Here is a 72089-nt window from a genome sequence, read left to right as displayed (position 1 = left end):
GCAAGGAAGAGAATCAGAGAAAATACTGGGAGACGCAAGGGAGTTACAGAACAAGGAACGGTGAAGAAAAGAAGGGAAGACCAGCCACTCATCCCTTCTCCCCAGGGACAGGAGTGGAGGGAAGAACGGAGGTGAAGATGGCCCCTCTAGAAAGGACTAGGACCAGGGCAGGACCAAACCGGCAGGTCTTTTGACTTGTCACCAACCTTCCCTTCTCCAACACACAGGAGGAGCTAAATCAGAAGCAGAAGGGAAGAATGAAGAAGAGACCAGAGCATTTCAATGCACAGGCCTGAGCATTTTACATTTGAAATTGATGCGGGCTGGGCACAGTGGCTCATGCCTGTAATCCCAGCATTTTGGGAGGCCGAGGCGGGTGGATCACTTAAGGTCAGGAGTTTGAGACCAGCCTGGCCAACATGGGGAAACCCCGTCTCTACTAAAAATACAAAAAAAAAAAAAAAAATTAGCTGGGTGTGGTGGCACACACCTGTAATCCTAGCTACTTGGGAGGCTGAGGCACAAGAATTGCTTGAACCCAAGAGACAGAGGTTGCAGTGAGCCGAGATTACACCACTGCACTCCAGCCTGGGTGACAGAGACTCTGACTCAAAAAAAAAAAAAAAAAAAGAAAAGAAAAAAATTAAAAAATGAAAATGATAGGAAAATCTGTGAGTCAAAGAACAGGGAAGAGTAGTTTGGCCTTGCACAGCTGGCAGACAGGAACTGGAGGAAAAATCAAAAGACTCCACGCTATTCCATAAACCAGCTCTGAAAGCCCCATGCAAAGCCCCCCAGAACATTCCACCACATTTAATGCTGGCAGCACTCCTACGAGACTGCAGTTCTGTCCTCTTTTTACAGAGGGGGAAACTGAGGCACAAAAGGGGAACGCCTTGACCAAAGTGTGACTCACAGCTGGCAGGAGGCAGGGCCAGAGTTCAGACAGAGGCTGCTCTGACTCCATGCCGCGTCTTGTCCCCCTCGGCCTCTCTGTGCCCCGCACCGCCTGGCACTGTGTTAGCTCAAGACGTGTTTATTCAATGCACGATCTGGAATAAACAAAGCCCTCCCGTCTCGCACATCAGCCACTCAAACAAGCATTTGTTGAGGATGTTGAGGGTGACAAAGGCAGCATTCGACCAGCAGCCCTGACAGCCTCCAGGCTGGCCAGGCACAAACTGATCTAAGAGGAGACAAAAGGGAGACATCCACAGACAGGATAATTGACGAGTGCCCCGCTCCGCTGCAGCCCTGAGGAAGCTCAGAGGCTGGGGTTTTAGATTTGGGCATGGCACTTGCTGAATATCTCCTAAGACCTGGGTAATCTGCTCACATCCAAAGTCCCACTAGAGCCTCTCAAAAAAGGGGAGCAGGCCCCCTTTTTACAGCAGGAGAAGCTGAGGCCCAGAGGGTTCGAGGGCGGTCCAGGTTCACATAGCCTGATTACGGTAGGCAGGGTTCCTCCAGAGCCTCTGTGGGGAGCATCTGGGCCCACGGTGCCTGAAGCTGGAAGGGCACACTTTGAAGTAGCGGTTTGGCCAGCCGGGGTGGAGCTGAGTCATCCGTCCCTGGGGAAGGTTCATGGTGTTGAAGTCCTTGGGACCAGGTCGGGGGTGAGGACTAAACTCTGACCTTTTTTCTGTCTTGCCCAAATTCGTATCTAAGGGGCCTAGGGAGTGTAAAAGGAAAATAAATCTTGGGATCCCAAAATCACTAAGCTAAAGGGAAAAGTCAAGCTGGGAACTGCTTAGGGCAAACCTACCTCCCACTCTATTCCTCAAAAAAAGAGCTACTAAGATTAAAAAAAAAAAAAAAAAAAGCTACATGGCTGGGCACAGTGACTCACGCCTGTAATCCCAGCACTTCGGAAGGCCGAGTCAGGTGGATCACAAGGTCAGGAGATCGAGACCATCCTGGCTAACATGGTGGAACCCCGTCTCTACTAAAATTACAAAAAATTAGCTCGGCGCAGTGGCGGGCACCTGTAGTCCCAGCTACTCGGGAGGCTGAGGCAGGAGAATGGCGTGAACCCGGGAGGCAGAGCTTGCAGAGAGCCGAGATTGCGCCACCGCACTCCAGCCTGGGCGACAGAGTGAGACTCCACCTCAAAAAAAAAAAAAACAAAACTACATACCTCCCTCACAATTTGTCCGCAAGGAAATTCCTTGTGGACAAAGGACAGACCAAACGCAGTCATCCTTTGCTCACTGAGATCAATGCATATCTGATTGCTTCCTTTGGAAAGGCTAATCAGAAACTCAAAATAATGCAACCACTTGTCTGTTAATCTACCTGTGACCTGCAATCCCCCTCCCCACTTCAAATTGTCCCACCTTTCCAGACCAAGCCAATGTACATCTTACATATATTGACTGATGTCTCATGTCTCCCTGAAGTGTATAAAACCAAGCTATGCCCCGACCACCGTGTATAATTCACACGTCGTCAGGACCTCCTGAAACTGTGTCACAGGCATGTCCTAACCTTGGCAAAAGAAACCTCCTAAATTAAGACTTGTCTCAGATACTCTTTGGTTTATAGGAGTCACACCCTAGAAACTGTAGAATCTCATCAGATGGGTTTTAGTTAACCTGATATAACGTGGCTTATTTTTCAACCTGACTCCAATATAACATCACATGACAGATAGAGAAACAGATAAAGAAGGAAGTAATCTCAGCACTTTGGGAGGCTGAGGCAAGAGGATTGCTTGAGTCCAGGAGTTCCAGACCAGCCTGGGCAGCATGGTGAAATCCTGTCTCAACCGAAAATAAAATAAATAGCCAACATGGTAGTCCCAGCATGTCTGTAGTCCCAGCTACTCGGGGAGGCTGAGGTAGGAGGATGGCTTGAGCCTGGGAGGTGGAGGCTGCAGTGAGCCCTAATCACCCACTGCACTCTAGCCGGAGTGAAGGAAAATTTGCATCTGTAAAGAATCTCTATTAACATAATTAAATTTTTACTCCCTTCCAAGCCCTCCCAATCCTGAAGAGATGAACTGAGAGTCTTGTACCTTTTAAGGGTCTGAGTAGGAAACATTTGCCATCTACTGTCTCTAAGGGTGCTGACCCAGGAGACTTCATAACAAGCTTGGTCTCCACAACCCCTTATCTTAACCCAAACACTCCTTTCTACCGATTCCAGGCTTTTAGATAATACAACTCTTTCAACCAATTGCCAAGCAGAAAATCTTTGAATTCACCTACGACCTGTAAGCCACACTCCCGCTGCCCCGCGCCCCCACCCTTTAAGTTGTCCCAACTTTCTGGACTGAACCAATGCATTTCTCACGTGTGTTGCTGATGCCTTATGTCTCCCTAAAATGCATAAAACCAAGCTGTCACCCAAACACCTTGGGCATATGTTCTCAGGACCTCCGGGGCTATGTCTTGGTCATGGTCCTCACATTTAGCTCAGAATAAATCTCTTCAAATATTTTACAGAGTTCGGTTTCTTCAACAGGGGAATGATACCCATGTGGCAGCCTGTGTCTTCTCCATCCAACACAAAACATCCAGGTGCTTGCATGTCCCTCCCCAAACAGCTTCTGACTGTCCCCTTACCCCTCCTAAGCCTGGGAGGACTCCTGCTGAAACCACCTTTGCAAAATTATGACTGAGAAAGTGCAAGAGATCTAACTTAACCAACTCCATCTTGCTTCTAGCCTCCAAGCTGTCCTTGTTCATTCCTGGGCATGGGCTGAACTAACGTTGGGAGAAACTTGGTTTATAGTTTAAACGTAGACGGTCACGGCCCTTTCCTAAAGCGGACTTCCTTCTTGAATGGGGACTAGATTGTCTTTGTAGGATTAACATTAGCCACAAGAATAGAAATGATGGTTTAGGTGTCATGTAGCTGGAGTCTACAAGATTCTGACCCTTCCTAAACGGCTCTGAAGATCAGTGCTTGAGGCTTGGTGTGGTGGCTCATGCCTATAGTCCCAGCATTTTGGGAGGCTGAGGTGGGTGGATCACCTGAAGTCAGGAGTTCAAGACCAGCCTGGCCAGCATGGCGAAACCTCTTCTCTACTAAAAATACAAAAATTAGCCCAGCGTGGTGGTGGGCACCTGTAATCCCAGCTATTAGGGAGGCTGAGGCAGGAGAGTCGCTTGAACCTGGGAGTTGGAGGTTGCAGTGAGCCAAGATCTTGCCACTGTACTCCAGCCTGGGCAACATAGCAAGACTCTGTCTCAAAAAGATAAAAATAAAAATAAATCATCAATGCTTGAAATATTTTGCAGACCCCGCACCTGATGGATCAGCTGGCCCCACCCAGATCGATAAACTGGCTCATCTGATCTTATGGCCCCCACCCAGGAACTGACTCAGCGCGAGAGGACAGCTTTGATTCCCTGTGATTTCATCTCTGGCCAATCAGCACTCCTGGCTCACTGGCTTCCCCCACTCACCAAGTTATCCTTAAAAACTCTGTTCCCCAAATGCTCAGGGAGACTGATCTGAGTAATATTAAAACTCTGGGTCAGCATAACTGGCTCTGCGTGAATTACCCTTTCTCTATTGCAATCCCCTGTCTTGATGAATCAGCTCTGTCTAGGCAGCGGGTGAGGTGAACCCCTTGGACAGTGACACTGCAACATGGAAGAAGAAGCCCCACTCCCACGTCCACTCTCCCTCTTCCCCTCAGCTCTGTCTCTTTCTCTGGCACACTAGAGCTCTGGAGCCCAGTCTGCACCTGTTCTTGCCAGAAGCCTCAGAGGTACCCTGATTGCCCTCTGGGAAACCACCTTTCAGGCGTGTGACCCAGTCCACCAATGTCTTCCCTGAGACCTTCGCAGGCACTATGGGGAAAGCAGCTCTCTTTCTGCTGAGGCTGGAGTTGGTAGGATGAGGGTCTGGAGACACCGGGGGGCATCATAGCCCTGCTGCTGCAGAAGGAACCGGTTCCCGGCGGAGACAAGGCATTGAGATGGGGGCTATGCCTGTTCCAGGTCAGCACGTGCACACCTGAATCCAGAGGTGCCTCAGGCCAGGCCACCCCCAGGACCTTGAGGCACAGGAGCCAATATATTCTCTCTTTTGCTGACACCAGTTGGAGCTCGGTTTCTCTCACCTACAGCAACCACGCAGTCAGGCCCCCCTCTTCCCGAAGGACCCAAAGGACCCCTCCCAGAGGCAGAACTGGCTTTCCTGGGACCCTGAGAGGGAGGACATTGCCCATGACATTGAAGCCCCATGGTCAAGAGCACGAGTCTTGAGGCCAACTTTGGCCCTATCTCAGCTGCAAGGCCTTGGGCAAGCACCTTGGCCTCCTGGGTCCTCTGTCCCTTCATTTCAAATGGGAATGACAGTAATTGTGGGGATGGAAGGAGACGGAGTTGGTGCTCCATGCCAGTCACTGTACCCATCAGTGTCCCAACAGGAAATGACAGCAGCTTCAGGATAATTCTAGGAGAGCTTATTTACACGGCAGGGCCCTAGGGGAGCCCCACAAGAGAAGTGGCAAGTAAAGGAGCCCAGGGCTGGTGATGGCAGTGCTGTCTCCACTCCTAGGCCCAAAAGGACAATGGTGGGGAGCAATTACCCAAACCAGAATGCAAGCTGGGCACAGCGAGACACCCTCAGGGGAGCAGTGCCCTTCAGTCAAGGGACACGGCCAGTCCAAGGGGGCCTTGCGTCGGGCTGACGCATATCCTCAAAGATTCACACCCACCCAGAACCTCAGAATCGAACCTTGTTTGAAAAAAACAGGTTCTTTGCTGAGGTAACCAGTTAAGGATCTAGAGATGAAGTCATCCTGGTTTTAGGGGGTTCCCTAAATCCAATGGCGGGTGTCCCTATAAGAATAGGAGAGGGCCGGGTGCAGTGGCTCATGCCTGAGCACTTTGGGAGGCTGAGGCGGGTCGATCACTTGAGGTCAGCAGTTGGAGACCAGCCTGGCCAACATGGGGAAACCCCGTCTCTGCTAATAATATAAAAATTAGCCAGGCACGGTGGTGCATGCCTTTAGCCCCAGCTATTTGGGAGGCTGAGGCATGAGAATAGCTCAGACCTGGGAGGCAGAGGTTGCAGTGAGTAGTGAGCCAAGACTGTACCACTGCACTCCAGCCTGAGCGACAGAGTGAAACTGTCTAAAAAAAAAAAGAAGAGAAGAGGACAAAGAGAGAGAGGAGGGAAGGTAGAGCCAGGATCCGGAGGGACAAGAGAAAGGTAAAAGAGAAGAGTTATTGTTGCAGTGACATCCCACCCAGATGTCTACAGGACGTCTGTGGCTCTTCTGTTCCTACTGCATCCACAGAGACCCTGATGGCCCCTTGTCTGGCAACCTGGCTGTCATGCTGCTGTTGCTGAGAACATGGGCATCTCGGTCTATTTCCTCTCTGCTGGTTATCACATGTGCATCCACGAGATTTCTCCAGAGACCCACCCTTGCTTTCTTCTCCCATGCCCACATGCTGTTCTAGACCATTTTGGAACAAAACATCAGAAAACAGGGTCTCCATGGGCCCGAGAGAGAACCGAGGTAGGTGTTCACCGGGAAGGGGCAAAGCGAGGAGAGTTGCAACAGTTTTGTTTCAATCATCTTTTGCTAGCTCCTCTACCAAATACCAAACCCCGAGCCCCTCAACCACCCCCTGCCAGGGTCCCAGAGAGCAGCAAACACACCCCCAACTGGTTTCGTGATCGCCAGCTCCAGTGGCTCCCACTGAGTGCCAGGAACTGAGTTCTGCACACGTTTCCTGATTACAAATTGCCAGGAAAAGGCTAAACGTGTCCAACGACTCTCCGGCCTCCAAAATTGCAGTTCTCCATTTTTTCCCATGCCGTAGACGTAACAGATGGAAGACATTCACACAAGAAGCACACTCCGATTTTAATGGAAGTTCCCAAAGTAAAATTGTTCAGAGAGCAGTACAATAATTCATAATTACCCCCAACAAACACTAAATGGCAGTAACTGACATAAAGGTGGGCTGAGGGTCCCACACAGCTGGCCAGAACTCCACCCTCTCTCCCACCTGAGAATAGGAATGGATGCAAGTGACATTCGGGTAGGGCTTTGGGGATTGCAAGTAACAGAATCCTACCTCAAACGGGGTTAAGCAAAACAGGAGCGTTAGTGTTTTGTGTATCAGAAAAGCTCAAGATCACTTTGATTGAAGCTGGACTAGGGTGACCAGGGAGCACCCACCCTGTCATCTCTCTCAGCTCAGGGTCCCTAGATGTATGGGGTCCATCTAGAGGTGGGCTCTCCCACCACAGTGCCAAGGCAGCTGCCAGCCCCTCCGGGCTTACACTGATCCTCAGCCACCTCTGAGGGAGGAGTGATTTTCTCTTCCCCACGGTGTCTATAAATGGCCCCAAACAGAGCCCTGTCAACTCAAGGCCGCCTGCACTGTGACCAGGGAGATGCCCTCTTCTGATTAATTTTCTGTCACATGCACTGAGGAGCTGGGGCGTGATGGGCCAGCTCTACCCAAACCCAGGACTGAGAGTAGGGAGTGGAGTTTCCCAAAAGAAGGTCCAGGAGCTGTCACCAGGAGAAGAGGAACCAATACCCGGCAGGGCAGGCAAGACCATGGATGGCCCCTGGGAGGTTCTTGAGGCTGCTGTAGCACAGGCACAAATCAATGCTTCAAACACCATAAATGTATTAACGTACAGTTCTGGAGTCGAAGCGCTGGAAGCAATGTGTCAGTTGGGCTGGTCCCTTCTGGAAGCTCTAAGGGAGAATCTGTTTCCTTGAACTTTCCAGCTTCTAAAGGCCACCTGCATTCCTTGGCTCTTGGCCCCATCCTCCCTCTTCAAAGCCAGCAGAATATGACATCTTCCTGTCTCTATTCCTTTCTGTCTCTGTCTGTCTCTGACCCTGTTTCTATATGTGTGTGAGTCTCTCTCTCATCTGTCTCTCTCTTTCTTTCTCTCCCTCTCTCTTTCTGATCCTCCTGCCCCTAGCTTATAAGGACCCTTGGCATTACATTAGGACCACTTGGGTAATCCCATCTCAAGGTCTTTAATTGAATCATGGCTGCAAGATCCTTTTTGCTGTGTAAACATCTTCACAGGGCCATTATTCTATCCACCACGTCCCAGTGATAATTAGCCTCACCTCCATCTGCATATGCTTATGGCAAAGTCCTAACTCTCACCTACTGCAAGTTATTCGTCCCTGCCTCGGAGGGCTGTCTGATAGGTCAGACCCCCGCAGTGCAGAAGTCTACCCCTGACCTTTGACCTACACACGCAGGGTCCAGCACTTGGTCTGGTAGCAGACAGAGAACCTTCCCCAGAAAGCCCCAGGGGTTGCAGGGTCAGAGGCCCAGTGACCAACCCCAGGGGAACTGTGTCCTTTCAGGTCACTGTCCCAGCTCTCCAGGAAGTCACAGGAAAGTAAAATCATGGAGAAGAATCCCTGGGCAGAGGAGAGAACTCCACTTGCCTCCTCACTTCCACTTGCATGGGGTCTTGGGGCAGAATTCCAAGTCCCATACAGAGTCTTAAGATTCATTTTTAGGCCGGGTGTGGTGGCTCACACCTGTAATCTCAACACTTTGGGAAGCCAAGGCAGGCGGATCATTTGAGGTCAGGAGTTCAAGACCAGCCTGACCGACATGGTAAAACCCCGTCTCTACTAAAAATACAAGAATTAGCTGGGCATGGTGGCACGCACTTGTAACACCAGCTACTCAGGAGGCTGAGGCAGGAGAATCACTTGAACCTGAGAGGCGGAGGTTGCAGTGAGCTGAGATTATGCCATTGCTCTCCAGCCTGGGCAACAGAGCAAGACTCTGACTCAAGAAAAAAAATATATTTTTTAGTTGGGTGCAGTGGCTCACACCTGTAATCCCAACACTTTGGAAGGATGAGGCAGAAATATCACTTGAGCCAAGAAGTTCAAAAGCAGCCTAGGGACTGAGCACGGTGGCTCACACCTGAAATCCCAGCACTTTGGGAGGCCAAGGTGGGCGGATCACAAGGTCAGGAGATGAGGCCATCCCAGCTAACATGGTGAAACCCCGTCTCTACTAAATACACAAAAAAATTAGCCAGGTGTGGTGGCGGGTGCCTGTAGTCCCAGCTACTCAGGAGGCTGAGGCAGCAGAATGGCGTGAACCTGGGAGGTGGAGCTTGCAGTGAGCTGAGATCTGGCCACTGCACTCCAGCCTGGGTGATAGAGTGAGACTCCATTTTCAAAAAAAAGAAAAATTAACAAAACAAAAAACAGCAGCCTGGGCAACGTAGGGAGACACCGTCTCTACCAAAAAAAAAAAAAAAAAAAGATGTATTGTTTTTTAAAAAGGTAAACTATTTCTAATATGAAAGGAACGGTGAATCCTGACTCAGGTCACCCTTCCTAGAGTTGACATCAACAGGAGTGACTCCCTCTCCCCATTCCAAGAAACATGGGATCGTGGGGTCAGCAGGATTCAGGCTTCCCACCCCTGGACAGTTTGGGCCTTGGTAAAGGTGCTATTGACAAGGGGCTGGGCCCTGCCAAACATGTCCCGGGATGGTCTCAGCTACCCCTAGGAAGAGGAGAGGAAGGAAAATGCTGCCCAAAGACAGTGCCCAGGAGGCGCGCTGCCCCCAGCCCAGCTGCCATGCTGCCCACCCCATAAAAGCCCAGGGCCTCGCTGAGTCCTGGTAAACTGGACTCCACGGGAACTGAGGCCTCACACAAGCTGAGTCCCCAGGCTTGGGCATGGCTCTTGTCCCTCCCCTCCTTCTCCCCTCCCCTCCCCTCCCCTCCCCTCCCCTCCCCTCCCCTCCCCTCCCCTCCCCTCCCCTCCCCTCCCCTCCTCCTCCCCTCCCCTCCCCTCCCCTCCTCCTCCCCTCTTTTTTTCTTCCTTCTTTCTTTTCTCTCTCTCTCTCTCTCTCTGTCTCTTTCCCCCTTTCTTTCTGACAGGGTCTCACTCAGTCACCCAGACTGGAGTACAATTATGCAATCATAGCTCACTGCAGCCTCAACCTCCCAGGCTCAAGAGATCACCCTGCCTCAGCCTCCTGAGTAGCTGAGACCGCAGGCATGCACCGCCTCACCCAGCTAATTTTTTATATTTTATTTTTTTGTAGAGACAGGGTTTCACTATGTTGCCCAGGCTGGTCTCGAACTCCTGGACGCAAGCCATCCTCCCACCTCGGCCTCCCAAAGTGTTGGGATTACAGGTGTGAGCCACTGCACCTGGCCTGGCCCTTGCTGTTTCTTTCCTTCAGGAGGAACAAGGGCCTTATGGGACGGGGGCTTCCCCTTCCCCAAGTGGAAACCTCAGCCCGGGCTTGGTCAGAGCTGGCTTATGAGCTGCAATCAGCCCAGTCCACCTGCCCAGAGACTTCGACGGCCCAGGCCATGCCAGCCTCGGGGGACCTGAAGGGAAGAGTTCAGCTTGATACCTCTGGCTCCTGGAAGAGGAGGTGGGCTCCTGCAGATGTGTGCCCTGGGATGGATTCTAGAGCCCAGGGTCCCCTGTCCAGGCCTGGACGAGATTTTTAAAAATTTTTCTTTTTTTTTTTTTTTTTTTGAGGCAGAGTCTCGCTCTGTCGCCCAGGCAATTAAGTCAGTGAGAGAGCTCAGAAGCCACCCCTGTGCGTGGCGTACAAGTCCGGGCCCTGCAGCAGCAACTCAGTTGGCAGGGGCCTCTCACTGGGCCCGCCAGCCACACCCTTGAACAGGCCAGGTTTTTCCTGAGTGGAAGCAGGGTTCAGGCCCTATGTGCCCTGCAGGACTGAGGAGTCCAGCAGGCTATCCGGGTCCCATAGAAAAGGTGGGGAATTCTGGCCAGCAGCCGGGGAGGGGACAAAAGAGGATGCTGAGAAGCTTTCAGGCATTTCTCCACCCTCCTGAGTCACACGGGAATGTCTGAGACCAGGAGGCAGGTCGGGGGACTGGGCGGGGGTGTGCTTTTTTGTAGCCTCTGCCAGGATCCCAGTGGGGGCAGGAGGAGAGACAGGCCCAGAGCTGGGCGAGGAGAGCTGGAGAGAGGCTGAGGAGGATACAGCTGCAGCCTCAAGCCCAGACACCACTTCCTCTCTCCCACCCCTCCCTCCTTTCCAGTGATGTGGTCCACCAAAGACCTCATCCTCGGGCAGCGCAGCCAGGTCCCACCCATGAGGGCAGGGGCCTGGGGCTCCCCATCTCCAGCTGAGCTCAGGGCAGCACGAGGCCTGGCCTCACCTCCCTCTGCTCTCCCACCCGTGGGGGCTGCTGCTCTCACCCGTGACTTCTAGATGATGCCTCCCCCTTCATCCTATCCTCAACACTTCACACAAGCTGGGCATACAGCTGCGGCTTAATAAATGCCAGTTTCCCCTCCTCTACTGCACCACACAGAGATGATCCAGGTCCTCACTTTGCCTGGTAGGCTCATTGCAGGACATGGACAAATTAGAAACTATTTTATTTGTTTGTTTATTTTTATATTTATTTATTTTTGAGACAGAGTCTTGTTCGGTCACCCAGGCTGGAGTGCAGTGGCGCCATCTTGGCTCACTGCAACGTCTGCCTCCCAGGTTCAAGCGATTCTCCTGCCACAGCCTAAAGGGATTACAAGTAGCTGGTATTACAGGCACCTGCCACCACACTTGGCTAATTTTTGTATTTTTAGTAGAGTGGGGTTTCTCCATGTTGGCCAGGTTGGTCTTGAACTCCTGAGCTCAAGTGATCTGCCCACCTCAGCTTCCCAAAGTGCTGAGATTACAGGTGTGAGCCACCATACCCAACTTACTTATTTATTTATTTATTTATAGATGGTGTCCCACTCTGTCACCCAGGCTGGAGTGCAGTGGTGTAATCTCAGCTCACTGCAACCTCCGCCTCCTCGGGTCAAGTGATTCTGCTGCCTCAGCCTCCCAAGTAGCTGGGATTACAGGCGCCTGCCACCATGCCCAGCTAATTTTTGTATTTTTAGTAGAGACGAGGGTTCACCACGTTGGTCAGGTTGGTCTTGAACTCCTGACCTCAACTGATCCACCTGCCTCGGCCTCCCAAAGTGCTGGGATTACAGGTGTGAGCCACCACACCCGGCCCAAATTAGGAACTAATCATCAGCAAAAGCTGAGTCGTTTGCCCCTGGAAGAGGCAGCTGAGGACCAGCTGGGGCCACTTGACGTTAGGGGGGGTCCCTGCCCTGCTCCGCCCCAGGGAAGTGCTGCTGCAGACCCTGCCTGTGCCGCAGCCTGAGGCCGCCCTCAAACCCCTACTTCCAGCAGGATCCCCACTGTCACTGAGATCCAGACCTTCCACTGCTTTCACATCATCCTTGTTTGCTATTTGGTGCTTTGGGCAAGCAGAGCTGTGTTTTGCCAGCTGCCGGCTGGCAGCTCAGCCCATCCTGCAGCTGGAGGCCCGAGCGGGGGCCCAGGGAGCCCTTTGAAGTCCCTGTCTCAGTTGACAGCCCGCCTCTCTTGCCTCCCACCGGGGAATCCCACTGCCTCTGGTATGGACAAACACTCGCAAAGCTCAGAAAAGTGTAGCCACCTTTCCTGAAAATATTCAGCCCGGCCCAGCCCTGCTGGAAGCCACTGCACACGGTTCTTGGGGCTGAGACAGTGGCTTTCTGCAAACTGACGTGGTCTTTGGGTGCTGCAATGGAGCCAGAAGACATCAGGGTGGCCTCAACCTAGAAGCCAGGTCCCGGCCACCTCTCACACAGGCTGGGCTAAGGGGAGGCTGCAGAGGAAGTTCAGTGGCAGCTGCTCCCTTTGCACCGGGGACTAGAGGTTGGACAGCTGGGATTAGTCAGAGGTTCCGAGTTGTGTCCTCCGCCAGCCCAACCATGGGGACCTTCTCCAAGTGGAAACCTCGGCCTGGGCTTAGCCAGAGCTGGCTTACGAGCTGGAATCAGCCCAATCCACCTGGCCGGAGACTTTGACGGCCCAGGCCACGCCAGCCTCATGGGGTCTGCGGGAAAATAAGTTTAGCTCAGAAATCTCTGGCTCCTGGAAAAGGAGGTAGGCGCCCTCCTGCCAGAGCCAGGTGATTTTAATTCAGCTACCCGGCAAACCTCCCTGGTCCCTGCTCTGTGCCAAACCCAGGGCAGGTGCCAAGATACAGAGATAGACAAAACTCAATCCCTACCCTAGAGGAATTCGCAGTCAGGTAAAATAATGGCCACACAGTGTGTCTGTGCCCGTGTGGCAGAGGCCCAGAGAAGCAGCCTGGGACTGAGCTGAGCTGATTGGCTTTGCAGGAAGTGGTGAAAGTGCTGTAAGAGGCCTGGCAGGCGGGGGACCAGGTCTCTGGCAGTGGGGGTTCTTTCTTTAGCAGTCCCCTTCTAGCACCCACAGAGTGCCAGGCCCTGGGAGGGTCAGCTCTGTACCCCAAAGCTGCTAAGTCTGTGGTCCAGGAGGCGGGTGGCCGCAGCTGCACCTGTCCGTCCCTCAGCCAGGGGAAGTGACTCGCCTCTGAGGCTCCTGCAGGCTGCCTCCCAGGGGTTGTGCAGGAAAGAGTTTGCAGGTTTTATGGCCAGTGAGGTCCGGCTCAGGCCTGAGGAGGGTGCAGGCCAAGCCGGCCGGTTCTAATTAGGGGACTGGGCTCCTTGCAGCAGCACAGGGGCCTGTGGGCTTTGCCAGCTTGTAGAGCAGCCAGAACTGTTTTGCACAGCGTCTCCCGGCAACGGGGGCCACTCCAATGGGGAGCAGGGTACCCTGGGAGCTATTGTGGGCAGCAGCCAGCCACTCAGCCTGGGCTCACGCATGCGGTCCCCTCCAGGTACTTGCGCACTACCAGACTGACCTCGGGGGACACAGATCCCTACTAGAGCATGGGGCAAACTGCCCTCTCCCAGCCCGGGTCAGTGCTGCCAGAACCCAAAGGGACTGGGAACAGAGCTGGGTCTGTGCTTCCCCTCACCACCTCAGGTTGCCCTGAGTGAGCATTTTAAAACAAAAGGAGGCTGGGCACTGTGGCTCCCGCCTGTAATCCCAACACTTTGGGAGGCCGAGGCGGATGGATCACTTGAGGTCAAGAGTTTGAGACCAGCCTGGCCAACATGGTGAAATCCCGTCTCTACTAAATATACAAAAAATTAGCCGAGCGTGGTGGTGTGCGCCTGTAGTCCCAGCTACTCAGGAGGCTGAAAAACAATAATTGTTGAGGTAGAGGTTGACAAAGGGGGCGGAGGTTGCAGTGAGCCGAAATCGTGCCACTGCACTCCAGCCTGGGCAACAGAGCGAGACTCTGTTTCAAAATAAAATAAAATAAACCAAGAATGAGTACCGACGCCTAGTGTCTAGACAATGCGTAGCACACAGTAGATGCTCAAAGAACGCAGAGTGAATAACCAAGCTCAGTTCTTGGAAACCTTGCTGGCACACAGTAGGCTCACAATCCATGTGCTGAACACAAGAAGGAATGAAGTTTGTCTTCAGCCCCATGGAGTGAGTTCTAGAAAGCAGGTAGCCTGCTGCATTCACCTTGTGTCTGCAATGCCTACTACAGGACCCAGGACTCCCGGGCCTGGCAGGACCCGCCACAGCAGAGGTTCCCGTCCTGGTTGGGGGGGCGGAGGGGAGGGAGGGAGGCCGGCAGGCGGCTGGTCAGACAGTGTGAGTCTGGCCTTTGAATGCTATTCCCGGCAGTTCCTCTGATTCACAGCTGTCCCAAGAACAGTCATGGCTGTGTCAATAAATATTGGTGACTCTTAATGACCTCTCCGTCTCGCAGGGCCGTGTGGGCCTTCCTGCCCCTCCAAGGACCCCGTCCAGGCTGTTGTTTTTCTAGCCAGCGTGTAGCGCTCCGTGCCAGTGAGAGGGCCTTGGGGACCGAATGGCCCCCGCAGGCTGATAACTCAGCAGGCATTTTCTGTCTCCTAGCTTCACATGCTCCTTTCACCAGAACTCCCCAGACCTCCTGGGAATGACCCTGAGTGCAGAAGGATGGGTGAAAGCAGAGGCCCTGACTCGGAAAGAGCCAGAAGGGAGCCGCCACCTTGGTCCCCCCTGCCCTTCCCCCTACAACTCTGCCTGGGTGTCTTGTCCCTTCTCCACGCTAGAAAAGGATGTCGCATCTCATGCCGACACAACATGCCAGGCAATGATAAACTGCCTTTCCTCCTTCCACACTTTCACACTTTCCACGGTTTAGGCCGAGTGAGACTTTGAATTAAAACTCATCTGCAGCACGGCTGGGCACAGTGGCTCATGCCTGTGATCCCAGCACTTTGGGAGGCTGAGACGGGTGGATCACCTGAGGCCAGGAGTTTGAGACCAGCCTGGCCAACATGGTAAAACTCCATCTACTAAAAATACAAAAATTAGCCAGGCATGGTGATGCATGCTTGTAATCCCAGCTATTTGGGAGGCTGAAATGGGAGGACCGCTTGAACCTAGGAGGTGGAGGTTGCAGTGAACCGAGATGGGGCCACTGCACTCCAGCCTGGGTGACAGAGTAAGACTCCATCTCAAAAAAAAAAAAAAAAAAGCCTCAACTGTAGCCCTCTTTACTGGACGACAGATTTTATCATGAAAGCAAAGAACGGTTATGAGCACACAGGATTTGTGTCATCTCCTCAATTCTACTTCAAAGAATATTTTATACATCAAGCACTCTGGGGTGGTGGGGAGGCCACAAAACCCAAGACAGATCTGATTCTGCTCTCAAGAGCTTGCAGTCCAGAGGGAAGGCAGGCGGTGCAGGAAGCCGCTGTACACAGGGGACTGCAGGTCCTCGGCGAGGGCTGTGGGTGCTGCAGGGGGACTCACGGGGACTAAAGGGACGTCCGACCAAATGCAATGTGTGATTCTTTTTGGGGTTTTGTTTTTTTTTTGTTTTTCGGGCGTTTTTGAGACGGAATCTCCCTCTGTCACCCAGGCTGGAGTGTAGTGGCACGATCTCAGCTCACTGCAACTGGTTCAAGTGATTCTCTTGCTTCAGCCTCCTGAGTAGCTGGGACTATAAGTGTGCACCACCATGCCTGGCTAATTCTTGTATTTTTTATTTTTTTAGACAGAGTTTCACTCTTGTTGCCCAGGCTGGAGTGCAATGGCGCAATCTCGGCTCACCGCAAACTCTGCCTCCAGGGTTCCAGCGATTCTCCTACGACAGCCTCCCTAGTAGCTGGAATGACAGGTGTGTGCCACCACACCCAGCTAATTTTCTATTTTTAATAGAGACAGGTTTTCTCCATGTTGGTCAGGCTGGTCTCAAACTCCCGACCTCAGGTGATCCACCCACCTTGGCCGCCCAAGGTGCTGGGATTACAGGTGTGAGCCACTGTGCTTGGCCACTTTTTGTATTTTTAGTAGAGATGGGATTTCACCATGTTGGCCAGGGTGGTCTCGAACTCCTGGCCTCAAGTGATCTGTCCACCTCGGCCTCCCAAAGTGCTGGCATTATAGGCGTGAGCCACCGTGCCTGGCCCCAGTGTGTGATTCTTGACTGGAACTTGCATTAAAGCAAAAGCAGCATCTGCTTTCAGGGTGTTTTGGAGAATTTAATGATGGATTGCATGTTACATAATATCCCCTGCATCAAAGCTAAATTCCTGAGCATGGAAATGGACTTTTGGCCATGCGGGAGACTGTCCTTGATTTTGGAAGGTACCTGCTGAAATATTGAGAAGGGCCGTGTCATTGTGTCTGTAACTGACTCTTGAATATTTCGGTGGTCTTCCAGGAGGCAGACTCCTGCGGGCTGAGTGGGAAGTAGCCTAGCAAAGCAAGAAGAAGAGCGTGCATAGGACCAAGGGTGGCCCAGCAGGGGCCCACACCCAGGAACCGCTGCTGGAGACGAGGTTGGGGACAGGGCCAGGTTGTGGCAGGGAGTAATCACGCGACAAGGAAGGCACGCTTGGACCCGGAGGGTGGCCATGGGCATGGAGAGAGTTGGGAGGTATTTGGGAGGTCGAATCTGCACGAGCAGCCAGGATGTGGGGAGAGAGGGTATGGGACGGGAGAGAACTCATGCTGTCTGGCAGGAGAACCAGGAGAAAGAAGGTGCCACTCACAGAAGTGGGAGACCCAGGGAGCAACAGGGTTGGAGCGGGAGAAGGTCAAGAGCTCAGTTCCAGACATGCTGGGGCTGTGGGGCATGTCCAATGGGGTACCAGGAATTTGAAGGTGTGTTTGCCCAAATAACCATGGAACCAGTACACTGTCCTCAGGCATGGGTGTTGAGGACATCTTGTGGCCATGCCAGCCAGGCGTGGTGGATGCCGCAGAGGTGGGGCCAGGTGAGGACAGCCAGTTGTGCCTTGCTCATCCTGCATTTGTTTTGCAGGCTCCTCTCTGTCTGCCTTAGAGGAACGGATCAAGACTCTTCACCCCACAGGCCCTTGACATGAGTCAGGATTCAGAGCTGCCCCCTGTGGCCACCCACCTCCTGTCACAGGCTGGAAAGGAGCTGATTGTCCAGAACTCAGCTGAAAGGAGGCCACACATTTCAGCCTGGGTTTCTATGTCCCCTTGTGTCTTGTTTATTTATCACTGGGGCAATCTTGGTCCGTGGGAGTGGGATGGGCCACCCTCCTGAATCTTGGGTGTCTGGTCCCATACCAGCCCCTGCAGGCAAAGACTGTTCTGCCATTGTGTAGCCATTTAGCACATAATTGTTGAGCTCCTGCTGTGTACTAGGCATCGTTCTAGATGCTGGGAAGAGAGCAGAAATAAAAGTCCAGTCCATAGGAATAATAACTTCTCATTGTCGTAAATAATTATTGTGTAAAGATGTATAACATACGTGATGATCATGCCTACCATTTATTGAGCACTTAGTATACACCAGACACTGTGCTGAGTGCCCCATTCCCCTGTAATCTTCATAACCACCTATGTTTAGTATTAATATTACCATTTGACAGATGGGACAACAAGGGCTCGAGAAGGAAGGTAAGTGGCCACCCAAGATCACAGCTTATAAGTCAGGGTCAGGGTTTGAACTCAGACCTGGGGCCTGTACTTCCAAACTGTCAGCCTGCAACTTGCCAGGGCCCAGCTTGCCCTTTGGTGGGTGGGGGTGATTGAGTTGGAGGCCCCATCCTGTTCAGGTCCAGCTCTGAACCTCACAGGCCTGGCCTGACACCTCCACTACTCTGTGTCGTCCCCATCCTGGACTCCTCCTTGCATCTGGTTCTGACCCCAGATTCCTGCTTTCCTGCTGAGCTTGGCCTACCCAGCCCATCTCACTCAGCAGCTAACCCACCCAGGGGAATGGCTGGAGAGAGGGAACACTGGCCAAGGGACCAGCTCGGGCAAGTGCTGGCAGTGTAGTTGCCAGACGTTGTACAGGACATACACTAAGAAGTTGTTTGTGGGCTGGTCGCAGTGGCTCACGCCTGTAATCCCAGCACTTTGGGAGGCCAAGGTGGGCGGATCACTTGAAGTCAGGAGTCTGAGAAGAGCCAGACCAACATGGGGAAACCACATTCTTACTAACAATACAAAAAATTAGCCAGGTGTGGTGGTGCATACTTGTAGTCCCAGCTACTCAGGAGGCTGAGGCAGGATAATTACTTGAACCCTGGAGGCGGGGGTTCCAGTGAGCTGAGATTGCGCCACTGCACTCCAGCCTGGGTGACAGAAGGAGACTCTATCTCAAAAAAAAAAAAAAAGTTATTTATGGATTATCTGAAATTCAAATGTAACTGAGTGACCTGTCTACTTGCTAAATCTAGCTACCTAAGGGGTGAGGGTGCAGAACACTGTGAGGGGATTTCAGCTAGGAAGGGGCATAAGAAGGGGGTTTGGATGAAATGCTCCAGGAAGAGTGTCCTCAGATATTCAATAATCTTTCATTCCTCCCTTGTAGACATTCAGGTGCGAGCTTCCTGTCTCCTGATCATTTTCACTCAATCAACATGTGCTTATGTGCTTAACTAGAATGCTGCGCTTAGAGTCACTATTTACATATCTTCCTGATGAGGCCCGTCTGTTCCTGCACCTGCTGTCACCCAACGACCATCACCACCAACTCCAACAGCCCTCTCAAGTTTCCAGGGCCTGTTTCTTTCGCCAAGAATATTCTTGCTCCCCACTCTGCCTTTCTCCTGGGAGCCCTCCCGCACCCCCAGCCCATCTGTTGCACCCTGAACCTCCTGTCATCACACTGACTACACTCTATGGTAGTGTAGTCACCACAGAATCACTTGAGCTCAGGAGTTCGAGACAAGCCTGGGTAACATGGTGAAACCCCGTCTCTACCAAAAATACAAAAATTAGCTAGGCATTGTGGCGCACGTCGGTGGTCCCAGCTGCTTGAGAAGCTGAGGCAGGAGGATTGCTTGAGCCCAGGGGGCGGAGGTTGCAGTGAGTCGAGATTGCGCCACGGCACTCCAGCCTGTGTGATAGAGTGACACTCCATCTCAAATAAATAAAGTAAAAGAACTAGTTCCAGCTGGGCGCAGTGGCTCACGTCTGTAATCCTAGCACTTTGGGAGGCCAAGGTAGGCGGATCACGAGGTCAGGAGTTCGAGACCAGCTTGGCCAATATGGTGAAACCCTGTCTCTATTAAAAATACAAACATTAGCCCGGTGTGGTGGTGCGTGCCTGTAGTCCCAGCTACTCGACAGGCTGAGGCAGAAGAATTGCTTGAACTTGGGAGGAGGAGGTTGCAGTGAGCCAAGATCGTGCCACTGAACTCCAGCCTGGGCGACAGAGCGAGATTTTGTCTCAAAACAAAACAAAACAAAATAAAATTAGCTTCCACCTCAACTCAGACACACATGCCGCCTTTCCAAAGGGCTCCAGCCACAGGGCCATCACTGCGCTGCCACAGGGCCATCACTGCGCTGACATGGTGGAGCTCTGTCTCTGTGGTAAGAATTTTCACATCCATGGCCACATTCTGTGCTGTGCTGGGTAAATGCTGAACAACCAGCTATCTGGAGGGCAGGGTGGGATGGGGGAGAGTACGCATACATATGTGAACATAGAGAGTATAAATCCTACCACAAATAAGTGCTTGATTACTACCCGGCCCAACAACCAACAAAAGAAATAGCTCATAGCATTTTTTTTTTTTTTTTTTTTGAGATGGCGTCGCCCAGGCTGGGGTGCAATGGCACGATCTCAGCTCACTGCAACCTCCACCTCCTCCCGGGTTCAAGTGATTCTCCTGCCTCAGCCTCCTGAGTAGCTGTGATGACAGGCGCCCAACACCACACCCGGCTAATTTTTGTATTTTTAGTAGAGACAGAGTTTCACCATGTTGGTCAGGCTGGTCTCAAACTCCTGACCTCATGATCCACCCACCTCGGCCTCCCAAAGTTCTGGGATTACAGGCGTGAGCCACCATGCCTGGCCCAGAAATAGCTCATAGTATTGATGAACGAGTGTGGTTCTAATATGAGGGTTGATTGGCATTTTCATTTATGTCAATGAGTAAGAAACAGTGAAACAAAAAAGACATTCGGCAGGCCCTTTAAATCTGTGGATTTCACATTCATGGATTCAACCAACCATGGGTCTAAAATATTCATTCAAAAAAAATGGATGGTTGTATCAACACCAAACATGTAGAGACTTCTTATTTTTGTCATTATTTCCTAAACAATACAGTATAACAACTATTTACACAGCATTTACGTATTAGGTATTATAAGTAATGTAAAAATGATTTAAGATATACGAGAGGATATGTGTAGGTTATATGCAACTACTACACCAATTTATATAAGGGATTTGAGCATTCGTGGATTTTGGTACCCAAGGGAGGGTCCTGAAACTAATGGGTCCAGATGGGACAACAAGGGCTCAGAGAAGGAACGTAAGCGGCTGCCCAAGATTGAAGCTTATAAATGTCAGGATCTGAGGTTGGGAGTTCAAGACCAGCCTGACCAACATGGAGAAACCCCGTCTCTACTAAAAATACAAAATTAACCAGGCGTGGTGGTGCGTGCCTGTAATCCCAGCTACTTGGGAGGCTGAGGCAAGAGAATTTCTTGAACTCGGGAGGCGGAGGTTGCAGTCAGCCTAGATCGTGCCACTGTACTTCAGCCTGGTGACAGAGTGAGACTCCGTCTCAAAAAAAAAAAAAAAAAAATGTCAGGGTGAGGGTTTGAACTCACACCTGGAGCCTGTGCTTCCAAACTCTCAGCTGCAGCTTGCCAGGGCCCAGCTTGCCCTTTGGTGGGTGAGAGTGATAGAGGTGGAGGCCCTATCCTATTCAGGTCCAGCTCTGAACCTCACAGGCCTGGCCTAACACCTCCAATGCTCTGTGTCCTCCTCATCCTGGGCTCCTCCTTCCACCCTGGGTGGCTGGGTCTGGTATACCAAGGGACAACTATGTATTGGAACTTTACTTTTTTTTTTTTGCTAAATTGGATAACAGCTTTGAATACTGGGAGAATATTTCCTTATTTTTTTGTACTATTCGCAATGTTATTGCTAGAAGTATAATTCACTTTCAAGTTTAATTTGCAATATTAACTTTTTTTTTGGAGTCTCACACTGTGGCCCAAGCTGGAGTGCAGTGGTGCAATCTTGGCTCAGTGCAACCTCCACCTTCTGAGTTCAAGTGATTCTCCTGCCTCAGCCTCCCAAGTAGCTGGGGTTACAGGTATGCGACACCAAGCCCAGCTAATTTTTGTATTTTTAGTAGAGACACGGTTTCATCATGTTGGCCAGGCTGGTCTTGAACTCCTGACCTCAGGTGATCTGCCCGCCTCAGCCTCCCAACCGCTGAGATTACAGGTGTGAGCTCCCGTGCCCAGCCAATGTTAACGTGTTCTCCATTGCTTTCTTCAATCTAGAAAATCAACAAACGAGGCTGGGCGCAGTGGCTCAAGCCTGTAATCCCAGCACTTTGGGAGGCCGAGACGGGCGGATCACGAGGTCAGGAGATCGAGACCATCCTGGCTAACACGGTGAAACCCCGTCTCTACTAAAAAATGCAAAAAAACTAGCCGGGCAAGGTGGCGGGCGCCTGTAGTCCCAGCTACTCGGGAGGCTGAGGCAGGAGAATGGCGTAAACCTGGGAGGCGGAGCTTGCAGTGAGCCGAGATCCGGCCACTGCACTCCAGCCTGGGCGACAGAGCGAGACTCCGTCTCAAAAAAAAAAAAAAGAAAAGAAAATCAACAAACGAGTGAAGAAAGCCCTGACTGAAAGCATTTGTCCGTTTCTGTGGTATAAATACTCCTGGCAGTTGATTTCGAGGTCCCAGTGTGATATTGTTGAATGTGGAGTTGGGAAGAGGTGTTCAGTAGCCACCACTACTAGTATTTCCGCCAGGCAGAGACCATGGATATGAATAACCTCAGGGCACAGGTAAAATGTAGTAAAATAATTAGGAAGCCAGGAGTCTTGAGTCTTTACAGTTTTGTTTTTAGTATAATTTATTTAATCGTAAGTGTATAGAACTTAATTGTTAATGATGGCTGTATTTACAAACTGGCTCCAGCGATTTCTAAAAATCATCAATCAACCCTCCTGAGTCAGTACAAGTCGCTTATCCTGGGCAGCCGCTTACCTTCCTTCTCTGAGCCCTTGTTGTCCCATCTGGACCCATTAGTTTCAGGACCCTCCCTTGGGAACCATGCCGGTGAACTCATTTCCCTGCAACTCTACAGGAAAGGTCTTACTAACTCGATTTTACAGTTCAGGAAGCTGAGGCTCAAAGGCCACACAGCAAGGCCTTGAGTGCAGGAGGGCTTAATGTTGAGATGACTGGTGTCCTGCACAAGTTACTTGAGTTGGGTAGGGTGAGCAGAAACTGAACCACAAGTGTGTTTAGGGATTTGTGGTGTCAGGAAACACTTCAACCAGTCTGGTCTGGCCTCCAGATAGCACAGTCCCTGCATGTATAATCCACCAGAATAAAGTTGCAACAGTCGACCTGCAAAAGAAGATAGCACAGTGGCAGAAATCCCTTTGACCAGGACACTACCACACTACCACAACACCACACTACCACAACACCACAACATCACACTACCACAACACCACACCACCACACCACCACACCACCACACCACCACACTACAACAATACCGCACTACCGCACCACCACACCACACTACCACACCACCACACCACACTACCACAACACAACACCACAACACCACAACGCAACACCACAACACAACGCCACACTACCACACCACCACACCACGCTACCACAACACACCACACTACCACACCACCACACCACCACACTACCACAACACACCACCACACGACCACACCACCACACTACAATACCACACTACTGCACCACCACACCACACTACCACAACACAACACCACAACACCACAACGCAACACCACAACACGCCACACTACCACACCACCACACCACGCTACCACAACACCACACTACCACACCACCCACCACACTACCACAACACCACACTACAACACAACACCACACACCACACCACACCACAACGCAACACCACAACACACTACCACAACACACTACCACACACACCACCACACCACACACACCACACTACAATACCACACTACTGCACCACCACACCACACTGCCACAACACCACACTACCACACCACCACACCACACTACCACAACACAACACCACACCACCACAACACCACACTATCACACCACACTACCACACCACACTACCACAACACAACACCACAACACAACACCACACCACAACGCCACACTACCACACCACCATACCATGCTACCACAACACAACACAACACTGCCACACCACAACACCACACCATCACACCACAATACCACACTACCGCACCACCACACCACACTACCACACCACCACACCACACTACCACAACACAACACGACAACGCAACACCACAACACCACACTACCACAACACCACAACACCACACTACGATACCACACTACTGCACCACCACACCACACTACCACAACACACCACACTACCACAACACCACAGCACCACACCACCACACCACCACACTACAACAATACCACACTACCGCACCACCACACCACACAACCACAACACACCACAACACAATGCAACACCACAACACCACACCACCACACTACAATACCACACTACCACACCACCACACCACACTACCACAACACAACACCACAACACACTACCACACCACACTACCACAACACAACACCACACTACCAGAACACCACACTACCACACCACACCACCACACTACAACAATACCACACTACCGCACCACCACACCACACTACCACAACACCACAACACCACACCACCACACCACACTACCACAACACAACACCACAACACGACAACACAACACCACAACACCACACTACCACAACACCACAACACCACACTACGATACCACACTACTGCACCACCACACCACACTACCACAACACACCACACTACCACAACACCACAGCACCACACCACCACACCACCACACTACAACAATACCACATTACCGCACCACCACACCACACTACCACACCACCACACCACACAACCACAACACAACACCACAACACAATGCAACACCACAACACCACAACACCACAACACCACACTACAATACCACACTACCACACCACCACACCACACTACCACAACACACCACCACAACACACTACTACACCACACCACACTACCACAACACAACACCACACTACCAGAACACCACACCACCACACTACAACAATACCACACTACCGCACCACCACACCACACTACCACAACACCACAACACCACACTACCACAACACCACACCACACTACCACAACACAACACCACAACACCACACTACCACAACACCACACCACCACACTACAATAATACCTTACTACCTCACCACCACACACTACCACACCACACCACACTACCACAACACCACACCACACTACCACAACACCACACCACACTACCACAACACAACACCACACCACCACAACACCACACTACCACAACACCACACCACACTACCACAACACCACACTACAACACAACACCACACCACCACAACACACCACCACAACACACTACCACAACACACTACCACAACACCACACCACCACAACACCACACTACAATACCACACTACTGCACCACCACACCACACTGCCACAACACCACACTACCACACCACCACACCACACTACCACAACACAACACCACACCACCACAACACCACACTATCACACCACACTACCACACCACACTACCACAACACAACACCACAATACCACAACACCACACTACCACAACACCACACCACACTACCACAACCCACAACACCACAACCCCACACTACCACACCACACTACCACACTACCACAATACCACAACACCACACTACCACACCACACTACCACAACACCACACTACCACACCACACTACCACACCACCACAACACCACACTACCACACCACAACACCATAACACCACACTACCACAACACCAGAACACCACAACACCACACTACCACACCACAATACCACACTACCACAACACCACAACACCACACTACCACAACACCACACTACCACACTACCACAACACCATAATACCACGCTACCACAACACAATGTAGGAGGGACCTGCCCACCTCTCTCTTTCTTTTCTTTTCTTTTTTTTTTTTTTTTTTGACACAGAGTTTCGCTCTTGTCGCCCAGGCTGGAGTGCAATGGCATGATCTCGGCTCACTGCAACCTCCACCTCCTGGGTTCAAGCGATTCTCCTGCCTCAGCCTCCCAAGTAGCTGGTATTATAGACATGCACCACCACACCCGGCTAATTTTGTATTTTTAGTAGAGACGGGGTTTCACCATGTTGGTCAGGCTGGTCTTGAGCTCCCAACCTCAGGTGATCTACCCGTCTTGGCCTCTCAAAGTTCTGAGATTACAGACGTGAGCCACCGCACCCAGCCTTTTCTTTTCTTTTTGAGACAGGGTCTTCCCCTGTTGCCCAGGCTGGAGTACAGTGGTGCCATCTCAGCTCACTGCAATCTCTGCCTCCCAGGCTCAAGTGATCCTCCTACCTCACTTCCCAAGTAGCCTGGACAACAGGCAAACTATGGCTTGGCTCTGTGTCCCCACCCAAATCTCATCTTGTAACTCCTATGATTCCCACGTGTTGTGGGAGAGACCCGGTGGGAGGTGATTGGATCATGGGGCAGGTCTTTCTTGTGCTATTCTCGTGATGGTGGATGGGTCTCATGAGATCTGATGGTTTTAAAAAGAGGAGTTCCCCTACACAAGTATTGTCTTTTTGCCTGCTGCCATCCACGTGAGATAAGACATGCCTTCTGCCTTGACTTCTGCCATGACTGTGAGGCCTCCCCAGCCACGTGGAACTATAAGTCCAATTAAACCTCTTTCTTCTGTAAATTGCCCAGTCTTGGGTATGTCTTTATCAGAAGCATGAAAATGGACTAATACAACTTCTAATATTAAACATTAAAATAGGCCGGGCACGGTGGCTCACACCTATAATCCCAGCACTTGGAAGACCGAGGTGGGTGGATCACAAGGTCAGGAGTTCAAGACCAGCCTGGTCAACATGGTGAAACCTCATCTCTACTAAAAATACAAAAATTAGCCAGGTGTGGTGGTGCACACATGTAATCCCAACTACTCAGGAGACTGAAGCACGAGAATCGCTTGAACTCGGGAGGTGGAGGTTGCAGTGAGCCGAGATCATGCCACTGCACTCCAGCCTGGGTGACAGAGCAAAACTCTCAAAAAAAAAAAAAAGGCAGGGTGGGAGGGGTGGCTCAGGCCTTCACCTTGGCAAGCAGCCAGCTTGTGGGTTCAGCCATCAATTCTGGGGCACCTTGCTGTCTGAGACCTCCTTAAACCATTAACAATGGTCTTTAAAGTACCATCTCAACCTAAAATAAACGTCTAATGGATTCAAGGAGACATTGCTAAACAAGGTCGTCTTACATTCCAACACACCGGCCCGGTCAGGAGACCAGGTCTGCAAAACGTTGTTCTCCTCCCCAGTGGGGCTGGGGCTTTAGACGTGAGAGAGATGGCGACAAAGTCTGGGGCGGCGGGTGAGGGATGGGGTGACCAAAAAAAGTACGTATTCCGCACACAGTGGATGTTTAGCAGATGTTTTTCGGATAGACTTAAGTTTTTAGACAATGAAACAAAAATAATTCTTCCCATCATCACAAAATAAAAATGTGACCACATCCCTATGCCGCGTCCCCTTGGGGCTTGGGAAGAGTGTCTGTCCCATAAATCCTCCAATAGGCCTTTAGTGTGCCAGGCACCATGCTGGACACTGGAGCACACTTACAAGGGCAGCTCCTGGGCGCCTGCTCCTGCTCTGGTCCCCAGCCCAGCCCCGCACCAGCCCTGTCCTCACCCTGACCCAGCAGGGAGGGCCCTGCTGGCCTGACCTGTTTTGCCTTCTAAGTGGAAACAAGCCGCTGAGCTGCAAGGGAAAGTCAGCTCTGGGCAGAGCCCAGTGACTCTCGGCTCATACTCACCTCTGACCAAGAAAGAAACACAGCTGTGGTTATCAGAAAGCTGCTAGAGCTCAGGATGGTGGGGGTGGGGCGGAGGCTGGGAGGAGGAGGGCGGGTGGAGGGGGAATAGAGAAGTTCTGAATCACAGAATCTTATTCATGGGGACAGATGTGGCCACAAGCTGGGACGGGACTGGGGTGGGGACAGGGAGTCTTATCCCCACAGGGTGCATGGCATTTCTTAGGAGGAGCAGAGAGCCCCTGAGCCTAGGAAGGGTGAGCTGGCCTGGCCTGTGGGGGTGAATGAGTCGCTGGCCCTGCAGGGTCACTTGAGTGCTGCCAACAGGTTCCCAGGGGCCCAGGGCGGCCAGCTCTGGCAGAGCCTGGTGGCAAGTACCCCACCTGAGCAGGGCGAGACCGGGCAGGGCCCGGCAGGCCCCGGCCCCACCAAACCTCCGGGGCCAGATCTGCTGCTGATTGGCCAACCCATGGAACCGAAACGGAAAATCCCCCACCCGTGGCCAACAACTGCCAAAACCACTTGAAAGAGGCAAAAGTCTCTCACGGGTTAGAGGCTTCCGATGTTGCAAAGGTCAGGATTCATTCGCACATGGTAGCTCAGAGGTCCCTGGAAAAGGAGGCAAGAGGCAGGACCAGGGCCCGGAGGCTGGACTGGAGAAATTGGGCCTGGGATCAATGAGGGGCAGCGTTCTGCTGGAGGATGGTGAGGTGATGGGCTCACCCTGGCCCGAGATCCTGGGCAGGGAGCAGCTCTCACCCCACAGGCCTGGGCCAGCCGCCCAACGCTTCCCAGAGCTGCAGGGAACTTCCAGGGAACTGAGACCTCCAAGCCCAGAGAGAATGCCTCCAAAATTCCTTGGGATTTTTCTTCCCCAGTCAAAAGCCTATCTATTTATAGATGTGGAAATATGCGTGGAGAAAGGACTGGAAGGAAATACATGAAATGTTAACATGTTTTTCTTCTTCTCCTTATTCATATTGTTTTACAAAAAATAAACATGACTTTCAAGATAAGAAAAAAGATATTTTTAAAGTATAATTAATCTTGATATGTTATTCATGTTGTTAGAGAAAAGTGGAAAGTTGAACTTAACCATAGTGCTATTAACCACGAACATTTGGCTCTTTTTTCTTTTCTTTTTTTATTTTTTCGAGACAGGGTCTCACTCTGTCACCCAGTCTGGAGTACAGTGGTGCAGTCTTGGCTCATTGCAACCTCCGCCTCCTAGGCCCAAATGATCCACCTGCCTTGGCCTCCCAAAGTGCTGGGATAACATGCGTGAGTGACTTTGCCTGGCCTGCTGTGTTTTCTTTTGCTATTTCTCCTATGCAGACATTTGGGTGTAAGGTGGTTGTTCACGCTGTATTTTATTTTAGTTTTGAGACAGGGTCTCGCTTTGTCACCCAGGCTGGAGTGCAGTGGCACAATCACCCTCAAGCAGTCCTCCCACCTCAACCTCCTGAGTAGCTGGGACTACAAGCACATGCCACTACACCCAGCTGACTTTTGTATGTGAGACGGTGTCTCCCTATGTTGCCCAGGCTGATCTCGAACTCCTGGGCTCAAGCAATGCTCCAGCCTTGACCTCTCCAAGTGCTGGAATTTATAGGCATCAGCCACTGTGCCCAGCCTCATGCTATATTTTACATTATTACAAAACTTTATATGTTACCAGAAGGGCATCATAACCATCTTTTAAAATATCTATCTAGGCCACGTGCTGTGGCTCACACCTGTAATTCCAACACTTTAGGAGGCCAAGGTGCGTGGATCACTTGAGGTCAGGAATTTGAGACCAGCCTGGCCAACATGGAAAAACTCTGTCTCTACTAAAAATACAAAAATTAGCTGGTTGTAGTGACACATGCCTGTAATCCCAGCTACTCGGGAGGCTGAGGCATAAGAATCACTGGAACAAGGGAGGTGGAGGCTGCAGTGAGCCAAAATTGCAACACTGCACTCCAACCTGGGCAACAGAGACTCTGTTTAAAAAGAAAAAAAAGAACTCTAGTATTTATTCAGTAGATAACACCATTATTCATTTAGCCATTCTCCCATTTGAAGGTATACCTGTAGGTAGATAGTTTCCTGTTCTTCGCTATTATAAATAATACTGTTGTGAACATCTTTATGTGGAACATTCTTTCTTTTTTTTTTTTGAGATAGGGTCTCGCTCTGTTGCCCAGGCTGCAGTGCAGTGGCATGATCTTGGCTCACTGCAACCTCCACCTCCCGAGTTCAAGCAATTATCCTGCTTCAGTCTCCCAAGTAGCTGGGATTACATGCGCCTGCCACCTCGCCCTGCTAATTTTTTTATTTTTAGTAGAGATTGGGTTTTGCCCTGTTGGCCAGGCTGGTCTTGAACTCCTTTCCTCAAGCGATCTGTCTGCCTCGGCCTCCCAAAGTGCTGGAATGACAGGCATGAGTCACTGTGCTCGGCCATTCTTTCATCTTTTGAGATGATTGGATTCTCTTAAGTCAAATTCTCGTATTTCCAGATGTGGGATTACAGCATGAAAGGTTGTCACACACTAAGCAGGAGAGTGAACTTGAACCCAAGTTAGTCTAAGTCCAAAATCCCCATCTTTAATCCTGCCAAATGTTTTTGTTGGTGATGGTGGTAGTGGTGGGTTTTGTTGTTGTTTGTTTGTTTGTTTGTTTGTTTTTTGAGATGGAGTCTCGCTCTGCCGCCCAGGCTGGAGTGCAGTGGCCAGATCTCAGCTCACTGCAAGCTCCGCCTCCCGGGTTCACGCCATTCTCCTGCCTCAGCCTCCCGAGTAGCTGGGACTACAGGCACCCGCCACCTCACCCGGCTAGTTTTTTGTATTTTTTAGTAGAGACGGGGTTTCACCGTGTTAGCCAGGATGGTCTCGATCTCCTGACCTCGTGATCCGCCCGTCTCGGACTCCCAAAGTGCTGGGATTACAGGCTTGAACCACCGCGCCCGGCCTGTTTGTTTGTTTTTAAAACGGAATCTTGCTCTGTTGCCCAGGCTGGAGTGCAGTGGCCCAATCCCAGCTCACTGCAACCTCTGCCTCCCAGATTCAAGCAATTTTCCTGGCTCAGCCTCCCAAGTAGCTGGGATTACAGGCGCCAGTCACCACGCTCACCCAATTTTGTATTTTTAGTAGAGACGGGGTTTCACCATGTTGGCCGGGCTGGTCTCCTGTCCTTAGGTGATCCGCCCACCTCAACCTCCCAAAGTGCTGGGATTACAGGCGTGAGACACGGCGCCCAGCCCCAAATGTTATTATATTTAAAGAAAAATAGGAATGAGGCTTCACTGAGGACAGGGTAGGGGGTGGGGTCTCTCCTGCCCCCAACGTCCCACCCACACACATGGCTTTCACCATCAACAATAGTATTGACCTGGAGCCTGGCCTGACCCCGTTGGACAGGAAGGTGAAGTCGTGAGAGACTCCCCAGTATAACTGAGAATCAAGATCTGTGCAAATGAGCAGCTTGGACCAGGCAGGAGAAACCCTGTGCATGGCTTCTCAAAGGAGATGAGGCCTAAACCACGTCTTCAAAGATGCGCAGGGTTTTGACAAGCTGGGTGAGGGAGGGCATGGGCCAGGGCAGGGGACACAGTGTCCTGGCTTGGCAGCAAGGCCACATCCAGAGCAACCTGGAAGGCAGAAAGCAGTGAGACACAGGTTGAGGGTGGGTGGGGACAGTGCCAGAAGGGCACATGCTTAACGTGTCCCCTGTGCATCCCCGGGGACATGAGACAAGATTCCCTCCCTCTTTACTGTTCAGTGATTTCAAAGTTTCTTGACCTTTCGTTCAGCTCACCTCTTGGTTGCCCCGCAAGTCTCCGGAGTACCTCATCTTTCCCACACCCATTTCCCACCCCATGCTCCCTGCGGCTCCCTCAGCCACAGCCTCCTTCCCACGCCCTCTCCAGTTTCCACTTTCCTGCAGTGACTCCGTCATCTGTCCCAACCCCAGGAAGGCCGCCATGCCCCGAGCGCAAACCCCAAGACCGCTATGTGTCCTGGCTGGACCAGAGAGGGAGCAGAACTCCCCCCCACACATGCACACTCACATTCGTACACACCACACACACATGCTCACACACACTCCTCCATCTTCACATGCTTACACTCACTCGCTCACATTCACACTCACTCTTCCAGTTGCTCAGAACAGCCATGCCCGTACTGACCCACACAGAGCAGCGGAGAAGGAGACACTGTTGGTCAACCCAGACCAGCTGGTTGGCAAAGGGCTGAGGGCCTGGCCAGAGGGGTAGCCACTGCCCCACTTCTAGGGTAAGGGCCCCGGGCATCCACCTCTCCCTGCCGCTGCAGACCCTGCCGCAACTCTCGTCCCCTCCACAGAGGCAGGGTGGCTGCTTAGGAACGTAATCTGAGAAGAAAGACCCAGGTCCAAATCCCGGTTCCACCCTCTACCACCTTCTCCCAGACTGGATTCTGAACCTCAGTGTCCGCCTGTGCGGGTGTGGCGCCTCCATCACGGGAGTGCTGGACGACCACGTGACCTAATACATGCTAAGGGCTGGACATGCTAAGCACTGCGCAGGTCACAGAGATGGAAAATGCCTCACCACTGGAAGAGCTTCAGTAGCCTCATTATTGGAGACCCTCAGACATCTCGCTTCAGCATCCAGAGGCCTGAACAAAGTCTCGCGGAGTTGATTCTTGTTCCAGAGTCATCCATACAACAATTCCATTTACTAAGAAAAGTGCCCTTAGGGAAATAGCTGTCACCCTAGCTCTCCACCCAACCCCATCACCACCAGGACAGCCTCCGGGGCCCCGGGAACCCAGGAACCTACAGCTGCTGTCTGTACCCTGCAGACATAGAAGCCCAAACCCAGCGGCTGAGGAGGTTCTGCTCCCTCCGCTTCCTGCCAGTCACAGACACACCCAGACACTCATCCCCAAACTGGGGCAGCTTCCTAGGACCCCTCACCTCCCCCACCCCACCACCTACCAGCCTTGGTCGACTTCCTGCCGCCCGGGTCGTTGAATAACGTTTGTCACCTGGTGGTAATCTCTTGCTCTGGTTCTTTGATGGAGTGACTTTGGTGCTTTTCCCTCTTCCCATCAGCATCTCTCTCCCCAGCCCTCAGGGTCATCTTTCCCACTAAGCCCACTCCCTTCAATCTAGGAGCAGAGCCAGCCCCACCCTCCCTGGCACCCCTGTCTGTACAGCGTCTTCCTAGGACCCCTCCTCCAATGGTCCCCTGGCCCCCACCAGTCCACCTAATCAGACAAAACCAGTGCTCTGGGAATTCAGCTAAAATCTCAGCCAAAGAGGGTCTTTTCCTGGAGTAGTCCCTTGGCAGGTAGAAAAGCAGAAAATTCCAGCAGAAGCTTCAGGATATCAGAAATGGGCATGACCAGAGTGACTCAGGCACAGGAGCCACACCTGTGCCCATCCTACAGGAGATCCAGATGGTGATGTGATGTCTTTTTTTTTTTTTTTTTTTGAGATAGAGTTTTGTTCTTGTTGCTCCAGGCTGGAGTACAGTGGCGCAGTCTCGGCTCACCACAACCTCTGCCTCCTGGATTCAAGCAATTCTCCTGCCTCAGCCTCTCAAGTAGCTAGGATTACAGGCATATACCACCATGCCCAGCTAATTTTGTATTTTTAGTAGACATGGGATTTCTCCATGTTGGTCAGGCTAGTCTCGAACTCCTGACCTCAGGTGATCCGCCCACCTCGGTCTCACGAAGTGCTGGGATTACAGGCATGAGCCACCATGCCCAGCAGTGTGATATCTTGATGGTTCTGCCCTCCTCTCTTTGGGGCCAGGCAGGCATCTGAGAAGTTCACGTGGGCAGACTGGGCTGAGGCCCTGCCCTGGTCTGGCCCAGTGCTCTTGCCACACTGGGAGTGGTGCCTGCAGCCAAGGACATCACATACACCTGGCCGCCCCTGCAGAGCTGTGGGCTGGTCCCTAGGTGATGTGGTCCATGGCAGTTGGGCTGCCCAGCTCTGTTCCCCAATTGTCTCCCAAGGGCTGAGGGGAGGACAGTATGAAGGGAGCATCTGTGCAGTTAGCGGGAAAACTCCACCCTGACCATGGTGCTCAAGTGCCCCGCCGCTGGCCACAGGCGTTGAAAACTCTGCCTGCTGAGTACACCTTACTTGGAACTTGTGGCACTGATTTTTTTTTTTTTTTTTTTTTTTTGAGATGGAGTCTCACTCCCGTCGTGCAGGCTGGAGCTCAGTGGTGGGATCTCAGCTCACTGCAACCTCCACCTTCCGAGTTCAAGTGATTCTCCTTCCTCAGCCTCCCGAGTAGCTGGGATTACAGGCATGTACCACCATACTTGGCTGATTTTGTATTTTTAGTAGAGACAGGGTTTTGTTATGTTGGCCAGGCTGGTCTTGAACTCCTGACCTCAGGTGATCCACCCGCCTCAACCTCCCAAAGTGCTAGGATTATAGGCGTGAGCCACCACGCCCGGCTGGCACTGATTATTATGAATTCAGTGCCACTGGGTGAGAAAGATAAATGCAGTTCTCTTGCTTTACATGCTATACAAGCAGGAAAATCAGGTTCGGGGCCAGAAAGACTTGAGTTTGAGGCTCAGCAATGCCGCTTCTGAGCTGTGTGGTCCTGGGCAAGTAACTTGACCTCCTTGCACCTCATCTGCCTCATCTGTATGATGGGATTACCAGAAAACTCACCTCTAGAATTGGGACTTACCTCTAGAATTACCTCTAGAGCTCCTTTGAGCTCGTGCTGGTAAAGCCAGGCATGAGGTGGACGCTCCAGTGGTCTTAGAGGAAAGCAGCAGCTGCTAATGTTAATATTTCACAACTCCATTGAGAACTAAGTTGGCAGGAGAAGATGCCGTGTTGTCCCGGGCACCCTGGCATGCCCGTAAACAATTCTGGGGGAGGGGAAATGTAGGCCAGGAGCCTCCAAGCCCTGCGCCAGAAAAGGTAGGAACTGAGGACTCAGCCTGAGGTAGACTGCCCACTCCCCACTCTTTTTTTTTTTTTTTTTTGAGACAGAGTCTCACTCTGTCACCCAGGTTGGAGTGCAGTTGTGCGATCTCGACTCATTGCAACCTCCACCTCTCGGGTTCAAGCGATTCTCATGCCTTCCAAGTAACTGAGACTATTCTCAGCCTTCCAAGTAGCTGAGACTACAGGCACGCACCACCACACTCGGCTAAGTTTTGTATTTTTTGTAGAGATAGGGTTTTGCCCATGGGGTTAGCCAGGCTGGTCTTGAACTCCTGACCTCAGGTGATCCACCCACCTTGGCCTCCCAAAGTGCTGGGATTACAAGTGTGAGCCATCGGGCCTGGTCCTTTCCCCTTCTTTGTAACCTGCAGCCCACCCTCTCCTCAGACCCCAAAGATAGAAAGGGAGAATGGATTAATGTCAGGTTAATTTCATCACCTTCTCAAAGAAAGCCAGGCTGCAGAAACTTTGCTGGGCTGCCCCTTTTGCACAGTTCAGTATTGTTGTTCTTCGAGGCTGACTTCATTGGATGAAGGATATTGGTAACTCTGGCTGGTTTCCGAGGCTTGCAGGGGGAGTGACACCCGGCCTCACCTTGGGAAGATTCTGCTTCTCCCACTCTCAGGGGAGGTACTGCCTTCCTTCTTCATCTGTTTCTTCTCTAAGAAGTCCCAGGTGGCAGGCCAGGCGCGGTAGCTCACACCTGTAATCCCAACACTTTGGGAGGCTGAGGCGGGTGGATCATGAGTTCAGGAGACTGAGACCATCCTGGCTAACATGGTGAAACCCTGTCTCTGCTAAAACTACAAAAAAATTAGCCAGGCATTGTGGCAGGTGCCTATAGTCCCAGATACTTGGGAGGCTGAGGCAAGAGAATGGCATGAACCTGGGAGGCAGAGGTTGCAGTGAGATCGCACCACTGCACTCCAGCCTGGGCGACAGAGCGAGACTCCATCTCAAAAAAAACTCCTAGGTGGTAAGTTCGTGAGTGGTTAAAAATCTCAGTATAGGTTGAAGCAGATATTGGTGGTTGATGTTGGTGGTACAACAGTTCTTCTGTTTTCATTTTACTTTCCAACCTGGCCCTCTGTTTGGCAGAACTGATATAGAAAAATCCACACACTCCCCAAATTTTTAAGTATTTTTAACAGCTTTATTGAGATAGAATTTACTTACAATAAGCTGCAGTAACGGAATGTGTACAACTCAGTGAAAGTTACCAGTTGTACATGCCTGGGAAACCACCGCAATCAAGATAAAGCCAGATCTATTAGATTGGCTTCCTTGAATGGGTGACCCATTTGTTTTATTCATGGCATTTTATTGGCAGGTGGCAGGAACTCAGCTCACACTACTTAGGCAAAGAAGAGGAGATACAGATTTGTGTAGCTGGAAAGTCCAGGGATACACCAGCTTCAGGTATGGCTGGCTTCAGGGGTTCAGCAGACGTCATGCCCTTTCTACCCCTCTCTCAACCAAATTCTCTCCCTAGAGCTGGCAATATGGCTGCTGGCAGCTCCCGACTAACATTCTATTTAGTGATGCCTAAGAAAAGGAGCAGTCTCCTCTGATGGCCCTGAGGAACTCCCATAGGGCAGCTTCAGGTCATGCGCCCAGCCCAGGATGGGGTAGAATCAGCACCGGGGATGTGCTTGTGGGAGCTGGGTGTGCTCATCTCCTCCTGAGCCCAAGGTCAGTGTGATGTCTCCGTGATGTTATGTTTGTAGCTTGAAGCTGGTAGTGGGGGAGTATTTACACCATGGAAACTGGCAAATGCTACAAATCAAGGTTTTTCTCCCTGTCCCCTCCGCCTGCCCTAGCTGGCCATTAAACAGTTACGTACCCTACTGAGTCAGTCCTACCTAAATCTATGAAATAGGTTCTCCTGAGGAAAGAGCTGTTCTGTTAATAAAAGAGGAAACGGACCCTGATCAGACAGGAATAACCGAGGAACTTCACTCTGTTAAATTCAAAGCCACCTGCCACAGACCTCAGGAAGGAGTCCTCCAGGATAACATCCCGCCCCAGACTCCCAAGGGGACCAGACCAGGTTGAATCCACTGCAGAGATTGTTCAGCCAATATGGACCCTTCTAGAAGAAGGGCCCAGGCTTTGCTCCTCTCTGACAGTTCACCTCCCTCCAGCTACCCCCAACCCCAACTCCCAACCACTGCCAGTCACATTCTATGGAAAATTAAAGATCTTCCTAAGCCTGGCTGTTCTCTGCAAAGCCATTCCAGCAACCCATGATTTTCAGCTTGTTCAGCTATTTTAAAACAACCCTCTCAAAGCAGCCCCAGAAATGGGGGCTGCGGCTTGATTTGAGGTTAAACAAATAAGTGCCATTTATCCACCAATGCTCTAGGAATGAACGATTTCTTCAGGCAAATTCCCAAGCTGTGCGCTCCAGAAAAACTGCTGTCCCAAATTGCCGGGTGCCAACCCAGTGTTCTTCATTTCCAAAGATATTTGGGGAGTTTTCAGCCGTGCTCTGCACAGAGTGCTAGGACGGATGGCAGTGTGGGCGGCCAGGCATGCCGCCTCAGCCTCTGCTCAGCCTCACCCCGGGTCTTCTTGGCTGTGTCAGCCTCTCATGCCAGGACCCACAGAACCCTTGGAGTTCCCGGGGCATTTCTTGGCCTGCTGGGAAATGGCGCCTCTCCATCTTAGAGGGCCTGGACCAGACTGCTGGCTGTTTGAGTCAGATAGCTTTTCTTCCCATGTTTTGAGGGTAGGCAAGAATGAGAAAAAGTAAAAAAAAAAACAAAAAACAACAACAAAAAAAAAACTACACTCCACCGGCCAAGAAAGCTGAGCCTCTCTGGGATATAGGGAACAGGAGCCACTCCACACAGGAGTCTCCCATCCCTTTCTCTCTAGGAGACATCCGTTTTTGTGCCCAAACTGGAAATCTGAACCACGAGCTCTCACATCTCCCTACTCTTGGAAGTTTTCTGTGGCAGAAACAATAATGCTCACTACATAGGCCGTTGGCTCCCCTGCATTTCCCAGCTGTGCCATATGGCTAGCTTTGGCCGATGAAATTGAGCAGAAGTGATACGTGTCATTTCCAGGCTGAAGCAGTAAAAAGCTGGTGCGCCCTTCTCCAGGGTCTGTTTCCCAGCTGCCGCAGCCATGGAGGCCATGTGTTCCAGATGGTGCTGCTACAGCTGATGGAACTTCTGTCAGCCTGGGTCCCTGAGTGAGTCTGTGGAAGAGAGCTGCAACTGCCTGCCGACCTGCTGGGACAGACAACATGAGCAAGAAGTAAGCTTTGCGTTGGGCTCAGCCACTGAGACCCAGGGACTGTTTATTACTGCACTGTTGCCTGGCACACCTGATTCAAGCTCCTGACACGCTCTGCAGACTTTGCCATGTTGTTCACTGGGAGGCACCAGCATGCATGAGATAGAAAACACTTCCTTCCACTCTGGCCAATAGGCATCACCCAAAATAGTGCTGATGAGTTTACATCCAGCCCCAAAGACTTAAGGAACTGCTCTCTGAGCTTGGGCCCACGCCTGTGCCTTCCTTTGTATTTCTCTACAGCACATGGTTGGCACTAGTATAAAAATGGCACTTTTCCACATGCCAAGGCATTTAACAGGCATGAAGCGCATTTGCTGATGATCTCCCATGAGGTGGAGGAGATAGGCCTAATTCCCGTTTTAAAGCTAAGAGCATTGCAGCTTAGAAGGGTCACATTCAAGGTCACACAGCTAATTAAAGTACTTGAACCTAGGTCTGTGTCTCTTGCCCCAAAACCAGTATTTCTCAAAATGTAGTTCTGGCCAGGTACGGTGGCTCACATCTGTACTTCCAACACTTTGGGAGGCCAAGGCAGGCAGATCACTTGAGGCCAGAAGTTCGACACCAGCCTGGCCAACATGACGAAATCCCCATCTCTACTAAAAATACAAAAATCAGCCAGGCGTGGTAGTGCATACCTGTAGCCCCAGCTACTTAGGAGGCTGAGGCACAAGAGTCGCTTGAAACTGGGAGGCAGAGGTTGCAGTGAGCTGGAGATCATGCCACTGCACTCCAGCCTGGGTAACAGAATGAGACTCTGTCTCAAAAAAAAAAAAAAAAATGTAGTTCAGAGACCGAAAGCCAGGACCTGGGAATGTGCATTTTTTAAGTTTCTCAGGCCATAATTATGCTGAGTTTGAGAATCCTTGCCCCACACTGCCTCCTCCCATCTGGGTCAGCGGTGGGATTTTAGGGGTGAACCAAAGGATTACCTCCCTAACCAAAGCAACAAATGAAAAATGTGTCCCCTGCCAGACTGCTCTTTGTGCCCGAAATTATCCCAAAAGACTCATTTCTTTGGGTTAAAATACAAACAGTCCTAGATCACTCGGGACCTTCTCATGAATGAACTCGGGTGATTCCCAGCCAGGAACAATGGCTTCTATGAAGTCGCACTGCAAGGTCAGCTTTTGCGCAGAAACATCAGTCAAGAGTCAAGACCTTGATCTGGAAAGGCAAATCCAGCTGGAGGTTGCAGGTGGTGAGATCCTGGACAGCAGGGAGACGCTGAGCATCAATGGGGTGGGGGCAGTATGGGGTGGGGATAGTATGGGGTGGGGAGGGGGGGTGAGAGTGGCAGTGGGAGTGAAGGTGAAGGACTCCCAGGAGAGAAAAAAAAATGCAACTGGGGGAGGTAGCCACACACACCAGAGTCAGAAAGAACTGGAGGCCAGGTGTAGTGGCTCATGCCTGTAATCCCAGTACTTTGGGAGGCCAAGGCAGGTGGATCGCCTGAGGTCAGGAGTTCGAGACCAGCCTGGCCAACATGATGAAACTCCATCTCTACTAAAAATACAAAAATTAGCCAGGCATGGTGGAGCATGCCTGTAGTCCCAGCTACTCGGGAGACTGAGGCCAGAGAATCGCTTGAGCCTGGGAGGCAGAGGTTGCAGTGAGCCGAGATTGTGCCACTGCACTCCAGCCTGGTGACAGATGCTTCCAAAAAAAAAAAAAAAAAAGCCTCAGCCTTGCTACTTATCGGTGTGACCTTGCAAATGTTACTCTACCTCCTGTGCCTAAGTTTTCTCATGTGTAAAACACAGCTAATAACGGAACCTACCTATGGGGGCATTGTAAGAATCAAACACATTCATGTGTGGAACAGTTAACATTTACTGACCCTTGTGCCAGTAGCCATGCTAAGTGCTTTGCATATATTATTAACTCATTTAATCTGCATAGACAACCAATGGTGTAGTTATTATTTTACTCATTTTATAAAGGAAGAAAGTGAGGCACAGAGAGGTGAAGTAACTTGCCCCAAGGTGGCACAGCTTCTAAGTGTCAGAGTCAACATTTGAACCTAGTCAGTCATATTTCAGGGCAGTGGCCCTGATGGCTACACTGTGCGGCAGATGCTTCATCTTACAGAGACGGCTGCAGTGGAGGGGGCCAGAGTGCAGCCTGCTGAAGGATGAACCTCTGGGCAGGGGTCCCTGTTGTTCAGGTCCAAATGTAGACTGAACAGTAGCCTTCATCATTAAGATCACTAGAGAGCTAAGGGGTGAGAGCGCACTCTGCCTGTTCTCCCTCCACCCCCAAGACACTCACCCTATTCCACACCCAGAGGAGGACATGGGGTGCTCCCTTCCAGAGCCTAGAGACCCTGGGATGGCTCCAGCCCCTTCTCCCAACATTCCCCCAGCGAAGAGCACCAGTACCCTTGCTCTGCTGTCCACCGGGCAGTTGTCCCGGTATCAGTGTTTTTGGTTGTTCCTTGTTTTGTCTTGCTTCCCTTTTAGAGTATCTCCTGAAATAAATGGCAGTGTTGCAAGGAGAAAAGGGAGCCCAGCCTCTCTGGAGCAGTTACGATGGGCAAACAATGAAATCCACATGCGGTGTCTCACGGGGCCTTCACACCTTTGTGAAGTAAATATTATTGTCTTCATTCTGCGGATGAGGACACCAGGCCCAGAGAGGCTAAATGACTTGCTCCAAGTCACAGAGCAAGTCGGCAGCGCCTGGCTGCATCAAATGCTTGTCTACTGGAATCCAAAGCTGTTTATGGGATTTGGGGCTCTGCTGGGGCTTTTATACCCAACCCCTAAAGGTGAAGTTCTCTGTTCCGCATTCATTCCTTCATATGCTGAGTGTTTTGCAGCAGCGGCTCGATGCCAGGCATTGGAGTAGAGACCATAGCAACCTGGCCTCCATTTCATTCTGTTCGGCAGGGCTGGTGATCTTTCTAAATGGGATATTTGTAGAGGTTTTCACCGCCCCAGTTTCTGGAAGGCCTGATCATCAGCCCAGGGGCTGCTCCTCGGGGATGGGAGTCAGGGGTTCAGCTTCTTCGTGGGAGAATCCAGCTCTGGGTGTTTCAGGAAATTTCTGACCTGCCAGGTTTCCTGATCAGTCAGAGCTGGGGAGTGGGGGCCGAGAGAAGAGGTTTCCCGTCAGCCCAGCTTTTGTCTCTCACATGAGCGCGAGACAGACAAACCACAACCACAGACTTGACCAGCTGTGGAAGCGTCGAACAGGAAACCCGGAACATCTGGTGCTCCACTTCCTCTGAGGGCTGTGCACGTCTGGGGCGCCGGGTGTGCGTGTGCATGTCCGCCTGTGTGCACGACTGTTTTCTCTCCTGCCGTTGGTTAGTGGGACCTGGATGCAGACAGAGCTGGAAACCACAGGTCTTGTGGTGACAAGGAAGCCAGACACTGGCTCCCCAACCCTTACAGCACGGCGTCCCTCCTCAGACAGTAACCGGGGATCCGACCCAGTCTCGCAGGCCCTTGGCTAGCTTCAGGTCACCATGCATTTGAAGAAAGGGATTTCTTTTCCTTTCAGATGATGATGGTTTAGACATTGTTTGGAGGTGAGGTGGGAGGGCTCTGCTTACATATAACTTGGCCTCAGTATACAGACCCACAAAAAGCAGCCTCTGGACAAAAGCTGCTTTTGTTTGTTTTTTGCTTTTTGTTTTTGAGACAGAGTCTTGCTCTGTCACCCAGGCTGGAGTGCAACCTCTGCCTCCCAGGTTCAAGCGATTCTCCTGCCTCAGCCTCCCAAGTAGCTGGGATTACAGGCACGGGCCACCATACCCAGCTAATTTTTTTGTATTTTTACTAGAGACAGGGTTTTGCCATGTTGGTCAGGCTGGTCTCAAACTCCCGATCTCAGGTGATCCACCTGCTTCGGCCTCTCAAGGTGCTGGAATTACAGGCGTGAGCCACTGTGCCCAGTAGCCATGCTAAGTGCTTTGCATACATTATTAACTCATTTAATCTTCACAGACAAACAGCTTTTTAAAAAAGCTGTTTTTAAAACAATTTGAGGAACATCTGTGGATGAACGCTAAGGCCATGTGCTGGTCAGGAGGCAGTTTATTAGTGGTGGTGTTCCCTGCATAAGGAGAAAACAGGGTTTTTAATTTTTCATGTTTCTGAAGGGAAGAATCATAAGGAAGTGGAAACAAAAGGCTCCCCAAACCATAGCATGAGGTTTAACTCTCATGATACCTTAAGGAAGTAGGCATTATTATGCCCATTTTTATGAATCATGAAATAGACGTGCAGGAGGGTTCAGAAGTCACTCCAGCTAATACAGCGCCTAACGAGCAGGGCCAAGGTTCAATTCAAACTGAATCCCAGCCTCATGTTAGATCTTAGTTCACACTTCATTCTTTCAATGAGCATTTATAAACTAAACTGTACCTAGCAAACAGTTGGGACTTCAGTGTTTCTTGAATTAATCACCTAAATATGCCATGATGTCAGAGACAGATGTCATCCTCACTGTAGCCCCCAGGCTCAGCACAGTATCCAGGAAAGAATAGGTGCTTGTAGTCCCAGCTAATTGGGAGGCTGAGGCAGGAGAATTGCTTGAACCCGGGAGGCAGAGGTTGCAGTGAGCCAAGATTGCGCCACTGCACTCCAGCCTGGACGACAGAGCAAGACTCCATCTCATGAAAAAAAAAAAAAAAAAAAGAATGGGTGCTTAATCAATGTCAGCAAATGAATACGTAAAGGAATTCCAAGTTTTAGAACAGCGATACTTTATTTTTGCTTGTTGTTTGTTTGTTTTTGTTTCTTTTGAGCCGGAGTCTCACTGTCAATCAGGTAGGAGTCTAGTGGTGGGAATTCGGCTCACTGCAACCTCCACCTCTAGGGTTCAAGCGATTCTCCTGCCTCAGCCTCCGCAGCAGCTGGGATTACAGGCATGCACCACCACGCCAGGCTAATTTTTGTATTTTTAGTAGAGACGGGGTTTCACCATGTTGGCCAGGCTGGCCTCAAGTAAGCCGCCCAACTCGGCCTCCCAAAGTGCTGGGTAAAAGGTGTGAGCCACCACGCCCGGCCGATACTTCGTTTTTCTGGAGGTAATTTACTTAGCAAGGCTAGCTGTTTGGATCCTGGCTAAAAATGTGAAAGAAGACAGAAAGAGTCACAAGCAGTCAACAAAAGTCACGGGTCCTAGCAGGTAAAAGTTCAAGTACTTGATTCAAAGCCGAAATTCTCAGGTCCTCAGTCGTAGCCTGGTTACCCTTACAAACATCAGGGCTAAAGAGCACGGTTAATGATCTTTCCAGGACACACGATTTGGAAGCATCTGTTTCGAAGGGAGATGGCCTGCTAGAGGAAGCTTGTGGGCAACAGCAAATTGGGAGTTGGACTAACACTTTCAGACTGGGATGCCACGAAGAACTCGCCAGCAGAGATAAGAGATGGGCAAGATGAAGAGAATGAACTGTCATTCTCGGATATCTGCCCGCAAGGTGGCTCGGAGAAAGCTAGCCGGAAACTGCAGCATCGCGGAGGATTTCTCTGGTTCAGGTTAAAGTGACAGCAGCTAGACGGTGCCGACCTCAACCCCAACTCCCGACAGCAATCTTGAGGCCACCCGAGATGGCGCATGCGCAGTGTGCGAGGTCGTGCTCCTTTTCATACCTGCGGACCTGCGGAGTCTTCTTCCTGAGCAGGGCTTACGTCACGCAAGCGCCGCGAGTGTGTGACGTCATCTGAGAGCGCCACGCGCGGTCCCGAAACCCTGAGCACCTTCTGGCTAAGGCGTTGCTGTAGAGACCGAGCGCCGAGTCCCGCCCCCGAGGCGGGATTGGAGGAGAACTGGTCAGCTGACAAGGGTGACGTTTCGAAAGCGCGCGGTAGGCCGTGCTGGGACTCAGAGCCCGAAAACTGATTTGAGGGGCGTCTTGACCGAAGGTACTAAATATCACACGTCTCCATTAAAGTAAAAATGCAAACTGCCCTAATGGGATTTCATATAAGGCCGGAGGGCTGGGAAGACTTAAATGTATCACTTCAGTAGCTTAGGGGTGGGAAGAAGAGTTTGGACCAGACTAGCGCCGGGATAACCTGACCTTTTGAGCTTTAATTTCTTCTCGAAGGGATCTTTCCCATCAGCATATAAACATGTGATTTCCCCGTTCCTGAGAACCCTGTCGTGGCTCCAGCTCCCATCCCATCACTTTCTAAATATCGTAACTCCTTGGAAGAGTTTGTATATTCTTTGTCCAGCTCTCTCCTCCCACTTTGTTGAACTCCCTCCAGGCAAAGTCAGTCTCTCTCCAGTCCTCCTGTTACCTGCTCTATCAGCAATTTTTGATACAGTTTATCACCCTCTCCTCCGCAAAACTTTCTTCACTTGGCTTTTGGCAGTGCACACACTTGTTTTTTTCCTCCATCCCAGCCCCACCTTCTCTGTTTCTTTTGCTAGCCTCTCCTCTTTTTCCTGACCTCTAAATGTAGCAGTGCCCCCAGCACTGGCTCCTTGGACTTCTCTTTCTTTTCACTTAATCCCTTGATGATTTCATCGGGTTTCATGGCTTTAAAGACTATGTGCTGATGACTCCCATCCGTATAGCTCCAGCCTAGAAAAATCCTTCTGGCTTCTCGGGCTGTAAACTTTGAATTCTTCATCCCGTGTCAAATCTGTCAGCAGATCCTATTGGCTTTTCTTCTTCCCCCAGAATCCGGTCTCCACTGACACCATCTTAGACCAAGCCCCCATCTCTCACCTGGATTATTGTAATTGCCTAACTGGTCCCTCTTCTATCCCTACCCCGTCAGTCTATATTTACATAACAACCTCAGTAATTCTGTTAAAAGTCGTATCATGTGGCTCCTCTGCAAAAACTACCAGAGTAAAAGCCAAAGCTTTACCATGGCTAGAAATGTTACACACGACCAGGCCTCTATTCTATACCTTTCTTTTCTTGTCTCCCTTGCTCACTTAACATCAGCCACATTGGCCATTTTGCCAGGCTTGCTTCTGCCTCTGGGATCCTGAGCTTGCCTTTACCTCTGCCGGGAGCTTGTCCTCACTTATCCCCAGGGCGCTCTCCCTTACCTCCTCCAAGACTTGGCTCAAATGTTCCTCACTGAGAAAGGCCTTCACCAACCTCCTGGTTTTACATTGCAAATCAGACTCCTCCCCCAAGCCCGCATTCCCATTCCCTTCCTTTTGCTCCATTGCATTTAATTTAATAAACCTTCTAATAAGCCGTTTAATTTCGTTCTTTATCTTATTTGATGTCCCTCTCTGCGTGGAGAGAGGAATTTGTTTCATCATTGCTCCATCCCCAATTTTGAGACAGTGTGTGTGGCACATGATGGATGCTCAGTACAGGTCTGTGGGGAGAATGGGTGCATTGCAGAATCCAAGGGTTAAGGCATGGTTAGGAGCTGGAGCTTTAGAGGCTTGGGTTCCAGGCTCCCTTTACCACTTAGCTGCTTTGTGGGGTTTTTTGTTTGTTTGTTTGAGATAGAGTCTCGCTCTGTGGCCCAGGCTAGAGTGCAGTGGCCCCATCTCGGCTCACTGCAACCTCTGCCTCCCAGGTTCAAGCGATTCTCCTGCCTCAGCCTCCCAAGAGTAGCCTGGGACTACAGGCACCCACCACCACACCTGGCTAATTTTTGTATTTTTAGTAGAAATGGGGTTTTGCTATGTTAACCAGGCTGGTCTTGAACTCCTGACTTCAGGTGGTTCACCCACTTTGGCCTCTCAAAGTGCTGGGATTCTTTGGGAAACTGAGGCAAGTGGATCACCCGAGGTCAGGAGTTTGAGACCACCCTGGCCAATGTGGTGAAACCCCATCTCTACTAAAAATACTAAAATTAGCCGAGCATGGTGGTGGGTGCCTGTAGTCCCAGCTACTCAGGAGGCTGAGGCAGGAGAATCACTTGAACCTGGGAGGCAGAGGTGGCAGTGAGCTGAGATCACACCACTGCACTGCAGCCTGGGCAACAGAGCGAGACTCCATCTCAAAAAAAAAAAAAGTGCTGGGATTGCAGGTGTGAGCCACCACACCTGGCCATACTTTGTGGTCTTTAAGAAATTTATTTAACCTTCCTGAGCCTCAGTTTCCTCATTTCTGTTGTGGACAAAATAATACCTAAGGCTTTCATTTGACAATACTGAACACCCCTAGATGACCAGCTCCTGGAGACGCAATGGAGAACCTGAATGTCCCCTCGCTCCCCTGGAGTCTGGATGCTGAGGAAGGGGCTACAGACAATAGCCATGCACTCACCCAAATAAGACATTCTTCATGAATTGTGGTAAGTGTGATGAAGGAAAAGCAGTTCGTGCTGAAGAGGCAGGCTGGGAAAGAACTTCCCTGAGGGGGCAACTTCACTGTCCAAGTCCACTTAGGCTGCCGTAACAAAACGCCACAGACGGGGGCATTGAAACAGCAGACATTTGTCTTCTCATGGTTCTGGAGGGCAGAAATCCAAGCTGAAGGTGTCAGCAGGTTTGGTTTTTCCTGAAGCTTCTCTTCTTGACTTGCAGGTGGCCGCCTTCTCTCTGTGTCCTCACATACATGATCTTCTCTCTGTGTGCCTGCACACCCCTGCTGCTGGGGTCTCCAGTGTCCTAATTTCTTTTTTTTTTTTTTTTTGGAGACAGAGTCTCACTCTGTTGCCCAGGCTGGAGTATAGTGGCGTGATCTCAGCTCACTGCAAGCTCTGCCTCCCAGGTTCAAGCAATTCTTCTGCTCAGCCTCCCAAGTAGCTGGGACTACAGGTGCATGCCACCATGCCTGCCTAATTTTTGTATTTTTAGTAGAGACGGGGTTTCACCATGTTGATCAGGCTGGTCTCAAACTCCTTACCCCGTGATTCCCACTACCTTGGCCTCCCAAAGTGCTGGGATTACAGGCGTGAGCTACCATGCCTGGCCTTTTTTTTTTTTTTTTTTTGGAGACGGAGTCTCACTGTGTTGCCTAGGCTGGAGTGCAGTGGTGGGATCTTGGCTCACTGCACCCTCCATCTCCCAGGTTCAAGTGATTCTCCTGCCTCCCTCCCAAGTAGCTGGGATTACAGGTGCATGCCACCACACCCGACTAATTTTTGTATTTTTAGTGGAGATGGGGTTTCACCATGTTGGTCAGGCTGGTCTTGAACTCCTGACCTCAGGTGATCCACCCACCTCAGCCTCCCAAAGTGCTGGGATTACAGGTGTGAGCACCATGTCCAACCCAGTGTCCTAAGCACTTGTAAGGACATCAGTCAGACTGGATTAGGGCCCACTCCAGTGGCCTCATTTGAACGTAATTATTTTGTTAAAGGCCAAATACAGTCACTTTCTGAAGTCCTGGGGGTTAGGGCTTCAACGTATGAGTGGTAGGGCACTCAGTTCAGCCCATGACATTATTTAAAATGCAAAGGATGCATAGAAAGGAGCCGTGGAGCAAGAGGAACCTTTCAGGGAAAGAAACGAATGTGCAGAAACCCTGTGGCTGTGGAAGGCCCATGTGGCTAAGCTCAGAGTAAGGGGTCTTGGTGGGAGTTACACTGGGAGTTGAGGGTGAGGAGCCACCTAGAACCGTTGTTGGGAGTGATTGGAGTGATGTGGTAAGAATTCTGTAATGCAGCGTTCCCCAATCTTTTTGGCACCAGGGACCGGTTTCATAGAAAACAATTCTTCCACGGACCGGGTCCGGGGAGGTTGGTTTTGGAATGAAGCTGGTCCACCTCAGATCATCAGGCATTAGATTCTCATAAGGAGAGTTCAGCTTAGATCCTGGTATGCACAGTTCACAATAGGGTTCGTGCCCCTGTGAGAATCTGAGGCTGTTGCTGATCTGACAGGAGGTGGAGCTCAGGTGATCATGCTCGCCTCCTGCTGGGAGGCCCAGTTCCTAACAGGCTATGGACTGCTTCTGGTCTGTGTGCTGGCGGTTTGGGACCACTGCTCTAATGGAAAGGTTACTGTGGCCACAGACGGGTTGGAGGGAGGCCCCCTTAGCTCCAGAGCTACTGTGATGGTGACACACTGCATGGCATCTCATAGTCAGGGCTCCGTAGAGGGTTACTGGTTAATATTTTTCATAATGGCCACCTGACACGGTTGATGGGAGGACTGAATGAAAAAGAGGCCAAAAAGGGCTTAATAAAGAAGTGATAAGGAGAAACCAGGATAAGCATCCAAAAGTACCGAAGAGTCTGTATTTGGTGGCGCTGGAGATAGTGTAGTTGAATCGGATGTGATCGCTACTTGTCCTGGAAAGTTTTAGATGTGACTCATGCAAAAGAGGAAAGAAGCGGCTGGAGCAGGGAGTCACTGACCATGTGTCGTCCTCCGGAAGCCCAAGTACAGTGGAAATGGTCTGAGAGAAGGAGCACTCATCTTTTATTTCTTTTCTTCAGATTCAACTGAAAGCCCCCCTTAAGTTTACTGTCAGGGTGCTGATACACAGAGCTACTCCTAGAAGATTGAGGGTACAGGTAAGGAATGGGAGTTCGCCTCCTGCAGGCGCTCAGTAAGAGTACTGTTGGGCAGCGGGAAGGTTTCTCATTTCATTCCTGGAATTCAGGGTCCAGAAGTGGAACCTGATGTGAGTTCCTATCTCCTTTCAGCTTGAGTGGTGATTCTACCTTTTCTTCTTTTCTTTTGAGACAGAGTCTTGCTCGGTCAGCCAGGCTAGAGTGCAGTGGTGCAATTGCAGCTCACTGCAGCCTCCACCTCCTGGGCTCAAGTGATCCTCCCGCTTCAGCCTCCCTAGCGTTGGGACTACTGACATGCCACACCACCCGCAGCTAATTTTTTTATTCCTTGTAGAGATGTGGTCTCACTATGTTGCCCTGGCTGGTCTCAGCCTCCTGGGCTCAAGCAGTCCTTCTGCCTGGGCCCCCCAAAGTGCTGAGATTACAGGCATGAGCCACTGTGCCTGGTTTTCTTTTGTTTTTTAAGAGCTAGGGTCTGTCGCTTAGGCTGGATGCGGTGGCTATTCGCAGGAGCAGTCATAGTTCACTGCAGCCTCGAACTCCTGGTCTCAAGTGATGCCCCCACCTTAGCCTGTAGCTGGGACTACAGGCATGCATCACCACACACAGCTTATGACTGTACGTTTTGATAATTTAATGCAACAAAGACTGCTCTTTGTCTTGGAAGGAACCAAGACAAGCATTTTATCCCAATGGCTAAAAAACTCTGACTGTCCTCCTCCACACCCTTGACAGAGGGCCATCTGCCAGTGATTGGGAATGCACTAGACAGCCCATCTTCATTTTGGGCAGAATTAATTGTTAGAATCTGCTTTGTAACACTAGGCCAAATATATCTCTTGTAAGTCCTGGTCTGGCCTTCAGGAGCTGCACAGACTCAGTTCCTCTTTATGGCATTAAATATGTGACGATGGCCCTGGGCTCTAGGCCACCCTTACAAGGCCTCCAAGTCTTCTGTTCACAAATTGAACACCTTACCCCAACAAAAAAGGGTTTTTTTTTGTTTTCTTAACGATGCTTTTATGAATATTCTTCTACGTAAATCTCTTCATACTTGCCTTTGGATACATTTCTATAAATGAAACTTCTGAGACAAATGGCGCATTTTATAGTTTGTGCTCTCTATTTCCAGATTACCCTCCAGAATGGATGATTTTTGCTTGTACGCCCACCAGCAATTTACAAGAGAACCTGTTTCCCCACACCTTACCCACCAACATGGGGAGTTTTCATTCTTTTAATCATTACCAATCTGATAAGGGGAAATGATTATTTCATGGTTGCCTTAATTTTCATTTCTTTGATTATGAGATTGGACATGTTTTCCAACCACATCCTATACTTTTGCAGTCGAGTTTTGGAGCTCAGTGCAGGACCTTACATGTATTCCCGTTAAATTTTATCTCGTTGGATTCAACCAATCATTCCTTCCTGTTGAGATAATTTTGGACCTGACTCTGCAGTCCCAGCGTGTTGGCCTTCCTTCCCAGTCTGGTGTTATTTGCACAGTTGATAAGCAGTTATCTTTGGACTTATCCAAGCTGTTGACAGAATGTTAATGAGTGTAGGGCCAAGGACAGAACTGCTTGGCATTCCACTAGAGAAAGCCTTGGGATGATACCGTCCCATCTGCTGTGACAGTTCAACCTCACCATGCCTGGGAGTCATGGCTGTGTTAGGAGCCTTCACCTGGGACACAGGGCCTGCGCACAGATTCCAGCCCTGGCCCTGATTAGTTGCGTGGCCCTGAGAAAGTGCTGTCGTCTCTCACTGAGATGTACTTTTGAGCTCTAGCAGCCTTTTTCTCACTATTCTGTCCATAAGAATTTCGTGAGAAACGGTCACATTGTTGTCAAAAGTCATGGCACTGTCACAAAGTGTTCACCCCATTTTCTAATTTAGTGGAAGCAACACAACAACAACCCTTTGTCATGGACATTGACCTCTGGGGTCACCCTTCCTGTGTGCTGCTCAACCATTTGTTTGATTTTCTGCCCCAGATTTTTGCCCATGATCAACATGAGGCTCAACAGCCTTCAGTTTATCCAATTCACACTTTTTTTTTTTTTTTTAAAATACAGGGTTTTGGCCTCCTCAGTTCTCCATGATTCCTCACAGCACCCTGAGACGTCAGAAGTGCTCAGCACTCCCTACCAGGGCTTGTTGGTTCTGTCGCCCTGGTTCAGTTTTCTTTCCTATCAGGAAGGAGCAAGGTGGGAGGGGCCACCTCTCCTCCAGGCATGGACAGAGGGCCAGAGTTCATTCACAGCTGTGGCAGCATTGAAAGGGAACGGGGAAAATGCTTAGTTTGGCGGAAAAGGGGCTTTGTGAGACTGACACATGGCATCTGCCCAAGTCATGAGCTGAAGAAACAGCTTCCATGGCCCTGCCAGAGGGACCTCTGGTTATGCATCATTCTCTCCAGCCCTGAGCTTCATCAAGAAAATAAGCATCAGCAATATCATCTCCAAATGAATTGATGGCACATGATGTCACCTTTCTTTCCTTCAACATCAAAATCAGACAAGACTATTACTAAGGAGGGAGCAGTAAACATTAACCCCATGTAACAGATAAAAGACTAAAAGAGAAATTAGATAACTGGTTTAAGTGACACAGGGAATCCGTCATAACTCTGGTGACATGGCTTCTTATCATGCCTGGAATGTAGTTACTGATTTACACGTTGTAAATTTCTCAGTACACGATGTACAAGTGGCCACTCCGTACTGTCTGTTTATTCAGACTAAGAGTAATCACGATAATATGCCAGCACAGTGGCTCACACCTGTAATCCCAGCACTTTGGGAGGTGGAGGCAGGAGGATTGCTTGAGCCCAGGAGTTTGAGACCAACCTGGGCAACATGGCACGATCCTGTCTCTATATAAAATTTAAAAATGTAGCTGAGCATGGTGGTGCACTCCTGTGGTCCCAACTACAGGGGAGGCTGAGGCAGCAGGATCGCTTGAGTCTGAGAGGTCAAGGCTGCAGTGAGCTAGGTTCACACCACTGCACTCTAGCCTGGGTGACAGAGCGAGGTTCTGGCTCAAAAAGATAGATAGATAGATAGATAGATAGATAGATAGATAGATAGACAGACAGACAGGAAATTTATGTAATATATATATATATAATAATAATAATGATAATAAAGGCTGCTATGGTTTGTTTATTTTTGTTTGTTTTTTTGAGACAGAGTCTAGCTCTGTCACCCAGTCTGGAGTGCAGTGGTGCGATTTGGCTCACTGCAACCTCGCCTCTCAGGTTTAAGCAATTCTTCTACCTCAGCCTCCCGAGTAGCTGGGATTACAGGCACATGCCACCATGCCTGGCTAATTTTTGTATTTTTAGCAGAGATGGCATTTTGCCATGTTGGCCAGGCTGGTCTCAAACTCCTGACCTCAAGTGATCTGCCTGCCTCAGCCTCTCAAAGTGCTGGGATCATAGGCGTGAGCCACTGCGCCCGGCCCAGGCTGCTATGGTTTGAATGTTGGTATCCACTCCACAACTCATGTTGAAGCCGATCCCCATGGCAGTGGTACTGAGAGGGGGGGCCTTTATAAAAGAGCCCGAGGGAGTGAGTGCAGACCCCTCGCCCTCCCGCTTTCTGCCACCTGAGGATGCAGCAAGAAGGCCCTTGCCAGACACCAAATGCTGGCACCTTCATCTTGGCCTCTCCCAGAGCTCTGAGAAATGAACTTCTATTGCTGATAAATAACCCAGTCTGTGGTATTTTGTTAGAGCAGCGCAGATGGGCTAATACAAAGGCTGGTGATCCTTTTCGAGCCCTTACCACGTTCTCAGTGCTTTGCAGAAATGAACTGTTTCCTCTCACATGCCCTTGAGGTAGGTGCTGGGTTCACTCCGTTTTTTATAGATGAGGAAATAGAGGCACAGGAGAGAGGCTAAGTAACCTGCCTTAGTTCACCCTCCTCCCATCCAAGGCCTGACCCTACTTAGCTTCCAAGATGAGGCAAGATCTGGCCCATTCAGGGTTCAATGGCCACAGACAGGCCACCCCTCTTCTAAAGGGTAGAGCTGGGGTTTGAACTCAGGCAGTCTGACTCCGTGGTTCAGGCTCCGAATGGTAATGTTCTGCTGCTTCTATAAATAAATGAGGATAAGAAATGAATAATTGGAAATGCTTTCTCCCCCAAACTGTGAAACTGCATTGCAAACAGTGGTCTCAGCTACTAAGGAGTAACAAACAGCTCTTTCATCTCCTGGAAGAACTGCGTGCAAAGGAAGGAGTGAGGAGAGACAGGACACCCGGAGCCTGAAGAACCTGTGACTTGGATGCACAGCCTCTAAGTAATCCCAAGTGAACCGTGTGAACGTGCAGTCAGTGTCTGTGGCCACGAGGCAGAACACACAAACACCAGGCCTCAGGATTCTCACCAAGATCGTGTCATGAGACAGGACCTCGCCGCCCAGCCCCCGCCTCCCAATAACAGGATTACGAGGCTCAGTGCAGTTACTGCTGGCACAGCGAGCCACAGATGTAGCCAGGACTGGGCGCCAGTCGACGGATTCCCAATATTGTCTTCCAGTTGCTAGACTACGCTGCTTTCCAGTACATTATTTGGAATATAAAAACTAAAATGTAAGTAAAGCATTTTCATACAAATAATTTCAACCGCAACAAGGCAATGGGCTTCTGATTAAGTTGGCAAGAAGAGGCAATGAACTCATTCCGATTGACATATTTGGAGATTCTCTTGCCAAATCCAATTGGCAGCTTCATAATTATGGAAACGTCCATGTTATTTCCACTCAACCAGGGTTAGGGCTGCTGGTATCTGATTCAATGTTTACTTCATGAATGAGGTCAGTTCCCAGCACAGCTGGGGTTTCGGCAAAGGAGTCAGCAGACAGCATTCCCACTAGAATCTGACCGGCGTTTGTCACAACTTCCAGGGCAGCCTTCCCCCAGCTCCCCCAGGTCAGCTGCTCTCCCTAGCATTGTCTGGGGCCCGGCTCCTCTCCCTGTAGCAGCAGACCCAGCCTTGACATGATGAGGTCACATCCAAGCTCCCCCTGGCACAGCGGTTCATCCTGCAACCTGCCCCCTTGGTATTGCGACACCTCGCTCCTGGACACCCCCGCACGCCGTGAGCTTCATGCTGCCAGGAAACAGGGTAGGGTTTTAAGAAATGTTTATCCCAGGATGGTTCCACGTGTGTGGTGTGAGAGTGACTCAGAGTGCCATGGAAGCCACCTCCAAAGGTAATGATGTCCCACAGGTCAGAGTGTCCTTTCAGCCAGCTCCCCACACTGATGAAAACAAAAACAAGTCACAAGTGCTCAGAACACTCCGGAAGAACATACATTCATGGAGTGGCCATCTGTGAGTTCACGGAGTTCCTGGGGAGACTCAGGGCAGAAGGGAAGGGTGGCGCTGCACAACAATGCCGGCAGTCTAGCTCCCGCTGGCTCGAAGCGGCAAAGGGCTGGAGTGTCACTGACCTGTTTGTCCAAGTCCTGTGCTATTGCCATAGGATAGCGGCAGCAAGAAAGTCCACGGTCCAAGTCTGAAACAGTTGTCTCTGCCCTGGCAGCAGTTTCCCTACCTGAGCGAGGTGAGCTAGGAGGAGGCTAAGCAATAGTGATTTGGTTTGGATCTCAAAACAATCGTGGCCATCATATGATGTGATTATTTTTGCCTAAGAAAATGTGAAAAGTGCCGTGGAGAAAAAGAATCTGGAGTGGGAGATGGTTTAGGCATTGGAGGCAAAGGCAGATTCAAGAAGAAACTTCCTCTGCCCCAATGTTGACAACCAGACTGACGGCCACACCCCATGCTTTCCCAACAGGAGAACAATGAGACCGAAGGCAATTGATGTGAACACAAGAATCAACAACATAGAGGAGACACAGTCTCAGGTGTAAAGAGGGGAGCTGTCTCTCCTTGTGGCCTCAACAGAAGGAGAGGGTTGTCAGCCTAGGATGCAGACTCACTGTCTCATCCTAAGGGTCGGTCCACCTGCCATAGGAGATTTCGGAACAACTGTCCTCACTTGAGGGTCGACATGCTGTACAGTCCATGGGGCCCGCTGGACAGTCTCAGTCCCAGATCACTTCTCCTACTGGCTTTCCTCAGGAGCTCACACTACCTGTCTCAGCCCCAAGATGTTTCTTCTGTCTGCTCCTGTTCCTGACTCAACCACAGATTGTTTGCCATCAATTCTGTACCCTGTTTTATCAACATTGTTATTGTCATATCTTATAATGTTTATTTGTTTGTTTGTTTGTTTTTGAGACAGAGTCTGTGATCCAGGCTGGAGTGCAGTGGTGGGATCACAACTCACTGCAGCCTCCAGCTCCCAGGCTCAGGTGATCCTCACACCTCAGCCTCCCAAGTTAGCTGTAACTACAGGTGCGCACCACCACTCTCAGCTAATTTTTTTTGTATTTTTTGTAGAGATGGAGTTTTGCCATGTTGCCCAGGCTGGTCTCGAACTCCTGGGCTCAAGCGGTCTGTCCTTCCTGGTCTCCCAAAGCGCTGGGCTCACAGGCATGAGACACCACACCCAACCTCATTTTATAATCTTTTAAAATTATTTTTTCCCTTGAATAGTCTTTGGAAAGTTTTTGAAGATATGGCTCTGACTTAGCCTGTTTTGTGCTGCTGTAACAGAATGCCTGGGACTGGGTAATTCATAATGAACAAAAATTTATTTCTCACAGTTCTGAAGGCTGAGAAATCCAAGATCAAGGCACCAGCATCTGGCGAGGGCCTATTTACTGCATCATCCCATGGCAGAAGGCGGACGGGCAGGAGTGGGTGGGAGAGAAAGACAGACCAAAGGGGGCTGAACTCGTTCCTTTATGAGGGACCCATTCCTGAAATAATGGCATTAATCCATCGTCCATCAAACACCTCTGAAAGGTCCTACCTCCCAACAACTCCATATTGGGGATCAAGTTTCCAGCACATGGATGTTGGGGGACACATTCAAACCATAGCAGGCACTAAACCAAGGTCTTTCCTTCCCCCCCTCTGGCCTCATGACCTGTGCTCTCTACCCACTGGGCACAGCTGCACTGGCCGCCCTGCTGATGCCCATCGACACCAGACACACACCCACCTCAGGATCTTGGCACATGCCCTTCCTTCCAGCCGGAACACTTGCCAGGCCATCCCCACAGCTCCCTCCCTTCCTTTCCATCTTGACTCACATGCCCCCTCCCCTGGATCTTGCATGCATGTTCTTCCACACGTGATTCCCCCAGCTTCTATCCCCATCTGAAATAGCACGTTACTTGTTCCTTATCTGCCTCCCCCTCTAGAGTGCCAACTCTGCCTGGCAGGGATTTTTGACTCTCGCCTACTGCCACAGCCTGGTGCCAGCACGGTGCCAGCACAGTGCCAGGCATGTCCACCCTGCAGCATTTACTGAGTGCCCACTGCACACCAGGCACTAGTCTTGGATGCTTTTGCAAATGTTTCTCCAGTGATTGAAGAACTAAAATTCTTTGAACTCAGAGGAACCGTTGTGTCTTCTGATTCCTCCAAGAGGTTTGAGGAGCTGGGCAGATGCAATGTCACTTTGCTGTCTCCCTCCAGCCCGCGGCCCCTCTGACTTCCTGTATCAGCTTTCCCGACACGTGGGAAAGTGGGGCCATTCCCAGGAAAGGTAGAGCCTTCCATGACTTAGGAACCCAGGTGTCTGCTCCACTGGGGCCAATTGCTCCCGACTTTTTCTGAGCTCCTAGGAGGAAATGCATCTGAAATGCTGTCACCCTCCCCTGATCATTAACAGAGCTGTTGAACTGGCGGAGTTGTCAGCGAGGCAACCACAGGCAGGCAGGCAGCCATCGCACCGGCTTTGCAGAGAGGGCTGGAGAGCTGATGCCCACGCCACGGGAAAGGGCCAGCGCCTCAGCCAAGAGCCTGACTGGAAAGTGTGTGTAAGGGACACCTGGAGGAAGCAGGGGCCTCCAGCACCTCCTCCACGAACTAGAACCCGTGGTGCTCACCCGCCCGCCCTAGGGGCTTACTACCCTCCCTGCCCAGAGATACAGCAGGGCTGGAGGCTCACCAGGCTTTGCGATCCCAACACTCACGAGGGTTCTCCCAACAAATTGGAACTTTTCTTTAGTCTCATTTGAAAAAGTCTTTTGTGAGCTAGCAAGTGACCCCAAAGTAACCTCTCTATTCCTGTTGGAAGGGAAAATATTTCCAGATCAGAGAGACTGCAGCGCCAAGCCTTGGCCTATATGAATACTTGATTATGCCTCCTGAACGCAGTCTCCTGAGCATGTGCCAGTCAGTTTCAGAAATGATCCCTGGCTGGGTGCGGGGGCTCACGCCTGTAATGCTAGCACTTTGGAAGGTCAAGACGGGAGGATCACTTAGCTCAGGAGTTCGAGACCAGCCTGGGCAACATGGTGAGACTCTGTCTCTGCAAAAAAAAAAAATTTTTTTTAATTAGCCAGTATGCTGGTGCACACCTGTAGTCCTAGCTACTTGGGACACTGAGGTGGGAGAATCACTTGAGGTGGGAGAATTGCTTGAATCTGAGAGGTCAAGGCTGCAGTGAGCCATGATCACACCACTGCACTCCAGCCTGGGTGACAGTGAGGCCCTGTCTCAAAACAAACAAACAAAAAAACCCCTTAAGCAAAGTAACTGTCAATCAAGAGGTTTATTATTTGCCCCATTGAGTATTTGAAGACTGAAGCGTCACATTTTCAAGGGTGTGACGTCATGAAATTCCCACGTATGACCACATTTTGAAAAACAGTCATTGTGTATGTTTTGGAAAGTGAGAGGGTTAGCCTATAATGTGGAAGATAAACTCCTAAAGTGGAAGTTTGAGATATACAGGCAGAATGGGTCACCAAGCTATAGCATTTGCTACGGTGAACTCATGTGACTGCCCCAGAATTATCTGGAAGTTCAATGTTCATCTTCTGAAAAGAACTGGGACCTCGCTGTGCCGGCTGTTGTTGTTCTAAGTGCAATGTAAGCAGGTTTCTATTTAAAACCTTCACACCTGGCATTTGAGTAGTGCTTGTTTTCCAAAGGGCACCCTCTTTCCCTCGGATTTTTTCCACCTTCTCCTTTTCTGGTTTAGTCCGGTCTATCTCAGCCTGCTGGCATGAGGAGAAGGACAGTTATAAAAGCCATTTATAAAAGGAGCAGGGAAGTAGTGGTCTTTTTGTCTTTGCTGCTGAAACGGCTTGGGTAGATACAAGACGGCCTGAGAAACAATGCTGAGAGTGAGGAGCATGGACTGGCCAGGGCGACAGGAGGAAAGCAGGTTTCTCTGTCTTCATGGTACACCGAAGGCAAAGGCAGGTGCTCAAGGCCATGTACCTTCCTAGACAACTTGGGTGAGGCCCTTGGACACTCCACTGGGTCCCGGCATGCCCAATCAAAAACTCCAGATCTGAGCCAGGCATGATGGTGGTGCCTGTAGTCCCAGCTACTCAGGAAGCTGAGGCAGGAGGATCACTTGAGCCCAGGAGTTTGAGGCCAGCTGGGCAACATAGCAAGATCCCATCAAATTCCAGATCTGTCACCATCAGTTGTCTCTGGGGAGAGAGGGGCTCAAGAAAGGAAGGAGAATTTAGAAGTGGGGTAAAGAAAGGCTAGAAACAGGGAAATAGGGAACTGCACAGCACAAACAATTTAAGGAAGAGACCAAGACTAAGACGGGGATGTTGGGAAACGAGCCCATAGTTTTTTTTTTTTTAATCCTCTGCGTCCAAACACATCTTCATCACCTTAATTATAGACTGAGAAATGACAAGGCTAAAATAAGCAAGGACTGGGAATTTAAGATTGTAAAATGGGCTGGGCGTGGGGGCTCATGCCTGTAATCCCAGCACTTTGGGAGGCCGAGGCAGGTGGATCACCTGAGGTCGGGAGTTCGAGACCAGCCTGGCCAATAGGGTGAAGCCCCTTCTCTACTAAAAATACAAAAATTAGCCAGGCATGGTGGCGTGCACCTATAATCGCAGCTACTTGGGAGGCTGAGGTGTGAAAATCACTTGAACCCAGGAGACAGAGGTTGCAGTGAGCCGAGATTGTGCCACTGCACTCAAGCCTGAGTGGCATATTGAGACTCTGTCTCCAAAAAAATTTTTAAAAAATTGTAAAACATCTCACTTCTGACCTTCAGAGGGTCCTCCCCTTCCTCTCCCTCTTTCTCCTCCCTCTCCCTTCTTCATCTCATCCCCCACCTCCTTCTTCTCCCCCTACCCCTCCTCTTTCCTTCACCCTGGGCACAACCCGTCTCGGAGGAGCAGGAACTGCTCTGAATGACACTGGCTGGGACAGAAGTGCCCTGGGGTCAGGCCTGAAGCAGTCAGGCCCGAACAAGGCAGCAGTTGTGCACAGGAGCTTTTCAAGGAGGCTTTGCAGATACAAGGACGTTGGACAGAGAGGAACAGAGAAATTCCAGAGATTTTTCACGTGCAAGCGGATATTTCCTTTGAGAGTTTCTAGACTAAATAATACTCCTTGTGTCTAAGGGGACGGTGTATACTGCTGACCTGGCAATGTTCTCTGCCTGCAGGATGAGCACAGGCAGGCCTCGCGGCTGCCTGGAGGGAGCTGTAAGCAGAGGAAGGTGAAACGGCCTGAAGAAATGTCTGCACTGGAGACAGTTGGGGCTGTGCACCTCTGCCTGACGCAACATCTTTTCAGACATGGAGGAAGGATCTGTTGGCAGATCTTGGGACTCAAATGGGCTGGACTTCTAAGAAAAAATATACCCAGGCCTCTCTATTCCACCAATTTTCATTCTTTCATACATACATACATATTTATTTATTTAAACAGACTTTATGTTTTAGGCAGTTTTAGTTCACAGCAAATTTGAGCAGAAAATGCAGAGGTCTCATAGACTTCCTTACCCAGCATACCCAGGGCCTCCCGCTCTGTCAACACCCTGCAGCCGATTCATCTTACAGTCGATGAAACGATATTCACACATCATTATCGCCCAAAGTCCATCATCTACGTTACAGACTCTTGGTGTCGTACATTCTGTGGGTCTGGACAAATGTACAGTGACGTGTACCTGCCATTGCGGTGTCATGCAGAATAATTTCAGCGCCTGATAATCCTCCGTGCTCTGCCTGCTAACCCCTCCCTCCCCCAAGCCCTGGTCCCCAAGGCTTTGCTTTTTCCAGAATGTCACATAGTTGGAATGGTATGGAACATAGCCTTTTCAGAGTGGCTGCTTTCACTTAATAATATGCATTTACGTTTCCTCCGTGTTTTTTAACGGCTTGATAGCTCATTTCTACTGAATAATATTCCATGGTCCAGATGTAGCCATTTTCATAGATTTTTAAGAAGACAGACTCTTTCATGGGGTGACATAATTTGTTAATAACTAGTATTATAATTAAACTTACAATAAGAGAAATACATGGCTTAAATGCAACAACCATATGTCAACCCTCTGAATACTGAGGCTATTTTTATCCTTCTGGTTGCGTTAAGTAAACTGAAGCACAGGGCGACCCTGATTTACCCACAGCAGATAGGTCAGTGATGGGAGGGCCACAGGAAAAACAGAAAGGGCTGATGCGGTGGCGCAGGCCTGTAATCCCAGCACTGTGGGAGGCCGAGGCGGGCGGATCACTTAAGGTCAGTAGTTCGAGACCAGCCTGGCCAACATGGTGAAACCCCATCTCTACTAAAAATACAAAAATTAGCTGGGCGTGGTGGCACGCTCCTGTAGTCCCAGCTACTTAGGAGGCTGAGGCAAGAGAATCTATTGAACCTGGGAGGTGATGGTTGCAGAGAGCCAAGATCACATCACTGCCCTCCAGCCTGGGTGGCAAAGTGAGACTCCATCTCAAAAAAGATACGAATGATAAATAAATAAATGAATAGAAATGTAAAAATAAAGGAAAGAAAAAAGCGCTGAACTAGAAGGAAAGTGTACCTAGTCTACTTTCAGGGGATCCTTTGAGCTCTGAGAGAAATCTGACTCAAAAACTAATTTTAGACCAGAAATTCAACATAGTAGTTGAATTCATACAATTCAGTAGCTGAGTTCATACAATTCTCTGTTTAAAAGGTCTACACACAACCAAATACAAATGAAGCTAAATTTCCATAAAAAACATTAAAGCAGCATCTAATTTTTGATGAAGTGTTGCAGAGACCCCCCCCCCACAACTTCTGTCCTAATGGTTTGAGACACGTTTTCGTTTTCTTTTTTTTCTTTTCTTTTTTTTTTTTTTTTTAAGACAGTCTCACTCTGTCTCCCAGGCTGGAGTGCAGTGGCACAATTTCGGCTCACCACAACCTCTGCCTCCTGGATTCAAGCAATTATCATGCCTCAGACTCCCAAGCAGCTGGGATTACAAGCACGCACCACCACACCCAGCTAATTTTTAAAAATATTTTTAGTGGAGATGGGGTTTCACCATGTTGGTCAGGCTGGTCTTGAACTCCTGACCTCGGTTGATTCGCCCACCTCGGCCTCCCACAGTGCTGGGGTTATAGGCGTGAACCATCATGCCTGGCCGAGACACGTTTTCAAGCCTTGAGGTGCATCCCAGTACACCCAGCTCACTTTGTAATATCTGAATTTTCCTGAGTCAAGGTTTAAATTCCACTTCGATGATATGGACCACGGTAGTAAAAAGTGTGATGTTTGCGTGAATGTCTGTGTAGGGACTCTACTCGAATTAGGATGAGCCCGTTGAGAATGGAGCCTGATTTCCTGTATTCAAAGTGTTATCTACACAGTGTCATTCATGTGAGTCCATTAATAGTATTTGGTAATGAGGAGGAGGATGGGCAGGATGGGAAAGGCATTCCTGGGGAACAGCCAGCACCTTGGTTCATGTGAGCTGCCCAGTGATGCTGATGCTATAGGTTGACTAACATATCACTGTTCCCAACCCCCTTCTTGCTTGCTATCTCCACTCAGGAGGCTGGGAAAGCCGGATGCACCTGGCCCAGTTCTACCAAAGGACACATACGTGCATGCCTTCCAAAGGCCCTCTTGGAGAGGTCTTGCTTTTCTTCAATAAGAGATGGATAGGACTAGAAATGCCCCTTCCCCTTCTTCCTACCTTGACTCTGGGCGTAATTCCTAGAGCAGCAGCAGCCATTTATGACCATGAGGTAACCAGCAACTTTTGAAGCCACTAGTAGCCTACAATTACTGCAGCAATTGTAGGACGCTGGAAATGCCTAGAATATCAATAAACCAAAGAAGACCAGCTATGCTATTAAAACTATCTCCTGGTCCTGCTACCTTCAGCAAATAGAAATGGAACAAGATGTTAAAAATGATTCTGTTTTGGCTGGGCACAGTGGCTTACACCTGTAATCCCAGCACTTCCGGAGGCCAAAGCAGGCGGATCACCCAAGGTCAGGAGTCTGAGACCAGTCTGGCCACAGGGCGAAACCTTGTCTCTACTAAAATACAAACATGAGCCAGGTGTGGTGGCACATGCCTGTAAACTCAGCTACTTGGGAGGCTGAGGCAGGAGAATTGCTTGAACCCAGGGAGCAGAGGTTGCAGTGAGCTGAGATCGAACCACTGCACTCCAGCCTGGGTGACAGAGCAAGACTCTGTCTCAAAAAATAAAAATAAAAAAGATACTGTTTCAATTCTGGCAAAACTCCTGAGGAGGAAAACAAACCAGTAGGTGCCAACTCCTCCAGCGTTCCAAAGTGAGGTGCTGAACCAGCTCACTGGGGCCTGCAAAGAGGCTTCTGGGAACTTGTGACCACCCCCAGGGCAGAAGGTGGCAAGGCCAAGAGAGGTTAGAATGAGAGACGAGGTTTTTTTTTTTTTTTTTTGAGATGGAGTTTCACTCTTATCGCCCAGGCTGGACTGTGGTGACGTCTATTTCAGCTCACTGCAGCCTCCACTTCTGAGGTTTGAGTGATTCTCCCGCCTCAGTCTCCTGAGTAGCTGGGATCACAGGTGCCCGCCACCACGCCTAACTATTGTATTTTTAGTAGAGATTAGGTTTCACCATGTTGGCCAGGCTGATCTCGAACTCCTGACCTCATGACAGGTGATCCACCCTTCTCAGCCTCCCAAAGTGCTGAGATTACAGGCGTGAGCCACTGTGCCTGGCTGAGAGATGACTTCTTTCGAGAGAGTGCTTGGATGCTGGGGCACGTTTCTTCCCCATCCCAACCCTGCTGTGGATGAAAGAGGGGGCGCCTAGCAAGAAGGACTTCAAGGAGACCCTTCAGAGAGCTGTCAGAGGTACCCAAGAGCTTGGGGACCTGATAACTGGTGCCTGTCACCTGCCTAAGAAATCCTAAAGGCAAGAAGCCCTGAAGTCAAAACAAAGAAAGGTGAGGCTGGGTGCAGTGACTCACACCTATAATCCCAGCACTTTGGGAGGCCCAGGTGGGAAGATCGCTTGAACCCAAGAGTTCAAGACCAGCCTGGTCCACATAGCGAAACCTTGTCTCTACAAAAATACAAAAATTAGCCGGGTGTGGTGGTGCGTGCCTGCAATCTCAGCTACTAGGAAGGCTGAGGCATGAGGATCGCTTGAACCCAGGAGGCGGAGGTTGCAGTGAACCGAGATCGTGCCACTGCACTTCAGCCTGGGCAGCAGAGCGAGACTCCATCTCAAAAAAAAAAAAAAAAAAAAAATAGAACAAGGAAAGGTGGCTTCCCTGGGGAGAGTCTGAGCCCTTGGGACAAAGGATGCAAGAGTGTTTCCCATGGACCGGATATGGACCCTGAGAAGGAACTGCCCAGGGGGGCCACCAGGAGAAAAGGCTGAGCCAGGGAACCCAAGCATCTGCTGAAGATGTCCTCACCCCTCAAGTGAGAAGCCCCCAGCTTCCAGGAAGTCTCCAAGGAACCCTACAGCCCTTCACAGGAGAAAATTTGCTTGAAATATTTACACAGCCAAAGGAAACAATGGTGGGGGTTGACAGGGGTGCCGCCCCCTCCTCCCACTTCACCCTCCAGGAGTCCAGGCAGCCCAGGGAGTGGGAGGGAGGCCAGCAGACAGGAAGACTTGCTGGCTGGGAAGAACTTTAATTTCAAGCGATCCCTGTCACAAACAGAGCACTGTGGATTCGAAGTGACCGGAGGATTTTTCTTATCCAAGAGCTGCTGGAAGGTCACGTGGCTGTGAGAGATTTCATCTTAGGACTGGGGGCAAACCAGCCCCACCCCACCCAGCAATGTTAGTGTTGAACATTCCCTGGAGAATTAAGAAAAGGTTTCCTTCTGCTGTAGCCGCAAACCTGCCTGTGTCACACGCCAGTTTCATAAACATGGCGTGTGATCCCCACGGGGTGGGGGGAACAGTTGTATTTTTAGATGAAACCTGAATATTTATCTGGTCTCTTCTCCCAAACGCTAACCTCCTTGGAAATCTGTGCAAGTTCTAGAGCAAAATACTATGTGGAATTTAGGTCTCCAGTTTATTAAATAAGAGGTAGCTTCAAGGAGCATAGAATTACATGGTTCCTTTTCAAATGTGCACGAAAAGCAACTCTTTTCCCCTGTCATTTTCCATCCTGCAGGCATCCTGCTAGAATTGGGAAGATTGGCTCAGACTGAGTTCCAGGCTACGTCTCGGCTGGTGAGAGATGAGGTGGGTCTTTGCACCAGACAATCATGTTGAAAATCACCAGACCAAAAGCAACTGATGCTTATCTGTCTCTGTCGAATTCCCAGGAATCCTGCGGGAGAGGGGGGGTTCTGAACCCACGTGGGAAGTACTGTCAGCCTGTGCCTGGGGGCGTCAGAAGAGGGAGATTGGGCAATTTCTGCTCCTTCACACCCGCCACCCTCATCTCGCTTGGGGCTCACTCTTTCCAAGTTCGCTTGGCCCTTTTGCCAAGGCAGGGGAGACCCAGCCAGGATATTTATAGTGTTGGTACATGACTGGGCAGCTAGTAGGAGCAGATGTTTTCTGATATGGGCAAAGGGAGCTATTTCTCCTGGGAGCTGGATGAAAATTAGCCAGAAAGGAAGCCACAGCCATAACTGATGTTGCTGGCCTCTCAACACTGGGGAAGGTACCCCACATCCTTATATGAGCGTGTTCCCCGACCTCGCTGCCTAGACAGCTCAATCCAGCAGATGTGGACTCTGTGCCAGGCACTGAGTGGGCACTGAGATAAATAAGACAAGGCCCACCTCTTATGATGGTGCAGGAAAACCACTTGTGTTGACCCATTCCATCCCTACAGGCCAAGACCCCGTGAGAGCCTGGTGACAGCCACATGGTGGCAGCTGCTGGGCCTGGGGATGGTGGTGGGGTGGCAAGAGGGAAGGAGTGGTCAAGAAGCCACATGGCCAGTGATGGCTCACCTGGCTTTGAAGGATGGGTGGGGGAGGTCCAGGTGAGAAGGGCAGAGGGAACAGAGGCTTTGCTGCCTACCTGATGCATTCTGGGGACATCAAGACGCATTAGATGGGGCCAGAAGGCAGGGGCTTTCCTGAGGATGTCAGAGGAGGAGGCTGAACAGGTGAGCTGGGGCCAGGCTACAAAGGGTCACCTTCCACACTCACAAATGTGGACTTTGGTAGACCTCAGCTTTAGGCGGGAGGAGCTGGTAAAGGTTTCTAGGGAAGAAAGGGATTTTTATTTTAGGGAGGAAAGGGGTTCTTATTCTAGGGAGGAAAGGATTCTTATTCTAGGAAGCAATGAGAACTGGGGATCTGTGAGCAGGTTTCTCCCTGTGTCCCCATGCCCTGTGGCACTGTGCCTGGCATGGTCATTGCTCCATAAGTGCTTGTAGAAGGAGCAGACCCACATGTGGCATCTCTGTCTCCAGACTGTCCATGAGATGAGACAGTCACTAAGATCACTAAGTGTGGCAGGCCTTCCTCAGGGCCCCGACCCCAAAACAGGTCCAAGCAGATTCCTGCATGCCTGACAGCAGCTGTAGGCATTCTCTCCTTCCAGAAGGGTTCAAGCTTACCCAGACCCTGCAACAGGTCCAAGCCTCCCCAAGGCTTCTTCTCCTGGCTGCCACCTGCCCTGGAGCCCAGCCCCTGCGCTGTCCCCGCTCTGATCCTGTCTGAGCCTATGCCTGCAGCTTCATCTCCCTGCCAGCCTCAACCCAAACTGGGTGTCACCTCTTTCCTTCTATTTGAAAATTATGCGTATTGGCCAGGCACGGTAGCCCAAACCTGTAATCTCAGCTCTTTGGGAGGCTGAGGCGGGGGGATCACTTGAGGTCAGGAGTTCGAGACCAGCCTGGCCAACAAGGCAAAACTCTGTCTCTACTAAAATACAAAAATTACCTAAGTGTGGTGGCGCATGCCTGTAATCCTAGCTACTTGGGAGACTGAGGCAGGAGACTCACTTGAACCCAGGAGGCGGAAGTTGCAGTGAGCCAGGATCAAGTCACTATACTCCAGCCTGGGTGACAGAGTGAGACTCCATCTCCAAAAAAAAAAAAAGAAAAGAAAAAGAAAATTAAGTGTATTAGCCCATTTTCACACCGCTGATAAAGATATACCTGAAACTGGGTAATTTATAAAGGAAAGAGATTTAATGGACTCATAGTTCCACATGGCTGGGGAGGCCTCACAATCATGGCAGAAGGCGAAAGGTACGTCTTACGTGGCGGCAGGCAAAAAGAAAGCTTGTACAGGGGCACTCCCCTTTATAAAACCATCAGATCTCATAATATTCACTGTCAGGAGAACAGCTCAGGAAAGACCCTCCCTGATAATTCAGTTACCTCCTACCAGGTCCTTCCTACAACACGTGGGAATCATGGGAGCTACAATTCAAGATGAGGTTTGGGTGGGGATGCAGCCAGGTCGCATCAGCAATGAATAATAACAATGACAACAAAAGACGTTTCTGTGCATTGCAGCCTTTGCTGAAGGTCTGAGGAGACAGAGACAGAGGATATTTACAAACACAAACAACTTAAAATGGAATATTCACCTTGTCCTGTTCTTAAACCTCCTCAAGCCGTTTCTGTCAACTGGATTCTGTCCCCACCCACAGGCTGCCTATATTCCTTCTTTCTTCTCTCTCTTCCCAAACGCCTGTTCTCCCATTATGCAGAACAACTGAAGGAATTCTTGGTTTTGTTTTTGGTTTTTTGGTCTCTTCTTTTTCACCTACCCCTGAGGACCTCTCCTGTCACCCCTCAGCCGGGTAGTTTCTGAAACAAAGACATTTTGTTCCCCGAGAAGAACGCTGGTTCCACAGGTAGGAAGGTCATTTCTCCCACCCCACGGCATTCTGGAGCAGTGTGGTGTTGTGTGTACCCGGGCCTGTACGGAGCATCTTAGGGACCAAGAAAACTAAGTCCTATCACTGGGGCCCATGAATTTAATCACTCACTAAGCTGGGTGGTTACAACTATAGATACGTACAAAGGCAAAGAAAGAGACCCATCTGTGCAGGCTGGAGCCTAGGGGACAGGAAAGAAGCTATTTCAATGACCTTACAAGGGAAGGGTGAACACTCCTGAGGCCCGGGCGCTATGGCCCACACCTGTAATCCCAGCACTTTGGGAGGCCCAGGCAGGAAGATTTCTTGAGCCCAGGAGTTCGAGACCAGCCTAGGCGACATAGTGAGAGATCCCATCTCTACAGAAAATACAAAAATTAGCCAGGCGTGGTGGTACATGCCTGTAGTCCCAACTACTTGGAAGGCTGAAGCAGGAGGATCGTTTAAGTCCAGGAGGTTCAGGCTGCAGTGAGCCATCATCCAGCCACTGCACTCCAGCCTAGGTCATAGAGTGAGATCCTGTCTCAAAACAAAACAAAACAAAACAAAACAAAAACACTCCTGGGCAATTTATCAGCTTTCAGAGAAGGAGATGATGGAGGTAGTAGAAGAAAGGCTCTTGGCCAAGCTTCAGGGATAGGGAGGATAGGAGAGTACAATGACAAAATCAGGAAGATGGAAAGAGAAGCAGAAAATAATGGAGTTTAAATGCATTGAGAGGAGGAGACAGAGTTGGAGAGGCTCCCATGCAAGGTTGCGATTGTCTGTGAGCGCTGAACAAGCAGACCCCAGCACAGCCAAGGACAGGACAGCGGAAGGAGCTCAGGACGGGTGGGTCTGGGCTGCACTTGGCAGACAGCAGTGTCTCCACCAGCAGAGCCCTCCAACCTTGGCCCTGAGTTGCTGTCAAGTTCTTGGTGGACCTTGTCTTTCTACAGGGATCAGGAACTTGCTGGAAAGCCCTGGTGTACTGGTGACCCTTAGATATGTTCAATTAAGTGTAGCCTAACTCTGCCTCCTTGCATATTCTAAGTTCAGCCTAAAGGTTTCTCCGTGCATGGTAAACTGTCACTTCACTGAATGTGTAAACAGACTGCAACCTACTCTAGTGCCAATCACCAAGTTTTGGCCAATCAAAAGCAGTCAACTGTTCAAACCTGGTTCAAATAAGGTGAACACCCAGCTGCAACCAATCCGACTGTTTCTGTACCTAATTCTGTTTTTTGTACATCACTTTCCTTTTTCTGTCCATAAATTGTCTCCCACCACATGGCTACACTGGAGTCTCTCTGAGCCTACTCCGGTCTAGGGGCTGTCCGATTCGTGAATCGTTCTTTGCTCAATTAATCTCTATTAAATGTAATTTATCTAAGGTTTTTCTTTTAACAGGTGTTTGGTTCAAATTCTCTGTTTCTTCTTGGCATACTTTGAAGGCTTTCCAGGTAATCCAGATTATTCTTCCCACTAACTTGGTATGTTCTTTGTCACATAGCCATTTGGCTTAGTCAGGGGTTCGTGGAGGAAGCCGGGAGGCAGACAGCTGGATGCTGCTGGGCTAGAGGGAGCAGCCACGTGCACGTGTGCACACACACACACGTGTATGTGCACATTTACACAGGCACACACGTGCATACACATGCGCACAAGTGTGCACACATGCACTTATGCACATTCATGCACACATACACACATGTATGTGCACATACACACGCACGTGCACACGCATACACATATGTGCACATACACACACGTGCACGTGTGTGCACACATACGTACACATATGTTCACATACATACACGTGCACACATAGGCACACACATGCATACACATATATGCACATGTACACACACATGCACACACACACATGCACTCACACATACGTTCAAAAGAGCCACAGAGCAGTTTGGTGGCACCAGAGAGATGCACTAGAACAAGCGTACAGAGATATGGAAAGGTTGCTATTCAGGTGAACTTTCAAAAAAGCAATGCCAAGTGCTACCAGAGGTGGACACAGCCCAGAGGTGGAGGAGGAAGGGTGCATGGGAGAGAGGTCCCAGGTCTGCAGGGCACGCCGGGCCTGAGGACACATTCACAGATGTGCAGTGAGATGAGAAGGAACAGGACAGAGGTAGCAGGTTTCTCATCAAACTAAACGTAGTCCATCCAGTTAAAGGCCATCTGGTGGTCATCTATTCTGAAATTAAGTAATCCCATGGGAAGAGCTAAGCTCTCCTCTCTTTTATAAAATGAGCAGAGCAGCTTACAGAGAGGGCTTCAGGAGGAAGGCCTAGGATGAGGAATGAGTTGTTCTGCCTCCAACTCCATCTCTTCCCACAGCCCTCCCCCACTCCCACCGCCAAATGAAATCTCTGTTGTAAAAATGTCAAAGGACAAAAAATTGCTTAAACCATGCCAAGGGGCATGGTGTGCACAGAGGCCAGTGCCATTCGGGGCAATGGTGGCCAAAACACGGGTCCCCAGAGGACAAAGGGGCCAAGCTGAGCCTTAGACACCCTCAAGGATGCAAGCGCTGCTTTTGAGGTCCAGGGACCCAGGCTGTTCCAGGAGTGGCCTGGGAACTCCTGCAAGCAAAACACCTAGCTTGTGAGGCCTCCCGGGCTGCCCAGCCCAACATCCATAGCTTCCTGGAGCGCATGGGTGGGAGAGCACAGTGGGGCCAGACCCCTGTCCCTGGTGGCATCATCTACAGAGAGAGGTGCAGTGAGACCGGTCACCTTCAGGAAATTTACAGAAGACACAGGCCCAAGAGCCAAGAATGGAGACTGCCCATGTGTGTGAACTCCCACAACTCCAGGCAGACGCTAGGAGAAGGGCAACCCCTGATTTGCATCCATGTGACTTTAACACACATGCGCTCACATGTGCACTCACACCACACGCTCAGACGCATGCATACACGCTCATAGGCACATATATTTTGTGGCACAACCCCCTACCTCTTAGTCACCTGGTCAGGGAATCAAGCTCCCTGCCTTTCTGCTGAGGCACGAGAATTGTTTGAACCCGGGAGGCAGAGGTTGCAGTGAACCGAGATCTCACCACTGCACTCCAGCCTAGTCAACAGAGCAAGACTCCGTCTCAAAACAAAACAAAACAAAATTAAATTGGTTAACCTCCTCTGCTAATCTCTGCTGTTGTAGGAGTACAGTTTTTAAAAATTCCTTTACTGTTATTTTAATGGAGTTTAGAGGAAGGGTTAAGTATACACATTCATGTGCCGTTTCAAACCAAAAACCCTAAACCTCTGGCCTTTTAAAATGGAATTCCAGGCCGGGCACAGTAGCTCATGCCTGTAATCCCAGCACTTTGGGAGGCCAAGGCAGGTGGATCACTTGAGGTCAGGAGTTTGAGACCAGCCTGGCCAACATGGTGAAACCCTGTCTCTGGCTTCACCACTCACCCCACAGGACTCCTGAGCTGGGCTCCCTCAAAGAAGTGCTCTGAGCAGCTTTCACTCATGAACCCCATGCACAGCGACAGCTAGGGCCGTGGAAATTCTGTGCCCGGGCCAACCTCATCTCGTGCAGCGTGGAGGGGGCGCGTAGCCCGATTCTTGGGTTGGGAACCTCTGTCATTGTCTCCTTCACGGAGATGAACAGCTACTGAGAAAGAAAAAAAATGTCTTCACACAGTTTCCTGGAATAGTAGCTGCACCCACAATTAATAAGGTCTGTTTCGGTAGACCTTTTTTAGAGAAAGGAAAACTGTCACCAGCTCCATTTTGTCAGGTTCATTTCTGAGGAATCTCTTGACCACCACGGCTTCCAAGTGGGATCGATGCTGGACTTGCAAAAGGGGAAAATTATTTTTGACTCATAAACTGGAATGGAAGCCAAGGAAGAAACTCAGTTTGTGGTCTGCTGTTGCTAAATACAAAAATTGATTATTTTATGGAAGAAGAACCATGGCCAGGTCAGCTGTTTTTCCCTCATAAAATCACTCAGTGACCTGATAGAAAACTGCAGCGCCTAGGAGTCGTTTGCAGAGTGGTGCAACTGTGAGAATCTTCCCTGGAAGGGCTGCCCGACCCTTCTCCTGAGCCTCTGAAACTCAGAAGCGAGGCCAGGATGGTGATAGAGGAGGAGTGTGGCGCCCTCTGGCGAGAGTGGGACTGAGTCCCTCCCAGGAGCCCAGCCTGGGTGTCCCTCTGCAGTAAAGACCCCGCGGTGCACAGCCCAAGGCTCAGAGCTTTGCACGGAGTCTGCACCTTTGGGCCACATGGAGCTGATGTGGTTGCATGTTGGAAGAGCTCATTTAGATTCCAGCCACGTTAGGAGAGACGTATTTATCCCAGCTGGAGATGCACAGGCCTGCAAAGGGCTGAGAGCAACCCAAAGCCGGAAGGCCAACAGGGCTTAGACCTCCTGGCCCCAGGTGCTGCCCCAGGAAAAGAGGCCATAATGCCATCTTACCCAGCCATCATTGCAGCAGCAGAACCTGTCTCCAGGTTAAGACTGAGCAGACATCAGGCAGCCTCCAAGTTGACCCAAGCATCTCTCATGTGGAATAAAAGTACTTGTCAAACATGATTATCCAGAATCTCAGGGAAAATAAAAAACGAGTTCTAAGGCTTGTGAAAGGGCATGGTCTCGAGACAGCCCAACACCAGGACTTTCCCTCTGGGTCTGGTGGAAATGTTTTGAAAGGCCAAAGAAGGGGGTTCCGTCCTTCCCGGGCCCCGACTCAAAGCCTAAAGGAAGTTGTAGGGAGTTCTGGACGTGACACTAATGCTTCAAGAAATCTCTCCAAGCTCAGACTTACATGCCTGATAGTTCCAGGTCTCAGGCTGAGCTTTTCATCCAAGGCTGGGTGATTTGATTCCCATAAACCAGATCTGTAGCTCTGTAGCATTGATAAGGGGCGCTCCAGGCATGAACCTGGAGCCACTGGGGATCCAGAAGGAATTCCTGTCTGCACCGTATGTATGGTTCGGGGGGCTTCCTTCGAACTTTCTACAGTTTCCTGGAGGGATCAGGAACGGCCTCCATTGGAATTGGGCAAGAAGGACCTCCCTATTCCCTGGCACTCACACCTGGAAGTTGCTGGCCCACCCACCCCCTGCAGAGGGTTTGAAGGTCCATGAGGCAGGTCTTGGAAGGCCCAGGGAGGAGCTGAGAAAGAAATTCAGGAAGATTCCATCATGACGTCATCAATCCCCCTGAAAATCTGCAGGTTGCATTTACTCCTTTGCTTCAGTGCACCACATTTTAGGGAGATTTTTGTTTTGTTTTGTTTTGTTTTTCTTGAAGTACAAGAACACCAGTGATGAAACTTGAAAGCATCCTGTACTCCTGGTGGATCAGGAAAATAAGAGTTTTGGAGTCTTGGTGGGAGTGTTGGTCGGGGGGTCTGCCCTCTGAACAGGGACATGGTGAGGGGGACTGCACTGAAGCTGTGTCCCCAACTCCTTCCTCCACCGATGCTTCAGTTCCTCATCTCCAAAATGCCTACAGCTCTCACCCTTCTCCACTTTTTTTAGTTTTTACTTCCGTGGCATATAATTTTTTATTGAGTAGTAATTCACATGCCCTACAATTCACCCTTTTATACACATGGTGCTTTAGGATGTTTACAGAGCTGTGCAACCATCAGGACAACCCATTTTTGAACATTTTTAGCCCTCCAAAAGAAATCCTACAACCGACCGGGCACGGTGGCTCACGCCTGTAATGCTAGCACTTTGGGAGGCCAAGGCAGGAGGATCACTTGAGCCCAGGAGTTCAAGACCAGCTTGGGCAACATGGTGAAACCCTGTCTCTACCGAGAAAAAAAAAAAAAAACCTACAAAAATTAGCCAGACATGGTGGCAGGTAGCTGTAGTCCCACCTACTGGAGAAGCTGAGGTGGGTGGATTGCTTGAGCCAGGGAGGTCGAGGCTGCAGTAAGCCATGATTGCACCACTGCACTCTAG

At 50.4% G+C, this 72089-nt stretch overlaps 1 long non-coding RNA gene across 1 annotated transcript; it reads left to right on the top strand.

Annotated features, from left to right (window-relative positions):
- Nucleotides 1-43176: 43176 nt before the first annotated feature.
- Nucleotides 43177-50844, top strand: LOC117093354. Its single transcript, XR_004441110.1, has 4 exons — nt 43177-43458; nt 45687-45816; nt 47908-47985; nt 50067-50844. It is a non-coding gene; the product is annotated as an uncharacterized LOC117093354 (long non-coding RNA).
- The last annotated feature ends 21245 nt before the right edge of the window (nt 50845-72089 follow it).

Source organism: Trachypithecus francoisi, unplaced genomic scaffold (assembly GCF_009764315.1).
Source record: "Trachypithecus francoisi isolate TF-2019V2 unplaced genomic scaffold, Tfra_2.0 Lachesis_group12, whole genome shotgun sequence".
In the NCBI taxonomy this organism is placed as follows: domain Eukaryota; kingdom Metazoa; phylum Chordata; class Mammalia; order Primates; family Cercopithecidae; genus Trachypithecus; species Trachypithecus francoisi.
The sequence above is the reverse complement of the archived record's forward strand: the minus strand, read 5'-3'. Positions and strand labels throughout refer to the sequence as shown.